Source organism: Cupressus sempervirens, chromosome 9 (assembly GCF_028749045.1).
Source record: "Cupressus sempervirens isolate cs-2001-9-10 chromosome 9, ASM2874904v1, whole genome shotgun sequence".
NCBI classification, from domain to species: Eukaryota; Viridiplantae; Streptophyta; class Pinopsida; order Cupressales; family Cupressaceae; genus Cupressus; species Cupressus sempervirens.
The window spans coordinates 307,157,941-307,230,029 of NC_143126.1; positions in this window are offsets into that span (position 1 = coordinate 307,157,941).

The window sequence follows — 72,089 nt, forward strand, 5'->3', positions numbered from 1 at the left end:
GAAAGGTAATACAAAATAGGGAACTCTAACAATGACATCGAACTATCAGATCTCAATGGTAAAAGTAAAAAGCACTACCACCCGACCTTGTGGTAACCTAAATGGCCCACTCCCATTGTGCTGAGGAGATAATCTCAAGTCCCATATAGGTATCAATCCAAAATATAGGTCAAGGAGAACTTGAAAGCAATTTAACTCAAGGTACCAAGACACAAGTGACATCTAAACCCAGAGGCAACAATGACATGTAAGAAATATACTATGTAAGTGGACAAGTGTCATCGCATTAGTCAACTCTAAGGTTACCCTGGTAGCCTCATTGGACTCTAACCCCCTAGTGACTCTATGTGACATTAGTATCCTTTCACATTGACGAGGCATACTAGCGAAGCAAGGTCGCAACTAAGCATCCTCTCTACTCACATCCTAGCCTGTACTAGCACTCGAGGCATGGGAAAGGAAAATCAATGACTCTTATTAATTCATTTTACTCTCATTTAATGAAATGTTATCACTTATTAAAATAACCTACAATGGGTTACCTAGGCAACCTCTTTAGGCCTCTGACCTCCATTGCAAGCCACTTCCCAACATGACATAAAGATAATCTACCCTAAGCTCAGTAAAAGAAGAAGATCTCATAAGATTATAAAATACACATTAGTTCTTAAACAAGCAACTTGAAAACACTGAAATATCACTGATCGAAAATCATAGATTTCACCAATATAATCATCCAAAAAAGACTGATCTAAAATCAAGTGCATAAAATACAACCATGAAATCACATGACATCACCAAAAAAACAATAACTCCTGGCCTTTGGTAGACATCTTGAAATTGGTCAATAGCCTAAGTCAACCCCAAACCCAACACACAAGAAAACATACAACTAGTAGTATAGTTTCATAGTTTTTTATTTGATTTTGAAAACATACAGTTTGATTTAACAGTAAGGTTCAAGTTTACATTTTGTTGTAAGTTTTTAACTTTAATAAATTTTACAAATTTCCCATATAACTGAACCCATTTTAACAAATCAATGACTATTTAATTAAATAAACATTGGATTAAAAATAAATAATTCAACTATAATCTTGTTGGTCTAAAACATAAAACCATTTCCAAACCTGTAATTAAATAACGATCATTAATTACCATAGTCATTAAATAATAATATTGAAATAATATCTAATATTCATTTAATTAATTATATATAATTTAAAACATTATTAATCACATTAAACAACATAACAATTTAAAACTATATTAAAATATATTCATTAATTATTAAAATCTTAATACAATTAAATAACTATTTTAAAAAAACTTTAAAAATATATATTTAAATACATGTTTACAGGCCCATCGACCTATACATTGCTGCCATAGTAGTACCTGTTGTTGCCACAACAATACCTACTACTACCGTAGCAGATTTGTTGCATGCATAGCAACAAACCATTGCCAACGTGAAGGAGAGAGGAGGGGATGTGGGGTGTGGCCTGCTTCCTACTCACGATTTAATTTTATTATTATTTTTTTATAAAAACAAACAAACTCCCCCCCTCTCATTCAATTTCAATTTTATATTATATATATATTAGTATGTGATAAAATTATTACACACACACACACACACACACACACACACACACACACACACACACACACACACACACACACACATACATATTTTTTTAAAAGAATTTCCCCTAAATTGAATTTGATAGAAGAAATACATACAATAACGCAAATATGGATTTCTCTTACAAAACCCTATTCGTATCTAAACATGCTCTAAAATTTGATGAGGGTTTTCAATTATCAAATCATATACAGATAATCCCAAAACAAAGAACAATTAAAATTTACAACAAGGGTTTCAATCCAATTTAAAACTCGGGATACAGATTTATCTAGACACGAAGAATACAAAGAATTTAAAGAATGGAAAAACTATTGCAAAAAATCCACGAGATCCTACTTGGATTTGATGCTAAAATGACAAATGCATGGAGCTCGCAAGCAATTTCCCCTTCTGAAAACCACCTTCTTGAAAATTGCTCCTCCAAAAGCTAGTATGGAGAAATGAACTCTAATTTCTTGATAAAGAGTTTTTTCCCAAATTAGGGCTTCGATTGTGCAATCACACGAAACCCCTTTTTCTTAATTACTTTATTATATTTAATTTTCATGTGCAACCTTTTTGTAATTTAATTAAAATATCTCTATTAAATCAATTTCTTTCTTTATTTAATTAATTTCTCAATTAATTAAATATAATTAAATGTTGAATTTTCTTTATAAAATTTCCATTGAATTAAATCATTAAAATATCTTTTAATTTGATTTAATTTTAACAAAAAATCATCACAAACCCACAAGACTAAATACGAAAACCCATTATAAAGTACAAAATACTAGATCAAACTTAAGGGTCAAAATCATGAATTTACGTGACTTGACAAATTTGGAAGGGTAGAAAACTCAAATACTTGTCCCACATTTTAGGACAATTGGCTTAAGGTTAGGATTTGGACTCAAGAATTATCTCCCCTCTTTTGCCATTAAGATACTGCAATAGGGTACACTCATCTTGGCAATTCAGGGAAGTTGATACCTGGTACTTGCAATCTAAATAAAATCCATGCATTTACATAAACATAACATCTAAACTAAATAGACAATAACGGGAAGTGGTGCATCGTGTAGATCCTAACTAGCAGGTTATGACTATTGCCTCCCTTAACCACATCAGAAACATCACACATAAAGTAAAACATACAGGTACACCGTACACATGTAAGTATGGGGTAAGTATCCATAGAAAACACATATAAATAATTCATCTGACTAACATCATGAAATAACTAAAATTACTGTATATAATCCTCATCATCAAAGAATAATCATGCATACATGAAATAACTAGTACCAAAGTAATCTCATCATATAATCAACTGAGTATAAAATAATATCCAACAATCTGGAAAATAAATGTCACTAATCATCAAGGATAATCATAAAGCTAGCCTAAAAGAGTTCGACAATAATAACCGAAAAACTAGGGGTAGGCACTACATAACATAAAGGTAAGGATGAACTATATAATCCCATTACAGTTGAAAGCCATATAAATAGGTTTTAACAATGCAACCAATACATATGTAGTAACTCTTATAGTAATGAAACCAAGGAAAACTTGAAAAAACATAAACAAAAGGTACATGACATTTTATTAGTGGTAAGTGATTTATGTGATCAACTAATTCTATGGGATAAAGCACATAAAGAACATCAAAACATGGTAGTGCTAGAGAATCATATATCATCATCAAACAATTTTTTAAGGAAATCCATAACAGGAGAAAAACTAGGTCCAACATAGAGTTCACAAGACAAAGAGAAGAAAAACATTTTAGGAAAAAACTAATGATTCATCAACAGAGGAAGGACCCAACAAATAAATTATAACCAATCTAGATTATGACAAGGGTCAAGAGGACACAAAAAAATGGGACAATATCAAGACTTCCAAAAAAAGTAATGGTATAATAGACAAAATTCAGATTTCCTCTATTCATATACCTAAAATAGAAAAGAACATTGAAAAGATAGACAAGGGTATAACTTTAACAAAACAAAACTGTGGTCCCAATAAGGAAAATTAACAATAAGAAACAAATAATGTAAAAATGTATAAATAAAATTACAAGAAGTCAATAACCGAGGAAGGTTGTAATACATAGTGCAACCCAAGATAAGACTAGATAATAGAACAAAAGGAAAATCTTGAGCTAACTCCCCTCAAAGAAGATAATGTCTCAATAAAGAAAAATAAGAATCCAAGAACACCCACAAGGAGTACTGAGAGAGAGAGAGAGAGAGAGAGAGAGAGAGAGAGAGAGAGAGAGAGAGAGAGAGAGAGAGAGAGAGAGAGAGAGAGAGAGAGAGAGAGAGAGAAATCCCCCCTGCAACATCAAACCAATGGAAGAACATAATGACTATGAAAAGAGAAAAATAAATCAAAAGAAAATATCACAAATTTTGGTAAACTCCAACAGATGAAAATTACCATTTTGAAATATACAACATGCCTGAGAATTACAAGGATAAAGAAATCCCAAATAATCAAAGCAACAAGTTCATACCGAGAGAGGTAGAGACATTCTTGAATACGCTCAAAGCAGTCAGTCAAAAAGATAGATAATGTAATAGGGACATAGAAAATGAAAGGAAAAATGAGATAGATTCAAATAAAAAAAGGGAAGAGTTTGGAATTCAAGAACTACATGAGCAAGATAAGGAAAATATAAAGATAAATAGGAATGAAGGACAAAGAGAACAATTGAAAGAGATGGAGGATAAAAAACTAGATATAAGTGATCAAATCCTAAAAGAATTAAGAGAATATAAAGAGGATATAGAAGGGAAAAAGGATCAAAAGTTTACTTCTAATCTTTGGAGTAGTGAAATTAGAACCAAAGATGTTCAAAACCAATTAACAGAAGCTAAGGAAACAATGTTGAACAAAGTAAAAATAGAGGATTGAGTTGAATCCCCCATTGCTTTGAATGAAGTTGACTTAGCTGAAGAAGACTTCCTTGAGGATCTCAACGTTGAAGAAGAAGATGAAGAAAGTGAAGAACCGATGAAGGAAAAAAAATGGTTAATCGAAAGAATCATGGAAATGGATAAGGAAGAATTTGAACATGAGAATTTAGAGGAGAAAACAACAAACCATAATTTAATGGATACCAAGGGAAATTGTGAACAAATATTAGATAAAAACACACTCTTAGGCATTTTAGTAGGAATAGGGGAAGATAAACAATCAAATATAATAACAAAAAAAGAGTATAATAATGTAAATTAAAAGGAAATAAAATCTTATTCACCTTTCTAAGAGAAAGTATAGGAAAGAGAAAGTGATTGTAGATATATTCTTATTGAAGTGGAGGCATTTTAAAAGAAATCTGAATTAATAAATTAAGAAGAAATACAAGATAAATGGGGCTTGGATTATCTAGATAGGAACAAAGCAGGAAAAATTCAAAATTGGAAGGAGTTTAGGATCTAGGAATTAGAAGAATTTTAACAAGGTATAAAATAAATAAATTTTGAGAATAGTCAAATTAAGAGAACAATAGGTAGAGAAATGGAACAGAATGATAGAGGATTTAGTAACAAAATGATGAAAGAATTAGAAAAAGAACATTAAGATAAAATGGAAGATTAATCTATTGCTACAAGTGTGCAAAACACTAGTAAAAATATAGATAATATTGGTATTGTGGCAAACTTAAAAGGTTTAAAAAATTTGATATGTGGAAAACAAAGAAGAAAAAGAGGAAGAAAATCCTTAGCTGAACTCAGAATAGTTACAGGACTGGCTAGCAACCAGGAAAAAGATTAAAATTCTTATGAATGTAGGGAAGGGGAAGTTCCTTCTCACAGAGCCATGTAGCTAACAACATGGAATATTAGGGGCCTAAATGTGCTTAACAAAAATATTGTACTCAAGTACAATTTAAGGTTATTTGAAATAGATATAATATTAATGCAAGAATTAAAACTTAACAAAGAAGGAGAAAAATTTAGTAGAAAATTAAGTTCTTAGAAAATGGAACTAGTTGATTTAGTAGGGGCCTTAGGGGGGATTGGTATTATATGGGACCCAAAGAGTGTAGATTTTATTCCACTTGTATCCAATAATAACTGGAGGGGGGTGGGTGGGGGGTAGCAGAGGAGAGTAAAATGCTTCAGAAGTAAAATTTGATTCCTACTTATTAATGTGTATGGGCCAACACCAACAATGAATAAGAAAGAAATCTAGAATATGATTAGCAATTATTTAGAGTTAAATCCACAAGAAAATGTTTTCATTGGGGGAGACTTTAATGCAATTCTAGATTTAGGAAAAAAAGTAGGTGGATCCTCGACCATTAACCATGTTATGATAGACTTCAAAAGATAACCTTATTGAAATTCCAACATCCAATGAGGTCTTCACATGGAATAATAGACAAGATGGCTTCTGTAATATAGTTGAAAGATTGGACAAATTTATATTTAAAGGAAATTTAATATATTATAATCATCCTTTCAATAAAGTCATTCTTGTAATGCAAAATAGATCATTATCTGGGTAGACTAAAAATTGTTGGTGCAAATAAGTATTTACTCATTACACTTTACTTAAGTATACTTAGGTCAATGCATTATTTTATTATTCATTAGGTTTATACTAAGGAGTTTGTGTACTTTTTTGAGTTGTCATGTTGAAAATACAGAAGTAAGCAACTGTAATTCAACACATGGTGTCTACAACATAATTTTACTGACACACCTTTGTAGGCTTATCCTCTCATCATCACACTAACTCCTGTGCTTAATGGAGGATAATCCACTCTTGGTGGACATGTGCTTAGTTGTGAGGCTTATCATATTGTTATTCTGATCATAATTTGTTGGTCTATTCTGTGCTTGTGCTTGATTTCCTTGATATTGGGTGATTTTGCCCTAAGGAAAATTCTTACATGATATCAGAGCTGAGGAAATTTCTCTTCACATAGCCATTCAAGGCCATTTTCTTGCTTCACCTCTCTGAGGACACCTCAACCTAGATCCAGACTATCATAGTCATTGGGAGTGTCTAGAGCCAAAATGGACCTCACCATTGTGTCTAAAATGTCGATTCAGTGAAATTTAACTATAAATTTGCTTACCCTAGGACACAGTCAAATTTGAGGCAAAACTTTTTTGAAAACTGACACCTGAAGGCCCGATTTACAAATCTAGTATGATCATTTTTTTAGATCTGCAATTTATTCTTCAAATTTGAATTTATTTTTCTTTGCAAATTCGTTAGAATTTTTTTGCAGATTTTTATAATTTTTTTGGCCTACTAGGTCTGTAAAGAATTTTTTTTTGCAGGAATCGGGTGGTAAAACCCTGACCCTCGCAAGGAATATTCCTTGTAATTAAAAAATATTCCATAACCTTTTCTGGTGCATTGCAGATCAAATTTACCCAACAGGTGGCATCATCCAAATTCTGGCCAACCACACTGGGATACCAGCCCCAACATAACACTCGTGGCTTCTATTTATAGACAGTGCATTGTTTGTCATTTTTAAATGACCCTTTGTGAATAATCTGCATCAATGTGGGATAAAAAAATCCCACTATCGACAGTTAAACCCATTTCTAGCAAGCCAAACACTGTCTTGGGAACTGCATCAAGTTATGGCATTTAATTATTAGCATTTGTAGGTAGTAAAATGACTCCTGTCGACTGCTGCTACAAACTCCCCATCCGATGCAATCCTCTAGCAACACTCTGACAACACTTCAATGGAAAACTCTATTTACTAACATGAAGGAGTCTCTCTAGCACCAACCTCCAATTGCCGTTCTACCCAAACCCTTTCTGGCATCCTTCTTCCCCAGTTTAGGCAATGACCAAGATAGCTATGCATCAGACCTTGACATGTACAAATAGTCCAGCCTGTAGAGTCCACATGACACCATAGGGACAACTCAACAATAGCGAGGACCCTTTTGCTAGCTCGAACTCCTCCACATCACATGACATGTGTCATCGACATGTCAACTCCCTCAATGCCACATATGTTCCCACACAGATCTCAACCATACTACACCACATTAGTTTGATTACATATTTGTATGGCTGATATACAGATGATGTCACCTGCTACACCAGCAAGGGGATTTTTTGTTGACGTAATCATTTTACTGTGCTAAATTTGGCAGTTGTCTAACCATCATTTCTAGGAAAATTTGAACTACTATGATGACCATTCAACCATCAAATTTAACCTAGTGTTTTGCTACCTAGACGCCTCTTCAGATGTAATTTTGATTTGATAGTCTAACTTTGGGAGGCCATAACGTAGTCATCTAGACTCCAAATCAGGTACAATTTTTTTGATTTTGGGTAGAATTTCCTAAAAATTTTAGTGGTGCTGTTCTTTTTTAGTTTGGGTGCACAAATTTATTAGAGATTTCATTTTTGGTGACTGTACCTGTCCAATTCTACATTTTGCAACTTCAAACGCTCTGTACAGGCTCATCTAGACGCATTTTCAAGTTCTTTTTTTTTTGAAAGTGCTTAATTTTTTTCTACTTTCTAGATTGGCTATCAGATTATAGGGTTGTGTGGACAAAAATATCACTTTCAGAGTTAGGTCCTTTTCTACATTATATTGCTTTGATTACTCTTCCAAATTGTTGTACATATGAGCTATAGTGCTTAGTGATAGATTTGAGCCTCAAAAGGTAGTTGTAACTAGAAAAATTAGAAGTCCACTTTGTACATTTTGACAAGTGGCCTATTGTATACACACTACATGTAAAGTGCCAAAAGCATCTTTTTTTTTGGGGGGGGGGGGGGGGGGTCTTTTTATTAAGTGAATAAGGGGGGTGTCTCTCTTTCTACTTTTTTAATTTTCTGTATAATGGGTTTACCTAAAGCTCCACTTCTAACTTCACACAATTATACTACATGGAAAGATATTGTATGGAGTAGATTAATGGAAAAAGGCTTAAATCTCTATGTTGATGGTACAATTACCAAACTCACTAATGCTACAACACTAGTTGATTGGCAAATTAAAGACAATCAAGCTTTAGGAATTATCAGGAGTTATGTTCATAGAGATCTCTTCTTCCACATTTCCAGCTTTAAGGAAGCCAAGCCTACTTGGGACAAACTTGAATGATTGTATGGTAAGGTCGATGGGGAAAAGGGATTCCAAATTGAGGATGATCTACTTCTTTTGGATCCTAAGAATTTTGATACAATTCAAGATTATATCAACAAAGCCAATGAATTGAGAACACTACTTAAAGATTGTGGTAATCCCATTAAGGACACTTGATTGATTCATCACATCTTGAAGAGGCTACCTTCAAAGTATGTATATTTGTGTCAAGTTACAACATTCACATGTTGACCATGGGAAGTGCTTTCACTAAGCCTACATTTGATGCATTTGTAGAAATGTTGATGTTGGGACAATCCAGGTTGATAGATATGGGGATTCTCAGCTCATCAAAGACCAAGGAATTGGTGGCTGGCAATGAAAACCAATCAAATCAAAGTGGAAAAATTTCTACCAACAAAAAGAAGCAGTGGAAGTAAAAATCACAATCAGAGATAAAATAATCTACCTCCTTGCAACAAGGCAATTCTTCTTCCAGCAAGAAGGGAAACAATGATAAGAAGGATAAGCTATTTTGTGCATATTGCAAGAAACCAAATCATGATGAGCATCATTGCAAGACTAAGAGAATTGATGAGTTGAAAACCTACTTAGGAAGAACAAAATCAATGTGCCAAATGCTTAGAAGGATTCAACTCCACCCACTTTAAGGGAAAAAGGGCAAGCACTCATGGCCAGTTCAAGTTCTTTAGTGGAATGGATTATTGACTCAAGTGCCTCATATCATATGGGTTCTTCAAAAGGAGACTTTTCTTCATTGAAGCAGTCTAAGGTACTGCACATCTTTGTAGGAGATGATACAGAAATGGAAGTTGAAGGGAAAGGACAATTGGAGATGGAAAATGGGGAGTTCAAAGAAGTTCTCTACATTCCTAACCTTAGCTCTAATCTCCTTTCAATCTACCAAATCACTCACTATGGAGATGGAAATAAAGTTGAGTTCCTTCTTGATTTAGTAATGGTACACAATCATAAAGATGATTCATTGGTTGCATTGGGTAAAGTCAATCATCACAAAAGGCTTTATTCTTTTTCCCACTTCGTGCCTAAGTCTCCTTCACATGTCTTGTTGACTCAATCTCAATCAAAAAGTACATTATGGCATGAGTGGTATGGTTATCTTGCCTTCTGCTATCTTCATCAACTTTGCTCAAACAATATGGTCAAAGGTCTACCTACAATCAACTTTTCTAAGGGTGAATGTTCAACAGGTTCTGTGGATATGCATCTAGAGGAGAAGTTTGATAAAAGGAAGTCTTGGAGAGCATCAGTTGCTCTTAAGTTAGTTCACACAGTACTAGCAAGTCCTTTTGCAGTAACATCAGTTAGCAAGGGTCATTACATCCTCACTTTCATTGATGACTTTTCACGCTACACATGGGTCTACTTTCTTATTAGAAGAATGAACTATTTGATAAGTTTCTAGCCTTCAAGAGTCATGTTGAAAAGCAATCAAGGAAATCCATCAAGGGTTTTCGCATGGATAATGAAAGCAGATATGTGAACTCAAGACTTAGAGACTTTTGTAAACTTGAGGGTATTCATCTTCAGAATCTAGTAGCATTCAATCTGCAAAAGACAAGTGTTGCAGAAACAAGGATTAGAATTCTTAAGTTTATGGCAAGTTGCATGATTCAAGCCAAGTCTCTTAATCCATCACTTGAAGTCAAAGCTATAAGCAATGCCAATCACATACTTAATAGGTTTCATCATAATGCCTTAGATGGAAAGACTCCTTTTGAGGCATGGTGTGGTAGAAAACCAATTGTGAAACACTTTAGAGTCTTTGGTTGTCCAACATGGGCAAACATATCTTCAAGGGAATGCAAGGCACCACCACCAAGGCCTTGTACTTTCATTGGATATGAAGACAATGTTAAGGCATATAGACTTATGGATCCTGAGACTCATGAGATTTTTGTAGAGAGGAATGTTCACCTAACTTATCCTCTAATCTTCTCCATACTTCATACATAGTGGAAATTGATAGTGATTCAATATATTTAGATATGTGGGATCGTATTGACAGATACAACACAACGTCACAACATCAACACATTCCACATGCATATATTGCTACAGTGATAGGTCCATGTAAATCAACACAATAGGGTACAACTTGTCTTCTAGCTCCAGCATCAGTGGATGACTACATAGTAGATATTTTAGGTTTGTTTGTGGAGTCATATATAGAAGATTTGGGAGACATCATTAATGATACACATCTTCTCTTTGATGAAGATGATTCTTCTTCAGTTGTTGTGAGGGCTCACTCTAACCCTCTTGTCCATTCTCTAAATGACCAGTCTTACCAAGTTGATATGATTGTGGATGCTTATGTATAGTAGTTGTAGGAGGTCTCTTTATCATTTGAGGAGACAATTGGTTCTTTGGGATAGGTTCTACATCCATCCTTGCTAGATCTGACATTATTCTTTTCAACAACATTGGAAGGGACGATAGTCAGTATCGACACAAGGATAGTTGAGCAGGTTTTAGAGACACCATTCATCTCTAGGATTCTTTCTACACATAGGGGAAGTGTCTCATTTGTACCTATGATATTGTTTCTTCCAAAGGGGTGGAACATTATTCAACAATCATGGATTAACTTCTACATTTGAGTAGCTATCACTGATCAAAATTCTTCATTTTTTTGGGGGGGGGGGGGGGGGGACTACCTTGTCTCCTTTCTTCTACTTCTTCTCTCTTGTGGGAGGGACCTTTTCCTCTTTTGGAATTGTGTTCTTCTCATACTTCTCTATTGTATATAATTGATGTATGTCATAATGCGGGGGGGGGGGGGGGGGGGTGTCTTGATTACTCCATCCATCCATGCATCTTGTTTTTCATCTCTCTTTTTGGGGGAGGGTTTTTCCCATGAGGTTTTCCCTCTTTCTCTACTTTATGAGAGATTGCATTACATTTTGTACATGGGTACCTAACATGGCCTAGTAGTTGGGACCCATCATGCATTTTCATCCTAGCTTTTGTGAGCTTAAGTGCATTCCCCTAAGTTGCACTTAAGGAGGGTGTTGGTGTAAATAAATATTTACTTATTACACTTTACTTAAGTTTACTTAGGTCAATGCATTATTTTATTATTTATTAGGTTGACACTAAGGAATTGCGTACTTTATGAGTTGTCATGTTGACAAGATAGAAGTAAGAAACTCTAATTCAACACATGGTGTCTAAAACACTAGAGTTTGCATAATTAACTAAGTTTTCATGTTGAAAACATATTTATTCACACTCTAATTAAGCACATGGTGTCTACAATATAGTTTTATGTGACACACCATTGTAGGCTTATCCTCTCATCATCGCACTAACTCCTATGCTTAATGGAGGATAATCCACTCTTGGTGGACATGTGTTTAGTTGTGAGGCTTATCATATTACTAACTCCTAGACATTCTAGAATCATTCTAGAGGCCTTTATATATAGGATCTCCTAGTGTGTATGTACATGAATTGAATATCATATTGTTATTCTGATCATACTCTGTTGGTCTATTCTATGCTTGTGCTTGAGTTCCTTGATCTTGGGTGATTTTTCCCTAAGGAAAATTCTTACAGAAATATGTGAATCACAAAAGCCATCAAGAAATTTATTTAAGTGTGAAAAAAATATGGTTTCTAGATTTCTTAAGAATATACCAATGGTGGCACGAAGAAAAATTTGAAGGATCAAGGCTGTTTAGTTTCATTGCCAAATTGAAATCATTAAAAGAAAAAATAAATAAATGGAATAAAGATCATTTTAATAACATATTTAAATAAAAATAAAGAATTAAGAAGAATTGAAAAACTTAAACAAAAAAATCATTAGAGTAAGAATGAATATTGAAAAATTAGGTAAGAGCCTACAATGCATTGGTAAATTGCGAGCCTCTCATCGGAAATATCTTGGGTTCAAATCTACTCACAATTAACACATAATAATAATTAATCTTAGTAATAAAAAATAATAACCTAGGCTTTTGCCATTTACCTATGAAAAAAAGAATGAATATTGAAAAATATATCAAGAAACATAACTTCTAGCTAAACAAGAAAATATGCTAGCAAAAGAAGAAATATTAAGAGAAACAAAAATCAAGAGAAACATGGTTGTTAGAAGGAGATACAAATACAAAAAAAATCATAATAGTACTATTAATAGGAGAAATATTAATAGAATTAAAAAAAATCAAGGATAATCTAGGAAGGGTAATTGAAAATCCAAATGAGATAGTTGAAATATTAAAGAATTATTATACATATATCCTCAATAATTCTAAATCATCAAATTTAATAGCTCAGAATAAGATGTTAAGACCTATTCTAAAAATAATATCTGCAAAAGGTAATAAAAATTTGACTAAGAAATTTACTAAAGAAGTAATTAAAAATGTCCCTTTTCAATTTAATCCTAATAAATCTCTAGGCCCTGATGGCTTTCAAGCCTTTTTTTTCCAAAAATACTAGGATATTATGGGAGATGACCTTTGTAAGGGTATTGAGGCAACTAGGGATTATGGATCCCTTCTAACTAAAATTAATGATACATTCCTACCTTTAATTCTAAAGAAAACTGAACATATGGATCCAAAATATTTTAAGCCCATAGCCTTATGTAATACAATCTACAAAATACTCTCAAAAGCTCTAGCCAACAGACTCAAAAAAGTACTACCAAAGCTCATTTCAAAGGACCAAACATGATTTGATCCTAATAGGTCAATTCTCAAGTGTATTATCATATTCTAAGAATTAATTCATTCTATACAAATTAATAAGGAATCTTGTATGCTAATGAAGTTAGATATCCTAAAAGCCTACAATAAAATGGATTGGAGATTCTTATGTAAAACACTCAAATATTTTGGAATCTCACGTCAATGGATCAAATTAATATATAACTTCTTTTTTACACCAAAAATATCCGTTCTCATAAATGGTACCCTTGAAGGTTTTTTAAGAATATCTAGAGGAATAAGAGAAGGGGGTCCCATGTCACCTTTTCTCTTCATTATTATGGAATAAGATTTTGACAGAGCTATAATAAAGGCTTAATTTGAAAGAAAAATTAGAGGAATCATAATAACTGAGGAGGTCCCTAAAATAACACATCAATAATTTGTAGATGATACAATTCTTCTAGGATAAAGAATTTTGGAAGAAGCTCAAAGTTTTAAGCAAATAATAAATAATTATATGGAAGCATCGGGTCAAAAAGTAAATGCTAACAAAATAAAAAATTTCTTTATCAATACCAAAGAGGAAGTGGAGAGATAAATTTATAGAATAATGAAATTCAAAAAAGGAACATTTCCATGCAAATACCTTGGTATTTGTAATAACCCTAAATTGTCACATTGGCATTCTAAACCAATTTTGGTGCATCAATCTCACAACATTAATCTCTTGATCAATAAAGTTCTATTGTACTAGGCATTTCTGACCACTCATCTTAAATTGATCTAAGTGTCAAATGAAAAAAACCCTTAATATGCATTAATCACAAACCTTATTCAATTCCTAAACATTGACTTAAATTGGCTAAGATAACCTCCAAATCAAATTAATTTAATTGTAAGACTTCCTAGCACTTTAATTAAATTAGATTCACCACCTTTAGCTAATGCACTTGAGGAATTAAATGTATTTGATTTAATTAAATACCCTCATTCTAATTATTGAATTTAATTATTTCATTAATTAAAATATTCAATTATGAGTTCATATTTAATTCTTTAAATCAAATATCTTCTCCAATATTATCTCTTCAGTTCAAAATTGGAAACAATAAGTTGACTGAAATTAGAAAAGAAATCAAATCATTTAACTCAAAAGCAATCAATTAACTTCCTTTTCATAAGGAAACTTTCTATTCTGACTGAATATTCTTCTAAGCTCTACCATTCATTTAGTTTGATCTCAACCATTGATCAATGCTGAGATTCTTTTTCTCATTTTGGATGATGCAAATGAAGAGTATCAAATCGATGTTGGATTGATCACTCAAGTACTTTGCATTCAAATATCCTTTGCTTTATATGCTCATAATTTAGACTTAAATACATTCATTTAGCTTAACTTTTTTTCTATTGTTCTTAGATTAATTTGAAAATCATCTAGATTAGTTCATAATATTTGCATTTGAAAAACATCAAAAACATATATTGGATTACATTTTCATTCATAAATCCTTCATACTAGTTTGGTCTGGTTCCGATTCTGAGAATGAATAATAAAAACCCATCTAGTTAGAATGTAGTGAATCACCTTGTGTAGACATACCAAATGGACAACCTCATGTTCATTTTGGGATGTTACTGACAAATAATGATCATGTTGAACTGTGTGTGGATTTAGAAGCCCATAATTAGCACCCACATTGCTGGCACTCACCATGGGGCTGAACCTGATATTTAGCCTCAAATTCTCACTTTTCAGATGTTGATTAATTTTTTCCTACAAATTTTAAAAGAGTTTTGTCATGTCTCCTAAAAGACATGGAAATTATTAATGAATTCTTTTTTGCAAGGTTAGCTTGATGTTTTCAGGCTACAAAAAAAAATCAAATTTTTTTTCAATTGATTTTTGATATTTTTATGATTTTTATGGGTTTTTCATTAAAAAATCATTTTGGGCACAAATCACCATTTTTTTTTTCTTCTGTAGATTGATATACACATGCACAACTTAAAAAAAGAAAATAAGATTTTTTGGGTTAATTTCAATTTTAAACTTTTTTTATGTTATTTTTCATAAACAAATAATTTTGGGCACAAATAATAGAAATAAATAATGATTTTTTTTTGTGGGTTTATATGGATATGCACAAATCACAAACAAAAAAAATTAGAGTTTTTGGATCACGGTTTAGTATTATTTATTTATTTTTATAATTTTCCATGAAAAAATCATTTTAGGAGAAAATAAAAGAATTTACTAATGAATGTTTTTTTAGGTTCATACTGATGTGTGTAACCCACAAAAAAATTAGTTTTTTAGAATTATTTTTCTGTGATTTTTATTCTTTTAAGAGTTTTTCATAAAAAATTTGAAATCATATTAGGAGGCTTCAATTTTTTTTATGGATCTGAGCTAGAACAATTGCCTAGGTATGTGCAAAAAAAAGAAACATAAAAAATGTGCCTAGCCTTTGCTAGCTTTGAAAAGAGGTAAGCCTAATCCTTTTGCATTTTGCTTAAATTGTGGTATTTCAACTTCAAAATCTAGCCTAAGTAGAAGAGCTAATTGAAATTTAAGATTTGGTATTAGGCCTATGCTCTTCACTTTTTATAGTGAATCAGAATGCCAAACATAACAAGTTTGTTATGAAAATAAGTTAAGGAATGAACAAATACGTAGCTTAATTAGAAGCCTCATGTTTTCATTAGCTAAAAGGCTTCGAAATGAAAAACCCATGTCTATTGTGATTGGAAGTCAAAAGTAGTAGGGACATGGTCTCATCTTTCTTAGGGTGATCAAACTCCTTGAGCTGCTTTTGGTTTCATTCTCTTGCTTTCAAATAGGTAGATTAATTTGAGCCATAGGGACATACTTCCCATGAGTTGCCTTAGCAGGGCCAGTGAAAGGGAAAGCCAAAAGACATCCTTAATGGGGTGAAGGACAAAGAGAATGTAATAGCCTTCCTCTAGTAGTCCTTGTGGATTGTGCAAAACTTCCCTAGCATTGGCAGGAAGCTCTCAGAAGAGAGGTAAAAGCATGCTCTTTGGATGGAAAATTGACTAAATCCTGGTTAATTAGAGGCCACCTTTTTTAGCCACGTGTAGCCAAAATTGACCTTATGTAGACGTGTGCATGAATTTCCTTCACTTGTGTTATATTAGTGGAAATACCATGAACATACACATGAAATTTTTATTATTGAGAAGTTAGACATCCTCATGCTTGGATTCCATAAAGTTGCTTTGTCCCTTGTGGAATTGTTTTGAGATCATTGCTTATGTCACATTCTGTTGTTGAAAACTCTATTCTAGTATCTTGTAACTGAATTGATAAGATGATTCTCTCAAAAATTGTCTTCAAAATTTTCAAACTAGAAACTATTCTAAAACTTCTTTGATCTTGTGATGAATCTCATATAGGACTGTCTGAAAATTGCAAAATAAGTAGCTTCAAAATTTACTAGCTTGGTACTCTGCCTAAACTAATCACTTTTTGGATAACATATGTGTCTTGTGCTGTCCTAAACAATTTTATGTAAATTTGAAATCGTCAATCCAAAATGTCTAAAATCTTGATCTACATGAAAAAATAGTCTCAAAATCTACCATTTGCATACGACTATCTATTATGTTGTCACACTTGTTGTTGTTAGAGTCACCATCTCAGCTATTTAGCCACTACTTTGATGACTCATTCCTTGTTGTGCTTTACCTTTCTATCTTTACACCATCATCTAAAATTAAGACAAAATCTAGAATGCAATCTTGATCTACACCTATCTTACAATTTCTATCATACATCTTGATGTCTATTCAAACTAGAAGCTCTCATAAATGATGTGAAGAGAGAAAGAACAAACAAATCAAAATGGTTGAAAATAAATGGACTATATCTAAAATTCCTAGCAAGGAAGAAGAGATTCTAATTTCAAACATGAAAAAATAACTCCAATCTTTGAACTCTCAACTTCAAAAACTAAAGGAAGAACATGATACATCATCAAACAAATTCTTGAGAGAAATTTCACCTTCCTCCTGTGATAACAAAAAATCAAATTCTTGTGATCTTTAATTCAAGATATCCGAGAACACTTCACAAACACCCAATAAATCTAGAAATATTTTTAAGTACCTTGGGTACCTAGACCAGAGTGTAATTTCAGCCCTTTGGGACAATCTTATAAAACAACTTTGGAAGAAGGTAAAAAAAACTCATTGTTCTATCTCAAGCCACTTCATGCAGAATGTGGTTTTTGAGTAACTATTATGCCTATCATAGAAACAATGAGCACAAAACCTTAGATTGCATAGAGTTGAAAAATAAAATCCAAGATCTAATTGATGATGGCATAATTGAAAATCCTAATGACTCATTTGATAAAGATACTACTCTTAATCTTGATTAACATCATAAACCCATGTCTAGTAATGGTTTGATTCCAACTTCTACTTCTCCCAACATACAATTACCTTCTAAAACATCTAAGTTATACAAAAGTCCTCCATTGAAAAAATAATCTAATGCTTTTCATATTGACTATGTTTACCCTCAAGGAATACCTCTAAAAGAAACTCAAGCTAATTTACACTTGGCAACAAACCTTTTCTATACTCCCAACACTAAAGATTCTTAACCTTCATGTGATGCTATTCCTATTTCACTAGTCCTCTATTCCCCCTTCAAGATCCATCATCCTTAGAAGTGGTTCCATGTCAAGACAATAATCCAAAAAATGAAGAAAATAGTCTTAATAAAGATCAAGATCAATATACCTCTCCTCATCCAATAGTTGACTCAAGTCCTATATCCCAAGAGCTACATGATGAAACAATTATCCCCTCTACCTTATTTCAAGAACATATACCTCCATCTCAAGATCCACATAGCCCTCCATCTCCCATATCTTATCCTTCCACGAAAGATCAAGATATTTATTCCATTATTCCTAATGAGATTACTGAAGATCAAGAGAAAAATGATTTTCCTATGCTATCCAAAAATCCTTGTCAATATCAAAGTATCCACTCTTGTTCTACTTCTCCAAATCCACTTCAAAAATATGTGCAAGCTTCAAATACTCCTACTAAATATATTGATCATATAAAAGAAACCCATGAGTCTACTAATGGTCTTGGTCATGTTTCTCACTATAATGATGTTGATATAACTATCCACTATCCCTTTGCCTCTCCTAACTCTATCCTTGGTCCTTATCCATCTAAGATAAAACCTTCAAAATTTTCATCCATTTTAGGACCTTACTAACTCATCACCCAATTCTCCTATCATACCTCAAGATCAACAAAGACACTCATCCTTGAACCTTTCATGTCCACCTTTCCATCTAAACCAGTCATATCAGCCTTATTCATCCACAAGTCCCAAGTCTTTTGGAAGCAATTTAGATGGGAAACTTAAGAATAAACTCAAGAATCCATTTGCAAATGAATATTACTATGTCTTGTCTAATTGACATGTGAATACAAAGGGAAAAAAATATTTAAAAGACCAAAAAGGTCCACTGACCAAAGAGAAAAATCAAAGAAAATATGGGTTCCTAAATCTACCATTCAAAAAATGCATTCTAAAGCATTCAAAAGAAAAGAAAAGTCAAAATCTATATGGATTCCCAAGTCTCTTTTTAAATACTCGAACTTTGAAAACAAATCAAAATTGATATTCCAACTTCCAAAGGCTTCCACTTCATGTTATTCCAAATATCTTCCTCAAAATATTCTAAAGCCTTCTACTCCATCTTCCTCCAAAATTATTCTACCATCTCACACATCTAAACCTCAAGCTATTTCATCCATATTTCCTCTATCATCCCACTACCCTTCAAAGTGTGTGTCAATGTTGACCTTGTCCACTTTTTCTTCTAACCTCTCACATCCCTTTCAATACCCTATCCACTCCACCTTCTATCCTCCCACCTTTTATCTTTCCATCCCATTTATTTCATGCAAAGCATAAAATGTTATACTCCATATACCTTTCCACTATCTTCTTTGCTTTTTCTTTCCTACTATCTCCCTTGCATTGCCCTATCAACATCTCTAAGCATACCTTTCTATGGTCTTGGATTATCATGAATTATCCTTCTAATAGGAGCACTATTGAAATTGAAAAAGGCTTGAATTCTTTCCAAAATTTAAAAATCACCCCCCCCCCCGCCCCCCCCCCCCCCCCAAAAAAAAAAAAGCGCCTCAGTGAAAATCTAGAAATAGGTGCCTTGGTAGAAAAAGTAAAGATAAATAAATTTTTGCTATGGTGAAAACCACTTCTTGTGGTACCTTGGACAAGTACCATGATGAAGACCTAACAAATAGGCATCATGTGTAATTCTTCCATAATCCATCCATTCCATCTTTCCTCTTTGATCTTGACACTATTAAGTTATTTGTGAGCATTGACTATCTTATCTACCAGGATTCATGTCATGATCCTCCTTATCCTAGGTTACTCACTCATAGCCTCCATTATTAATTCTAATTGTGTTATCCTATCACTATCATATCCAATTGACCCCTTGGTCTTGATCAAAAGAAAAAAGAAGAAAAATATGGTTCTTAGAGGTCTCTTGACATATCCACTCTTTTGGATTACTTTCTTTCATAACATCATCCTATCTCACTCATTGACTTTCATTGATTATCCAAAACAGACTTTATATGGCTATCTTACATTTTCCCTAGCTTGGGTACTCTTGGAGAGCTAGTTCTTGGGGAACACTTTCACTTGCTTCATAATTCTTGCCTATCCATCATTGCTTATCCACTAACTTGCTACTATATCTTGTCCTACACCTTGGTAGACATTGGAACAAAATGATATGATACTACTTGAGAGCTAGTAATCTTTGAAAAAAGTCTAAAAATTTGAAAATATCCTAAAAAAAGTAAAAATTGTAAAAAGTTTTGAAACAAATCTATTGTCTTGGTGAAAATCTAACAATAGAAACCTTCGTAATACCCAAAAAAATTAAAAAAATGAAAAATACAAAAACATTGAAAATTTGAAAAATACAAAAAATTCAAAAATTGAAAAATACAAAAAAATTCAAAAATTCAAAAAATACAAAAAAAATGAAAAACAAGAAAAAATGCCATTAATGAAAACTTGGTAAACACACATCATGGTAGCAAAAATAGAATCTCTACCAAGAAGGTGAAAATTTGGTAAACATGTGCCTCTTGTTTCAAATGCTACATCCTATAGTACATCTTCTGGCTCTTGTATAGTTGCTTTCCTACTTTGGTTTGTTGCTTTCACTCACGCATACACTCTTAGTTATATTCAGGACTCTACCTAATATCCACATGGATTGAAACTGTTCATAGTCTAGGGGGAAACACATTATGGTTTTTAGAGGATCTCTTTCGCATCAGTAACCAATTGTTCTATTTGTGTCTGTCTATTGTCGCATACTCTACTGATGAGATTCCTCTTTAAGAAGATATCTTTCATGCCAGCCACCAGTTGTTCTAGCTGTGTCTATCTATTGGCACATACTCTACTGATGAGATTCTTCTTGGAGAAGATCTCTTTCACATCAGTCACCCATTGTTCTAGTTATGTCTATCTACTGTCACTTAGTCTCCTACTGAGATTTTTCATAATGAAGATTTCTCCCTGACATCAGTCACTAGTTTTCTTAACTGCATTTATCTACTATTGTCCATCTACTGAAGAGATTTAGTACATGTATGTTATGAACATCAACAATTGACATCAATCCACTAAAATTGAAACTAAAATTGAAATTGAAATTGAATTCAAAACACTAAAGCCATTTGAGCTATGATGAGCTTTTCTTTGTGTATTTTTCTTTTTCTTTGCCATTCCCCTTCAAGAAACTTGAGGATGTCTAATTTGACTAGAGAAGTGAGGACTGGGGGCATGATCTTTTCTTTGCTTTTTGCTTGATGGTTTAGTCCCAATGATATGAAGGATACATATAAAAGGAGTGTCCACTATAAGAGCCTCTATCTCATGTTAGATGGCCATGTGTACCTCAACTCATTTTATATGTACACTTTATTGAGGTTGATTCTTCTCCTTGACTATTTGCCTAAATTCTCTATGCTACAATATAATACTGATACTCATCCTATTAAGTGAATGTATGGGTCATTGTGAGTACACTTAGTGTACTTCTGTCTCAAGTTACGAACACAAGGGTCATTATGTATTGAATACTTATTGATTACTTAGCATGAAAAAAGATCTCCCATGTGCCTGGTGTGTTTGCATGCAAGAAACATTCTGGTCATCCTAGCATTTGAATATAATGTCCTAATCACTAGGGGCATCTCATCACTCAAGGCATCATTATTCCCTCTATTTGGCATCATGTCTCATCTATCTCATCTATCGATCAACTAGTCAATCTTATAATAGTCCTTGTCATAGTTTGATGGATAGGTATCTGAGTGTTATACTTAGATTCTTGAGGATTAAGCCTCATTCTGGGGATAATCCTATGACTCATGATTAGGTCTTGATTCTTTTCTATGGACCAATATTCAAGTGTTTCATCTAGATTTTGGAGGATCAAGCTTTGTTCGAGAGATAATTCTAAAATTTCTTTTAGTCATTGTTTAATGGACATGTATCGGGATAATCTAACCTTGACTCTAGAGGATCAAGCCTATGAATTTTGATCAATATTGTCATCTTTTAATGGAATGTATCAGGGCATTCTAACCCAAAATACTAATAATTAAGCCTCATTTTGGGGACAATTCTATGAATTTTGACAATCTTTGCTATATTAGACTACTATCTAGATGTTCTATCTGGACTCCAAAGGGTTAAGCTTCATTTTGGAGATAACCCTACAAATCTCATAAATTGGTCTTCGTATCATCAATCTTGAAACCAATCTCAGTTTTTGTTTTATGTTTCATACTTTTGATTTCTTTGAATTAATGTGTTGCTTGCACATTAATTCAAAGAGGGGCAAATGTAATACTCCTAAATTGGCACATTGACATTCTGAACCAATTTCGGTTCATCAATCTCACAACATTAATCTCTTGATCAATAAAGTCCTATTGTACTAGGTATTTCTGACAACTCATCTTAAATTGACCTAAGTGTCAAATGCATAAAACCCTTAATTTACATAAATCATAAATATTATTCTATTCCTAAACATCAACTTAAATTGGCTACGATAATCTCCCAATTGAATTAATTTAATTGTAAGTCCTAACATTTTAGTTAAATTAAATTTGCCCTCTTTAGCTAATATACATGAGGAATTAAATGTATTTGATTTAATTAAATACCCTCATTCTAATTATTAAATTTAATTATTCCATTAATTAGAATATTCAATTACGAGGTCATATTTAATTCTTTAAATCAAATATCTTCTCCAATATTATCTCTTCAGTTGAGAATTAGAAAAATTGAGTTGAATGAAATTAGAAAAGGAAGCAAATCAGTTAACTCCTTATTTAACTAAAAAGCAATTAGTTAACTTCCTTTTCATAAGGAAACTTTCTATTATGACTAAATCTTCTTCTAAGCTCCACCGCTCATTCAATTTGATCTCAACCGTTGATCAATGTTGCAATTCTATAAAAGAAGCATTCTTCTTCTCATTTTGGAGGATGCACATGAAGATTATCAAATCATTGTTGGATTGATCACTCAAGTGCTTTGCATTTGAATATCCTTTGATTTATATGCTCATCATTTAGACTAAAATGCATTCATTTAGCTTAACTTGCTTTCCATTGTTCTTAGATTAATTTAAAAATCATCTAAATTAATTCATAATCTTTGCATTTGAAAAAAATAAAAAACATAGATTAGATTGCATTTGCATTCATAAATCCTTCGTACTAGTTTGGTCTGGTCACTGAGCTCTCAATTCAAAGTGAATAGTAAAATCCCATCTAGTTAGAAGGCAACATATTTTCTTGTGTAGACATTAAAAATGGACAACCTCATGTTCATTTTAGGATGTTACTAACAAATAATGATCATGTTGAAGTGTGTGTGGATTTAGAGGCCCATAATTAGTGATAGATAAAACTTAAAGCTTGGGATACAATTTTAGAAAAATTGGATAGAAAAAAATGGGAATTTGGAAAGAGAAATGGTTCACCAAAGCTGGTAGAATGATCCTTTAAAGGACCATCTAAATTCCCATTTTGTGAAAAGAATCTAAAACATCTAAATACCTACTTTATGACTGCCCCTTTGCTAAGAATTATGGTATTGGCTATGTAAGAAATTCATTTGGTAAACCTTGTTCACTAATAACCCATTAATATTTTTTAAATGTTAGCTAAAACATGGTTGTTCTAAGGTTTATAGTACTTTATGGAAAATATCCCCTTCCATACTCCTATAGAAATTATGGAAAGAAAGGAATAGAATATTTTTTTGTAATGAAAAGATGGATCTAACATACCTTTTTAATAAATTGGAGGCTTGTATTATTGAGTTAGTTAGCAATAATCTCATAAAATCATATAAGGAGGAAGGTTCATTTTCAAATTAGGATGCAAATATGTGTAAAAATTAGTTTAAACTAATTAATCCACCAATGATATACACAAAATCCAACAAGATTGGTAGGAAACTAATGTAAATGGGAACCTCCTCCTACAGGGATGGTCAAAGTTAAATTTTGATGGGGCCTCTAAAGGTAATCCAAGAAACTGTAGGCTTAGGATGTATTATTTGTTTAGATAATGGATCGTGCTTAACTAAACATGTCAAACCTTTATGATTAATGTCTAATAACTTAGCTGAATTAAAGGCCCTGATAGAAGGCTTAACTCTAAGGAGAGAAATATGCATTAAAAAATTGGTTATCGAAGGAGGCTCACAAATTATCCTAAATGCATTAAGAAAAAAGAGAGACCCCAAACTGGATCCTTAATTATAAACTTGAATATGCCCTAGCCATCATTGATCAATTCAAAGAAATAATCATAAAATATATTTATAGGGAAGCTAATAGATAAACAAATAATCTCGCTAACAAAGGAGCAGATGGAGAAGAGATTCTAATAAGATGAGCTAATATGATAAGTTAGAAATGTATTCTTGAAGTGAAATTGGTTTAAAACTTTTATTGTCAAAATAAATATGTTAAATTTAGCTGATATCATGGACATTTAATGTTAATAAGTGACATATTTTTGGTTAGTCAATTTTTTTTCCTATATACTATTTGATTTTACAATTAAAGTTAACAGGAGATAAGTTTCATTTTTTTAAATTATGAAGCATACTTATTTTTGTTCTAACAACTTGATCGTAGCCAAGTTTAATTTTTAGGTTATATTCACAAGGAATTTTCAAGTGCAAAGTTATAAATTTGGACATAAAAAACATGCATTAAAATTGGTTAAACTACTCTGAGATATTTATGTAAGGGCCACACCAAGGATACCTATCCATCTCTGATATTTGGTGCCCAATTAAGATGGAATCTTGGGCCTCATGGTCGTTTACCTATAAAAAAAACAAATATTAGGAAAAAATAAGAGTTAACATTTTAGATAATAGCCAATTAAATTAAATAAACAGAAAAAAACAATAGTTAAAAGTGGAGCGAGATGAAAATCAGGCAGAAATAATTAATGACAAGGGCTGATAATTTTCCAGTCAAAGAAATAATTTTATGGGAACAAAGTTCCCACACATATCCTATCGATTAAAAAGTTCTTTTAAACAAATGTCATTAGCGACGTGTATTTGTCATTATAATTTTTATAGTAATTGGAAATTAGAATTTAAATTATAAAATTAGTACTTTTGTTACAATATTACATTTTTGTAATAATTCAATATTTTTTCTAAATTAATTCTAATACATGAAATAGATATTGCTTCAAATAAAAATAAAAATCTTGAAATAAATTATATATTATAAAAATAAGTAACTTAGTAAGTATTATCATAAACAATAGTTTAAATATTTTATTAAAATAAATGTTGGATAAAAATTAGATTAAAAGAAGGTTTACCAAATTTATTTACGACATGGTTGCAATTTGATATGTTTTTTTAAATGTTGAGTTCACCACAAAAGTTTAATAATAGTAAATTTGTTGTTGCACATTAACTCCACCAAAATTCTAAGAAATGTTACAATTATTATTTTATTTTTTATATATTAATATTCTCTATAACAAATGGAAGCACCTGAATTTCAAAGATAGTAGGAGATTAATTTTAATCTTACAAATTTTATATATTTTTTGCATTCATCAACAACATAGAAAATATCAAAGTAGTAAACAAAAATCAAACTAAGATTTATCCCAAAAAACTTGCCTAAAGAAAAGCAAGATGGAGGAAGCCTCCGAGAAAAGGGGTCCTATAAGACCAAATCATATCAATGAATTAAATTTTAGAAAAATAATTTCTTTAACATATAAAATTGATAAATAAGTAACAAAATTTTACAAATATTTAAATGACCCAATAATAGTTATTTATAATTGGTGGAAACTAATTTAGTAATAAGAGAAAGTGAATGTAATGTATATTACCTATAGAAAATACATTAACAATCTTATCTACTAGCACTTGTGCCATATGAGGTGTAAGGGAATAACCAATAGGAAACTTTGGATGTGACAATTTTGATAATTGTCAACTTATCAAAATAATCCTTTTTGGTAATTGTATTATTCTATTTCATTTTGGAATAGTGATCAAAAGAGAATGGTGGTTTTATCTGAAGCCCTTGTATTTTTTACCTAAGATATTGCAGTAAAGATGAGGTCTTGGTGTTCGACTTTACCAATATCAATGGTTACATTCTTGAGCATCAAGCCTTTTTATTTGTGTAAAGTAATAGCCCATGTCATTGACAAAGGAATTTCCCTATGGTTCCCTCATTTTATTAGTTGTTTTAGTATAATTTTTTGTTTGTTTCAATCCCACGGTGGATCATTATAGTTGTCAAATGTTATAGTCATATATGTTGGTGATTCTGGTGGTTTTGATCATGTGGAGTAGACAATATCTTTGACTTCTCTAAGTATCCCATTTACAAGGCCAACCTAGATCCATATGTTTTTCGTGGGCATTACACGATGCAATTTTCTTAGTAATAGTTCTTAGGATAGTTTCTCTTCATTATCAGTATTACCTAATTTATGTTGTGTGGTTAATTGCAAGGCTTAATGGAATAGGTACATTTAGTTTTTGCAACCTTTTTATATTATCTATCATTACAAGTTCATTTGTTGGGAATAAGTGTGTGGTTTGGTCAAAAGCTTCTTGTTTAGTTTTTGTTAGGTTCTTGTTGGTGTGTGTCATTAACAATTCTCAATCTACTTGTTTTGGTTATGCATTGTACATATTTTATATGGTTTCTCAAAATTATACTTGTATTCGATTGTCACCCTCTTATTTGTAATTATTTTGCAATGTCACAACTATATTAAATTTGCACCATATTTTTTTTTGCATTTGTATAAGATGTGTAGATAGGTGTGTCCATCACAAGTGATAGTTTTGCAAAGTCGCATACACGTATGATACTAATGCCCTTGAAGAAAAGATGTTGATTTTGGGGTATTAATTTATAGAGCATGCTATCAATTTTTAGAAGCATTTTTTGGCCCAATAAAGCTCATCTCATCAGTGAGAATGTATCTTATATTTTTCATCTCTTCTTGGAGATATGTTAATGGTTTTTCTTGGAGAGGTTGCTTGTCTCTAATTGGAATCTTAATGGTTGCATTTATTATTGAGGCTTGTATATTGAATATAGCTACTCCTATTGGAGAAAGAACAAGGAGTGGGTTTACTTCTTGTTGTCCTTGTCTTTGTAGTGTGTTTCTTATGGAGTTGATAGTGTGTTTCTTATGGAGTTGATGACCAAAAAAATCCTAGTTCTTGTTGTTCCTTGTAAAACCATAGATAATAAGTAGTTGGAAGAGATAGCCAACAAATGATTTATAATGATAGTAAGTGCATGTTCTTATTCTAAAGATAAAGTGTTGTTTTGAATGTGCACATCTAGGGTTATTTATGTATGTTATTCACAGGTCTTTTTTGTGCTTACAAAGTTAGGTACAATTTCATGCAAAGTTAGTGGGATATTGTGTTTTTCCCAATTGTTATTGTTGTCAAAATCACGTCGGCCTGACATTTCAAAATCATTTAAGTTGACACTACTAGACAACATTATTTAACATAGTAGCTCCCAATCATTCATTTGTAAATCATCTTGACTATTTGTTTCTTCATTAGATGAGGTATTATCATCTATATTAGCTTTAGTTTTATTTTTCCTATAAACATGCCATGTAGTGTATTTGTGCTCTTTCATTTGCTATTACTTGTCGATGATTTCTTCTTCTTTTTTCCCAATCTCTTCATCAAAATTTTAGAAATGTTTATACAATAGTAACTCAATTGAACAAAATATCTCAAAATGTTTTGAGTCTTCTTTTGGAGTGGTACAATATTATGGGAATGTTGGAACTACCATATGTTCTTTTGTTTTCTTCCATTTTCATTCTTTGCAAGAAGGAATATATGTGTAAGATCTTGTTGATTCAATCAGTATTACCATTTGTAGTTGATCAAGTCATTACATATGAGATTGGATATAGTTTGATTATATCTTACTTCCATCATTTGTTTTATTTAGGCGATGGAGAACCTTTTTACCTACAATCAATGATATAAATTGTCAATAACATATCACAAGTGGTAATTTTTGAAGCATATGCCACATTTCTTGTGCTCCTATATCTCTCTACATCAATCTCTAACATGAAATTTTGGAATACTTTGAGGGATGGGTTTTGTAATGTTTCATGTGAGGGAATCCTTGCCAACATATTAACATGTTTATCTTATTTTCTTTCCTTCTTTGATGGGTACTTGGAAATATATTTTAATACAATATGGAATGAGATTGATAGTTTACAATCTACATTAGCTCTCCATATTGAGAGCATATCATAGTTAAGGACATTGAGCCTATCATCATTTCTTGATGGTTTGTATTTTTTTTGGCTTGATCCATCACACGTTAAGGTGGATTCCATGCATTCTTTCCATGAATCTTTATATATACACTCTACTTGGTTCCCTTTTTCACAAAGGAAAGTTCATTCTATGCATTTTGCATGTCTTTGGACATGATTTACTAACTCCTTATAATCATCATTGGGGTCTATTTCAAAGGTTTTAGATGTGTTGAGCAGGCATGGGTTGCTTATAGGAGATCTGTGTATCGTGTTTTATCTTGATATTTTTGAACAGGGGTTCCATGTTGAGATTATGTGTGGTGCACACATTGCATAATATTGTTTATATTGTATTATTTTAGTTTATCATATAATGTTGTACCTAGGAGCACCTATATGGATGTGTAACATGTGGAGATTCCCATAAAGTATACTTGATGATTTGTATTGTAACATTGTGATACTATTTGATGTAATTATTTAATATTGGGAAATATAATTAAATGCCCAATATTACATGTAGTTCAGTGGGGGTTTAGTAGCACATGGTTTTGTTAAAATGATTTAGAATAATTGAGGGAGGGGGGGTGAATAAGTTATCCTCAGGTCTAGATGTACCAACTCAACTTTTAGTCACTTCAAACAGATTAATCAATCACAAATACCCACTTGGTCTCTATAGAATAACAAGATCAACTTAACATTTCATGCAATATCTTAACTCTTTATCTCTATATGTGTCTTCTACCAGTAAATAAACTACTATAAAATATAGCATGAAAAATAATAACATCCACACATGAAAATAACACTTTGACACTGGGATTTAACATGGAAATTCAATTTGGGAAAACCACCAAGTAACATGGTACCAATTTCTCAGTCTTCTGAAGTGAGCTCGGGTTAATAGCCAAACCTATTAAAGGTTTTACAACACACTATTAAATTTGACCCTATTAAAGGATTTAATCACTCCATTAGGAGTGGCCTTGTTAGAGGACTTTGGGTCATTCCATTAGAATGTCACCTTGATTAAATGATTTACAAAATGATTGTTAGGCCAATCTTAATTATAGGATTTTGACTGATACAATGGTTAGAATGTAATAGTTGGTTTGATCTATAAAGTACAACTCATGTTGCAAATTCAAATCTCCATTCACTCATCTATTGGTTCATTGACTAGCCTCCATTGACATCTCCATCATTGATCTTCTTAGCATCTCCTCAAGAAATTGTGCTCTTCACACTTCACCTTTGTTTTTCTCCTCTTTACAACTTCTCCTTAAGATTTCCAAAACCATGAACCAACCTTAGAAAATGTCTCTTATGCCTCCTTAAATAGGTAAATTTGATCTTTTTCCACTTAAACATAACCATTGATCTTTGGATTAGGTCAAATTCATCGAATCCTTTCATCTTTGTGTTATCCTTCTTCTTCTAGAAACTTCTAATGAAATTCTTTCCTTTGATTTCTTAACAAACTATCCTCATACATTAAATATGCCAATTCATCAATCCTTATCTTCTACACACTTTGACTACTTCAAAATTTCAAGTATGTCAGCCTCAAATTCAAATCTTTCTTAAACTATAATTTTTTCTCTCACTTGACAATCATTGAGTTCTTCATCTCATATGTTACTACGTAGCTTGACACACACTATACCTTCTCACTCAACATCAACAAGCTCGCTCAACCATAATTATGCTCGGTTACTACTACACTTCTTCATAAATTTTCTTGGCAATAACTAACACTTGGCTTGAAATATTTCATTCAACTTCAACTTAAGTTCCTTAATATTCTACTTCAACTCTTTCATTGACTGACCAATGTTGATACTTAGTCAAGCTTATCCTTTTGACTTGTTTCAACTATTAGCTTCATCCAACTATCTTTTTTACTTCATGTATTCATTAACAACACATTATCTTGTCAAGGACCAACTTATCAAATGCCCATTATATTTCCATGATACTTAACACATCTCACTCAACCTTTCACTAGGTCACCTCATGATCTCTTCTTTTCAAATCCTCTTCATCAATCTAATAATATGGCACTCTACATTGTTAGTGAAATGTTTCTCTAGTAGATTTGATACTCTGTTTTACCAATAGGTTTGACATTAATGACAATATAACAATTGATCTAATTATAGTTTCCAACAGGTTTATGTAATACTACTTGGTGGTTTTGTGGGAGCTTGGTACTATACAAGAAATAATAAGGGTAGTTGTATAAGCAAGTGCCAAAAAAGGAAAAAAAGGAAAGTCAAGCAAGACAAAGCTCGATAGGTTAGCCAAGGGAGCATTTGTGAAGGTTGGATGCATGGCATGTGATGTGTGGATTCATACGTGTTCACATAGGTTTCTTGGTTGTGGCTATGACTTTGAAGACTTCCAAGGTTGTGTTGAAATGGTTTTTTTGTTGAATAATACATGGTGATTAATGGTTTTGGAGGGTGGATTTTCCCTCAATGAAGGTTTCTAAGGTATATCCTGTGTCACATTTTGTGAGTATGTTGTCTATTCTCTAGCATGTGGATTTTATTTATTTATTTATTTTAGATATATTATGGGTTATGTGAAAACAATTATATTTTTGCTTGCAAGTTTCCGTACAAGTTGTATAAGAGCTATGGTTTTATTTTTGTAACCCTAGATTGAATCCTTGGGAATGCATGACAGAAAGTGCAAGATATATGGATTTTGTAGGCTTTTTTATTATAAATCTAAGGGTTTTAGGTTTGGTGTTATGATAGGTTGTTGGTATATTTTGGGCACGTGAAAGTGTTGGTCAAAAGGGTTTTTTGGATGATTCATTTAAATGAGTGTTTTAAGGGGGAGCTTGCAAAAATGAAACACGTTAGGCCATTTTGTGTCTATTACATTATCAATATGTTGTTTATTACTAAACATTGTTGGTGTATTATTTGTCTAAAAAAAACCCTATGCAGGTTAGGCTATTTTACGTCTGTTACACTTAGAGTGAAGAAAGAAATTGGGTGACTAATTTGGCTAATCATAGTTGTCAAATTAGAATGATATTTATTTCAATACGATATAGTTCCTCATAATGTACTCCCAAAGTGCATTAGTTCCTTTGCTAATCAAGTGCCTAGTAAAGTTTTAAGTGTACTCGCAACTCTTCAATATTTGTTAGTATATCATCATATAACTATTCAAATGCTTTAGAATAATTGAGCGGTGGGGGGGTGGATTAGTTATCCTATGTCCAAATATACATAAAAAACTTTTCAATACTTAACAAATAAATATGCATGCATTGATCATCTATTATCTTAACTCATAGTATATTACTATCTTAGGTCAAATGAACTTTGTAGAAATGTAAACATGAAATGCCACAAAATCATTCACATGATTTGACACAAGGATTTTATGTGGAAATCCAATTTGTGAAAAACCACAAGTAACATGCTACCAATTTTCACTCTTTTGAAGTGAGCTTTGTGAGGAGCCAACCCTGTTAAAGGTTACAATGCACACTGTTAAATGTGACCTTGATTAAATGGTTTCAATCAACCTATTAGGAGAGAGCCTTTTTAGAGGACTTCAGAACATTCCATTAGAATATGACCGTGTTAAAGGATATACTCATGACTATTAGGTCAACCTTAATCCAAAGGATTTATCCAAACTTATATAGTTTTAGAAAGTAATAGTAGGACTTGATCTAATAACAAAACAACTTACTTGATAATTACAGATTCTTATTCAATCCTCCATACTGCTTAGCATTCAATCTCCTTCATATTTGACTACTTATTCACCCTTCAAGCCTTCACCTCCTTAAGCCTTTATGCTTATTATGCTAATTGTAGGTTCATTCCTTTGACCACCAAATAAATCAACACCTCCAAACTCCTTGTCTATCTTTGGTTCACACTGTGACACTTTTCTTCTGGCCTATTATCTCTTTATATAGAGAATTTTGGATCTTTTTCCACTTCACCGCAATCGTCCATTTTAGAGTTAGGTCAGATTCATCGAATCTACCCTCTTTTCCACTTTGTTCCCTCTAGAAACTTCCCTTACAATCCTCTTCAATTTTTTCTTCGAATAGTTTATCTTGAATTTTGTGCCACCGGTTCATCATACTTATCTTCCACACGCTTCACACAATTCAAGAAATCAATTTTTTTGGCTTAGATTAATCAAATCTTCAATCAAACTCATTTTATTAGCACTAGGCAATAACATGTTATTTTCTTGACAATAATTGTCTTCTGATGCTTGGTCAACACTAGTATTCTTGGAATACACTAAGTCTTACTAGTTTTTGACACATATTAAACTTCCTTTGCTTGAATCATAATAGATTTCTCTTTGCTTGAAACATATTGAATTTTCTTGGTTGCAACTAAGTTTCTACTCGGCCTGCACTAATTTTCTTGGCTTCCACTATTTTCTCAATCAAGCTTGGCATACACATTTATTTTCTTAGCCTTCTTCTTATCTTTTCTCAAGTATCCTTTCATTGTAGCCTTAAGTAGATAAATAATACACCATATCATCAAAGTCTTACTTGGTCTTAGTGCTCCTTTTATACACCATATAACTCAACTTTTCTCTAGATACTCTTGTTATCCTTTATTTTCAAATCCTCTTCATCAATCAATCAAATAATAGCATTTAGACCAAATTAGCAATTGTCTCACCAACAAGTAGTAGGTTTGATATCAATGAAAAAATAATGATTGTTCCATGATAGATATTATCAATATTCCTCATTTCTATACTTCAAAAATCTCCCTCTTTGGCATTGATGGAAAACCAATACCGACAATAATACCAAAAAGAAACCTAATACCTTGTATTGAAATATCTCCCTCTATTAGTATTTTTCCTTCTTTTGTATAGACTAAAGTCTCTCTTCTTTAGATATTCAATGTAACTCTTCCTCTTTTTGATCTCTTTCTTTTCTAGTACTAACTCTCCCTCATACTTGTAGTAACTTGTAGTAAACTCTTCCTCTTTGACAATGATGCCAAAGACTTGACATCTTCTCATGTAAATATAAAAAATTTAAGTTCTCTATCCATCATCTTACATGTGATTGTAAATCTTGTGTTTCAGCTCCTTTGTTACTTGAGGTAGTTCCTAAAGTAAGATCCACTGCATCAAGTTGTAAAGTATGCCATTCAACTCAGTTGATGTAGGGCATTACTCTTGTTTCTTAAGTAGCTTTGGATAGGGGTATCACCCCTAGTTTACCTCGAGGATATTCATGTGCATCTTTAGGTAAAGCCTTTGTGAATATATCATCTATTTTTTCCTTTATATTCATATATTCCATTCTCACTTCATTTTCTTGAACCAACTCTCTCAAGTAATAATACTTGATTGCAATGTTCTTTGTCTGTGTATGCATCAAAGGATTCTTAGATATATTTATAACACTTGTATTTTCATAGTAAATTACCATAGGTTTAGTGATTTCTTCTTGCATTCCTTTGAGTAACTATTTGATCCACACCATATTTGTACAATTCACTGCAACATCCACATATTTAGCTTTAGCACTAGATTGTGAAATATAGTTCTATTTCTTGCTAGTCTAGGTAACCAATCTTTTTCCTAAGAAAAATATTCCACCACTTTTACTTTTCCTGTCATCAATGTTTCTAGTCCAATCAACATCTATATAGGCTCTCAATTCAAACTTGTCATTTTTCTTGTAGTATAGACCATAGTCTTCTATACCTTTTAATTATCTCATAATCCATTTAACAACCATTAAGTGATTCTGCTTAGGATTTGCAAAAAATATTGCAACAATACTAATGGCTAGTGCAATGTCAAGTTTTCTATGAACTGAATATTGTAATTTCCCAATCATAAACCTATACAATGTTTGATTTATCTCAGCAGAATCATTAGTTTTGGATAGTTTATGTCCTATCACCATGGGAGTACTAACTGGCCTTGAATCTTCCATACCAAAAGTCTTCAAGATTTCCTTTACATACTTGGACTGAGTAATGCAAATACCATATTTCATTTGATAAACTTATAATCTAATAAAGAATTTTATTTCTCCAAACATAGACATCTCAAATTATTTCATCATTTCATTTGCAAATGTCTTAGACAATGCATTTTGTCCTCCAAATATGATATCATCAACAAATATTTCAACTAGTAAAATTCCTTTACCTCCTTTTGTCTTCAACTATAGATTTTTTTTGTCATCAGTCTTCTTAAAACCAATCTTCACAAGATAATTGTGCAATCTTCATACCATGCTCTAGGAGCTTTCCTTAAACCATATAAATCTTTGCATAGTCTACACACCATGTTCTTATTGTTTGGATCAAAAAATCCTTTAGGTTGTTCAATGTAAAGCTCCTCTTCTAGTATACCATTTAGAAATGCTAACTTAACATCCATTTGATAAACTTTGAATCCTTTATAAGCAAAATAAGCAAGTAGAGTTCTTACTCCTAATCTTGCAACTGGGGAAAATGTCTCTTCATAGTCATTCCCTCTTCTTGTGCATAACCTTTGTAGACTAACCTTGCCTTATTCCTTGTTACTTCACCATTATCATTCAATTTTTTTTTGTACACCCACTTGGTTCTAATAACATTCTTGTCCTCTAGTCTTGGTACTAATGTCCATGTTTTGTTCTTCTAAATATGATCAATTTTTTCTTTCATGGCTTGACTCTAGTATTCATTCTCTAATGCATCTTTTATTGATTTAGGTTCATGTATGCTTAACAAACATGACTCATTCCTTAAAATATTCCTTGTCATTGGTACAACCTCTTTTTCTCCAATGATTTTTTCATCAGGATGATTTCTTCTGACATATTTTTATAGTCTTGGTTGTGTTATTCTTTCTTCAATAATAGGTCATTCATGAAGTTCAATCTCAAGTTAATTATGTAGTTCTCTATTAGGTAACTCAACATCCCTTTCTTGTAAATTGATCTTAGCATCAAGATGTATCTTGACTTCTGATTGTAACTTGGCTCCTGAATGCAACTCAACATCCATTGTATGTGACTTGACAATCACTAATTCTTGTTGATTAGTAGCTACAGTATCATCAACATTAGAAAACATGTCTTCCTAGTTGTACATAAAGGTTTTTTCATTCTTAGGTTCCTTCTTTTGTTCATCTTCATGTATGTTTGTATATTCATCAAATTTTATGTTTACACTTTCCACAACTTTTTTAGTGTTAGCATTTAAACACTTATAAGCTTTACTTCTTGTGGAATAACCTAGGAATATACCTTCTTCACTTTTTGCATCAAGTTTACCATTTTTTTTGTCCTTAAGAATGTAACACTTTCTTCCAAATACCTTCAAATATTTGACATTGGGTGAGTATTTATACCATAATTCATAAGGTGTGAAATTTGTACCTTTCTTGACTTGTACTCGATTCAAGGTATCGACAGTTGTATCGACAACTTCTCTCTAGTATTTTAAAGAAACATTCTTCTCCATCATTAGTGCTCTAACGCAATCCATCATAGATCTGATCCTCCTTTTAGCTATCCCATTTTGTGGAGGGGTCCTAGGTGCAAAAATTTGTCTTTTGATTCCTCTATCATTACAGAAGTTATTGAATTCGTTTGATGTAAACTCTCCACCTCTGTCATTCTCAAACATTTCAATATTTTACCAATTTCCTTTTGAACTTTAGCCTAATACCATTTAAACATTTGAAAAGCATTAGATTTTTGTCTTAAAAACATAATTGTCATCATTCTTGAGTAATCAAATGAATCAACAAATAGAATAAAATACTTGTCACATTTGTAGGTTTGCACATCAATTGGTCCACATGGATCAGTATAAACTCTAAAATTTATTTTGAAGTATGAGTCTTACTCTTAAAACTAGACTTTGTCATATTTCCTGACTGACATTATTTGCAAATCACATTACTAGGTTTCTTTAGTTTTGGCAAACCTCTAACGTCTCTTCTCATCTTACCGATACTAAAAAAGTTGTCAAAGTGTTTTGCACCATAGTCACACATCATCAAATATTACAACAAGACAAGTAGTTCATTCTTGTCAAGATAAAACAAACTACCTCTTGTCTAATCACCACTTCCAATGAGTTATCCATTAACATCATAGATCTTAGCTTTCTTGTGTTCAAATTCAGCTTTGTATCTTGAACTATTCAATTATGACACACTCAATAGATTATAGTTAAGTCCTTCCATATAGTAAGAATTGTCACACATAATATTGTTTGTCAATCTTATTGATCCTTTACCTTTTACTGGATAGGGTGCATCATTACCAAATCTAACACTATTTCCATTGTAATTCTCAAGGGTAATGAACTTACTTTTGTCACCAATCATCTAATGAGAACATCACTATCAATGATCCATAAGATACTAATGCAGTTTCCTCATCTTCCATAGAAATTTACATATATTCATTAGCATGATCATCTGATTCATCATTAGATTCTTCTTAAGTAATGTAACAAGCTTTCTTTCCCTTGTCTTTATAGCCTTCATTGCTCTCATCTTTTCTGCTTCTAGATTCGTCTTCATTTATGTTGTTTTTCTTCTCAAAACACCTTGCTACAATATGACCAACTTCATTACAATTAAAACATATGATGGTGTTAGTGAAAAAATTGTCTTTCTAATTATACAATGATAATTTTCTCTATGCCCAAGACTTGGAAAGTACAAAAATGTTCACAACAGTTGAGAAAACTTCATATTATTTGTATTCTCTTTGTATTTATAGGTACAACTTCCTTTAAAAGATTTACTAATGAATTAAAAACCAATTCTTTACTTTTTCCAAAAAATGCATAAGGACTCTCACATACTCCTAGGTAGTGAGGTGATAATTCATTCATGCAATAAAGATAAAATAACTCACACTCTTTTCACTGTAACCATTTATTTAAAGAAAAGAATGATACAACAACTTTATAATAACAATTCAAGAAATTTGATCAACGTGAATTGCAGAATAAACAACAATAGATATCTTCAAATGATAAACCAAATGTTCACAAAGTAACAATGATTCAAGCACTTCAAACACCAAGTTTTAAAGTAGGATCAAAGATGTGTTATATATATATATATATATATATATATATATATATATATATGCTATCTATCTATTGCTATGTAAAAAGTACCCATTTTATCAAAGTGTTTTCTAGCTTTCTATTTTAACCCCTAATTAGTTCAATGCCCCAACATTTATAGTTTCATTACATATCTGAAAGGCCTTCTTAAAGCCCAACCATTTTAGTTTAAATAGTTATGATAAGAATAAAAATGGTTTTAAAAATGGTTACCCAAAACATGACCGAAAGTAACTATCCTGATCAAACTTCATCATCGGTCTTTTCCCCCTCACCCATAGTTTGTCTTACCAATTTCCAACTTTTGAAGGTGTTCATAAATTCTTGCATCACATGAGAATGGGGGTTCTTCAAACTTAGTAGCTTAGTTCTACAAGCATCTTTTTTCCATTTGAATTCTTTGATCTTTATGCTTTGTCACAACATGAGGTTCCTGTTTAGACATAGCATGTATTCAATATTTGCTAGTGTGGTGAAATCACTAGCGATGGGTGATCCATTGTCCTTAATTTTTGCAATAGCATCATTGAAGCTTGTTTTTAATGCTTCATAATCCATGTTTCCATCATCAAATTGCAAAATTCTTGTAGGATTCACTATGTTCATATCTTTGAGAAGCTCCTCATGCATCCCAACAATCTTGTTTTCAATGGATTGCATTTCTTTAATATCTTCTTTGTAGATTGATTCTTTCTAGCCCATATTATTTTTCATAATGAACATCATACAAGAATCTACAATTTTCATATGATTCTCACTCAAGAATTTAAGCACTCCATATTTTTCAACTTTAGTTACCTGGAACATAATGGCTTGACACCGACTCTGTTCAGTTTCCCACATTGGAATGAGAGTTTGAATTTCTCCCAAGAGTGTTTCCCTTTCAGCATACATAGTGGTGAAATCTAGGATAAACTTATTACCTTCCTTGATGATAGAATTCACCCAATCCTACATTGCATCCAAAAACAACTTCCCTTTTTGCATTAGTTTAACTAGTTGTTGACTGTCGACAGAATTAGGATCAAAAGATTGAGGAGTCTGAATGACTAGTAGGGCCCTGAGATTCATCAGTGAATCTATGTAAGAAACTATGGTCATCACTAAGGCTTTGAGTTACTTCTTCTCCTTGCTATCCTTTTCAGATAGGGTAAACATATGATCAGCAAAAAACTTGAAGAAGTTATTGCCTGTATTTCTGTTGATGGTCCCAAGTTCAACTGAAGTAACTTTGAAGCCTTCACTATCAATTTCTCTGAATTTAGTTTTCTATTTATACGTGGCCAATTTTGCTATGATTTTTCCAATTACTGGCTCTTTAATTAAATGCACATCAGATTTTAGCTTTTTAACTTTGGAACCACATGCTGCATACTTTGTTACAATATCTTTCATAGGTGTACATATTGGCTGCAAATTTCTTTTCTTGCTGATTGAGTTAGATAACCAGGATGGGACAATGGGATTAACAAAAATTGCTTAAGTATCCCAGGTAAGAGTCATGAATTTAGGTTGGTCCACCCTAGGAGCTTTAATAAATTGTACATCACCATTAGGATTGTTTGAGAAACCAAGACCATCGCCTGAATCCTGTCCTTGGGTTAGCAACTTTTCCTTTTGAACTTCTTGCTGCATGAGAGCTTTAGATTTGGTTTTAGATCTAGTTTGAGGAGCCATGTTCTATATATGAGTTGGAATCCTTTTTTGCTTACTAGGAGTTGACACAAAACCTGCAATAGGAGATGAAACTTGGATGTCAGAGGTTAGTGGTTCAAAAAAAGAAATTGTCTTTGGAGACAGTTCATTGACTATTTTCATGCTTTGCCTCCTTAGCCAATTGTTTGTATGAGTGAGAATGGATCTAGTTCTTAGATTAATGTGAGCCTCTTCTTCCTAATTCCAATCCACTCCTAATTGTCTTGACTCACTAGCTTCCTCCCATCGAGGTTCAAAAATGTCTGAAACATCTTCTACTACTCCTTCTAGTTGAAATTTCAATTTGAGGGAATTGATTTGTTGAAGTGTTAATCTTGAGTGGTCTCTTTTTAACACTTCTTCTTCATTTTCACAATCCTGCGATAAGTCTTCCAAGTGTGGAATTGTGGATAACTGACCTTTCAAACCAAGAACTTGAGCCACAAATCCTTTACTGTCAAAATCCCTTCTTCCTTGGTAAGACCTAAAACCAAAACCAAGCAAATTACTTCCAATGATAGAGGTGTTGATCATGTTGTTACACGTCAAGGGACCAAGTTTGACAGGAAACATCGACTCCCAATTCTCTTGAGGTAGATTATCTTTAATAATAGAGAATAACTACCTGCATACTTCAGCTAAAAAAAAAAAGTCAAGTGCATAACGTGGTAACCTTATTGGCACATCCTCAAACCCACCTATTCTCAAATAGGTGAACTTAGGGAATTGTATGTAATAGCTTCCATAGTTTTGAACTAGTTTCTAAGCTTTTGAGGACAATCTAGGCATGGGTGCCTTTTTCAGAGATAAATGCTCACTTTCTACCAATACATCATGTACTTTTCTAAAATTTTCTAACACTTTATCTCTTTGAAGTAGGGGCCAATATTGATAGACTATGATTTCCTCAATCCAAATTTCATGAGGTAGGGAAGTAAGATTACTAACACAAGCAATGTAGTATGTGAGATAGGAGGCCATATAGAAACTTTCCTTACATTCCTTAGCATGTTTAAGCTATGTTCTTAATGAGGTAGCAATTATTATAGCCCAATCCATCTATTGTTCCCCTTTTAAAATGATCTCCACACAACAAAACATCCATTCTTCAAAAAGGAGGACACTAGCTAAACCCTTAACTTGGTGTAATAGTACTACAAGATCATGAATATGGGGTTTTAGATGATCTTTTGTAACTATCTTAGGCAGCCTTGAACCTCCACCATAATTAGTTGCTTTTGATTTCTTGGCTAGGATGTTATGGTTTTCTCTTGGGGCTTCTTGGTACCCAGTTAGAGATTGGATGGGAGAAAATGTAGCTAATGTGGTTCTAGTAGACATAACACATACACAATAGTTTCCCTAGAGATTGACAGCATAGGTTCTCCATCTTTGTTTAGGATACTTTTACTCCTCACATCAGAATGATCAATATAGAGTTGGAGTAATTCATGGCTTAACAGGGTAGGAGGGAAAGCTATAGCTTCTATCAGACCACTAGTCAAAATTTCCATACAACCGTTCAATTCATCAGCTCATTCAAGGAAATTCAACTACAGCTTTTCATGTCTAACACCTTCTAAATTGGTATCACAAATAATAGGTCTCTTGCATTCCAAACTCAAAACATTCCTAAAGAAATGTAACACATATTTCATCTTAAACAAAGAAACTAAGGCTCAAACCGATTCTATCTTGAAATGTACAAAGACGGTAGGACAAAGAGAATGTTTTTCTGTGTTCTCACCTACAATTTTTTGAGGAAAATGACCTCTTTTCTCATTCCTTAGTAGCTCCTTCTTCAAATTCCCTTTTCACATGATAAACAAAAGGAAAAAAACTATGCTCTTTTTAAGGGAAAGAGAACATACATGCGAAAGTATAGCCTCATAATGAGGCATTCATGAAAAATCAACTATGGCTAGGCTCATACATTTGAAATCTCTCAATGTAACCTTTGTATTAAATACTTCCCTTTGTGGCTATACTTACAATGATTAACTTTGTCTGATACCCAATCCTTCTTTTTTGGCAAAAGATCTTCCACTTTAAAATATGATGACAATTTTCCATGCTTGAAATTAAGGCATTCTTTTAAATTATTACCTCTTGACATGGTAATTAATTCCATGGGAAAATGGTGGCTTCAACAACCTACAATAAATTTTTGCCAACAAGCCTCTGTAGTAGAACCACTTCGAACTATTTTGAACCAAGATTCAAAGGGGTTCAAAGTAGTTCAAAAGAACACTCCATAGTTTTGTGTGAATTATCTACAGAAGAAAAAATGGTCAACATAAAACCCTTCGGTTGAATTGCTTTGAACTTCTTTGAACCGAGGTTCAAAGTGGTTCAAAGAGTTTAGACAAACACAAGGAATGATGGGAAGCTTTGGAAGGCTTTATACAATGTTTTCAATGGTCAGGAGAACACGAAGTGATAATAAGAAGCTTCGATAACTAGATGGAAATTTAGGAAAAATTCAAACTAGGGCAACTCACAATATGGCTAATATGGGCTCTGACTAGGGACTGGGTATGTGGAGTACATAAAGAACTCAGAAAACTAGAAACAAAAACAACACCAAAACCAAATAGAAAACAATAGAAAGAAGGAAGCAAATAGAAACAAAGCCACAAAAAAAGCTATGTGTATGATTGAGACCTTTAGGACATTAGATCATTGTTAACTTCAAATCTTGCCCATTATAGGTAAAAAGCAAAATCGTGCCATCTGGGTAACTTAGACAAAAAGTGTTTGGGCCAACAACTTTAGAGATGATAAACGACCCTTTCCAGAGGGAGTCAAATTTTTTGTGTGCTCCTTTAGGTTCTCTCCTCTTATCCCACAAAAGATCTTATCATTTTTTAGGAAACTGCAAGGCCTAGTTTTCATATCAAAATTTTGTTTCACCTTCATCTGATGCTCTGTAATATGAACAAGTTTTTCCCTTTCTTCTTCTAATTTGTTCAAATACATTATTCTCTTCTCTAGGGAGTCTTGAAAAAAATGATCCTCAATAACAAATTACAATTTTGAAGTAGATAATTCTAGAGGTAGGGATACTTGAGCACCAATTCCTTATATCAGCTCAAAATGGAGCCATGCCAATGGCCCTTTTAGGAGTAATACGATCAACCCACAATGCTTCTTACAATTTTTTGTGCCAATCCTGGGGATTATTAGCTACCGTTTCATTATTGCAACTAGGATCTTATTACTAGATTCTGCATGCCCATTCCCTTGAGGAAAATAATTTGATGAATGAGCTAGGGATACACCATGCTCATAACAGAAAAGAGAAATCTTTTTCGATGAAAAATAGGTTGCATTGTCTGAGACTATCTTTTGAGGAACCCCAAACCTAACAAATATATATTTAAATAAGAACTCACATACCACTTGAGAATTGGCCTTCTTGATTGGAATAGCTTCCACCCACTTGGTGAAATAATCAGTGGCTATTAATATGTATACATTCCCAAAACTTGATGGAGGACTCAGAGGTTCAATGAAGTTGATACCCCATTATGGAAGGGTTAGTTGATCACTACTGGCCTAAGGGGTAAGGCTACTAGTTGAGGATGCCTAGTGAAAAGTTGAGATTTTTCACAATTTTTAACAAAATTTAAAGCATCTTTGAACATACCTGGCCAGTAGAAGTAATTCTTGAGGATTTTAAAGGTAGTCACTGTAGATGAGAAATTCCCTTCACATACGTCTAAATGATACACTCTTAACAACTTTTCTTATTTTTCTGCATCTACACATCTCAAAAAGGTTCCATCTATCCCTCTCTTATACAAAATACCATTAGAAATCACATATTTTGAAACTTTCAACCTAAGATTCCATTTTTATTTATAGCTCATGTTTGGAGGATGTTCACCATATGTCAAAAAGTACATTACATTAGAGAACCAGGGGTCTATTGAACTTACTAGCAAAAAAGTGGGCATTTCTTTAGCATTATCAGGAGATGAATCTTTGTTTTTAGCCATCAATCTGCATAAACCTCATTCTCTTACTAAAGAAGTAGGCTTAATGGTTAAATCATATTCTTGAACCTTATTTACCCATATAGCTCTTTTATTTACCCCAATCTCCTGCTGAGTTAATATACTTTTTACCATTGTTTCTAGCACATAGACAATTGAGTGGGAATGCAAAAATGTAGTACCTAAATTGCTTCAACGCCTTTACCATAGAAAATGCATGTTTCTCCATTTGGGTGTAGTTTAATTCATGTTTTTTCAAGGGAATACTCATGAAAGCAATTGGGGCTTCATTGTCTTTATCATCCTTTTGAGTCAGAATACTAGATAGAGTATGTTCTGAAGCATAGCAATAAGTGATGAAATCTTTTTCAAAATTAGGACTTACTAGCATGGGTGCGTTTGAAATGGTTTTTTTAATATCCTCAAAAGCTTTCTTGCCCTCTCCCTGCCATCTAAAGGGATGTTTTTTGCTCATCATACTCAACATGTGTCTTACCTTTTTAGAAAATTCAGGCATAAAACCTCTTAGAAAATTGATTTGGCCAAAGAAGGACTTCAAATCACTTCTATTAGTGGGCAGTGCCAATTTTTGTATTGCCTTCACCCTTTTTGGGTCAATTCTTATACCATCCTTAGAAATGATATGTCTGAGCAATTTTCCTTCCTCTATAAAGAATACATACTTTTTGGGATTAAGGGATATATCATGTTGCCTACATTGGTCTAGCATCGTTCCCAAGTCTCTTAAGTGGTGTTTCCTTCTCTTAGAATATATAGTCAAGTCATCAAGATATATTATAATTATTCTATCCCTCAAATATTTAAAAGAAGAATTCATTGCCCTCTGGAAAGTTTCTCTTGCGTTGATCAAACCAATGGACATCTTATTGTAAGCAAAAATTCCCCAGGGAGTAATGAAGGCCATTTTGTGTTGATCCTCAGGTGCAACACTAATTTGATTGTATCTTGAATACCCGTCGAGCATTGACATAACTTCAAACCCAACAACCATCTGCACAGTATGATCCATAGTGGGAAGTGCATAATTGTTCTTGAGGCTGGCTTGATTCAAATTTCTAAAATCCACACAAATTCTTATTTCACCATTTTTCTTTCTCAAAGGGACAGTATTTGCTACCCAAGTCGAGTGATGAATTAGGTAGATTATACAGGCTCTTAGCATCTTCTCCACTTCTTTAAAAATAGCCTCAGATACCTTAGGATTATAGTTTATGAGCTTTTCTCTAAAGGTAGTAGCTTCTAGCTTTAAAGGTATATGATGTACAAAATCTCCATTTTTGAAGTTCTTCAAGTCTTCATATCCCCAGGCAAAGACATCTTGATACTGGGTAAGGAGTTTAGATAATTTATCCTTCTCTTTCTCAGAGTAGCTTCGACCAATGGAAATCCATTTATATTCTCTTCATTTCCATTATTTATTTTGTCATGTTCATCCACACCTTTATTACGGTCAATTATCCTATTTTTTGGCACTATCATATTTTCTACCAAAGAGATGTTCTAGAGATACCAACCCCTTTGGGATGTGATTACCTTTCAATTGAACAACTTCTCTTGATTTGGATGATCCTTCTCCAATAGGTTTACCCTCATGGTTTGATCCTTCAAAGAAAGTTTCAACAAAATTCCCAATAAATTCGATGAAATCCTTCAATTGTGTATCATTATCAAAAACTTGTCAGTGATTCACATTATTTGGAACTCTAGGTCTATAAATCATTTCAATTTTGTAGGTATCACTTTTGAACTCTGGATGTGGTAACAACAAGGAAGTTGGAACAACTAAGGAGTCTGCTTTAGTATTTTGAGAACAAGGCATAAATTCAATAGAAAAGGCTTCAAAAGATTCAATTTCATCCCAAACTAGATTTCTATAGTGTTTTAGCCTATCAGTTTTTACAAAAAATTGTTTCCTTACCTATTTGACAATGAGTTCAGACCTCTCACCTTCAGTTGCTTCACCCCCTTTTCCTTGGCCTCTTGCAAACCAAGGAGCAACACTTCGTACTCTATGATGTTTTTTGTATAATGAAAATCTAATTTAAAAGAAAATGGAAATATGTCTCCTAAAGGTGAGATTAGAACATCACCCACTCCTAACCCAAAATTTGAGCAACTTCCATCAAACTCCAGAGTCCACAGGGCTTCATCACCATTTGCTTTTTCAATTTCCTCATGTTGTTTCTTAGTCAAAATAGCATAGTTTCCAAATTGACATTCTTCATATAATATCTATGCTTTAGGATTATCTAAAGGTACAACTATGTATTTATTCTTCGGTTCTGGCTCCAGTGTTATCTTTTTTTTCTCTACTACAATGTAAGCTTTAGACTAAACCATTTTGATTTCTCCACCCATATCTTTATAGAAAGTCATACTGAGTAACATTCCATAACTGGCTAGTATGTCAGCTACCAGGATAGTAAGTTTCAACCTTTTCTCTGGGCATGCATAAAGAATAGCTTGCACATCTTTCACTTGGCCAACCAGGGGTACTTGCTTCCTGTCCATAGAATAAAAACATCCAAAAGTTTTCATAAGATCAAAGTGGAGGGCTTTTGCAATAGGCATTGGCATAATATTATTTGATGCTCTCGAGTCAATGATAGAGTTGTTGAACTTCTATCCATTTAATAATAATGATACATAGAAAGGATTGGGCCTTTTCTCTTCTATTTCTCCATCAACAATATTAACAGTCAGTTCCCTACCAGGAGAATTTCTTTTGTATCCTTCAGATATAAATGTAGGTTCACTTGTAGCCTTTGGGTTTTTTTATCATATTATCAGTAAACTGAGCATTAGTAGTAGAGCCTCCCTTTACATATTGGACTAATTTATCTAATTTTTTAGGATTCAACCTCAAATATTTGACTGGAGAAATGGATATAGAAGAAGACTTACAAAATTCTACAATATCAAAAGCCGACATACTAGCTACTGATTCTACTCTAGACAATATTTTGGGCTCTATATTTTTTGTAGAATCAACTTGTATGTGTTTTTTCCCTTTAGCATTCGACGAGTTTGGATCGGCTCTTGCATAGGGCTTTTGATTTCTTTGACCCCTGGTCATTACTGTACAAGTAGGGTCTTGAAGTGTCATGAAAACATCACCTCCACTTTCAATGTCCGGTTCATATTCAAGAAAATAAGCACTTGAACTTTTGTTTTCTGCTTTTTCACTTTCAGGTGATTGTTATACTGTAAGAGCATATTTCACTAATTGAACACAATTTAACCAATCAGGACAGGTTCGTCCATCATGATCCATGGTCATATGAAAAGAACACATCACCTCTTTAGGGGCCTCTTCAATTTGTAACCTTGTTTGAGAGGCGGTTAATGTAGGGGTTTTTCCATAATTTAGGGGCTGTTGTCACCTATGAATGTCCTAGTAGGGGGCTTTGTAAGGGGCATGAGATTTATTCTACTACCTTTTCATCATTGCTACATCATTCATCAAATTTTGCATACAAGATCTATAGGAGTAGAGGATGAAGTGGTCCCATAAGTTTGAACTTCTCTTCTCCATTTACTAGTAGTAATAAATGCATCCTCCAATTGAATAGCTAGCCTTTGAGCATTGGGTAAATCAGCAATTGTGTCCTTAATGAGATCAAAACTTGCATCCAGAGGACAACATTGACAAAGAATATCTTCAAGTTTTCTACATTAGGTCTAGATGCTATAGGAATTATTTGAATTAACCTATTGAATTTTGCCACAAATTCTCTCATAGGTTTGTGTATTTCCTTTTTCATTTGACTAAGTTAAAGTAACAAGGATCACTCATTCTCAAGGGCTTTGAATCTATTTTTGAATGCATTTTTCATATCATTTCAACTAGTAATGGAATGCTAGGGTAGGTGATTGAACCAATTAGTAGTAGCATCAATTAGCATTCAAACAAATAGTCTAACAACAATTTCTTGGGTAGGGACACTTATAATACCACAAGCTATATGAAAAGTGCTCAAGTGATCATCTATTGAAACTTTACCATCTCCACTATAATTAGGTAGGATTTTTGTGGTGCCTTTAGGCAATGCTACAAGATTGACACTAAGGTTTAATGGACCTATATTATGCCCCCATGGTTGATTGACAACCATGTTTGGTAATATGACTTGTAGAGGTCGGATATTCAAATGAGAAGGAACAAGAGCTTTCAATGGAAGTAAAGACTGCACTAAAGGTGAGAAAGGGGATTGTTTTAGTGGGGAACTAGGTCTACTACAAGACTTACTTTTCTTCTTTTTGGGATTATTAAAATTAGGCAAGAAAGTCAAATTCTTTAAAGGTTCAAAGTTTTCGTCTAAGATCCCCTTTTCTCTTTCTTCTCTTATATATCTCCTTGCAGCCAGGTCTACCTTTCACTTCTTGCTTAAGGTATTGTAGGTGCTTGAGCAAGCCTATTGACCACCACTTCATCTTGAACCTCAAGCACACCTCTTAATAATTCAACCTATTCTTCTTCCCTTTCTAGGACACTCAACACTTGTTGAAATTGTTGGCTATTTTGACGCAATGTCTAGGTAGTTGCAATTATATCTGAGACTATATCCTCCTATGTGTTTTCAAATCTAAGATTAGGCTATAATATAGGGAACACACCATTATGTGGGATAACCATTATAATTCATAGCCTTTTTCTAAAGTTTGGTTCTATTTAACAGGGACTCTCCCCAATAGAGTTGCCAAAAATTTGTTAGTGAATAGATTATCTTTCTAATTACACAATGATAATTTGCTCTATGCCCAAGACTTGGAAAAGTACAAAAATGTTCACAGTAGTTAAGAAAACTTCATGTTGTTTGTTTTCTCTCTATATTTATAGGTACAACTTCCTTTAAAATATTTATCAATGAATTAAAAACCAATTCCACACTTTTTCCAGAAAGCACATAAGGACTCTCACATACTCCTAGGTAGTGAGGTGATAATGCATTCATGCAATAAAGATAAAATAACTCACAATATTTTCACAATAACCATTTATTCAAAGAAAAGAATGATGTAGAAACTTCATAATAACCATTCAATAAAGTTGATCAACATGAATTGCAGAAGAAACAACACTAGATATCTTCAAATGATAAACCAAATGTTTGCAAAGTAACAATGATTCAAGCACTTCAAACACCAAGTTTTAAAAGTGAGATCAAAGATGAATATATATATATATATATATATATATATATGCTATCTGTCTATTTCTATGTAAAAAGTATCCATTTTATCAAAGGGTTTTATAGCTTTCTATTCTAACCCCATATTAGTTCAATGCCCCAGCATTTATAGTTCCATTACATATCCAAAAGGCCTCGATTAAAGCCTAGCCATTTTGATTTAAATAGTTACAATAAGAATAAAAATAGTTTTAAAAGCGGTTACCCAAAACATGACCGAAAGTAACTATCCTAATCAGACTTCATCGTTAGTCTTTTCCCCCTCGCCCATAGTTTGTCTTACCAATTTCCAGCTTCTAAAGGTGTTCATAAATTCTTGCATCGCATGAGAATAGGGGTTCTTCAAACTCAGTAGTTTAGTTCTACAAGTATCATTTTTCCATTTGAAATATTTGATCTTCAGGCTTTGTCATGGCATGAGGTTCTTGTTTAGACATAGCATGGATTCAATATTTTCTAGTGTGGTGAAATCACTAGTAGTGGGCAATTCATTGTCCTTAATTTTTGCAATAACATCACTGAAGCTTTTTATTAATGCTTCAGAATCCATGTTACCATCATCAAAATACATAATTCCTATAGGATTCACTATGTTCATATCTTTAAGAAGCTCCTTATGCATCCCAACAATATTGTTTTCAATGGATTGCATTTCTTTAATAGCTTCTTTGTAGATCAATTCTTTCCAGCCCATATTATTTTTCATAATGAACATCATACAAGAATCTACAATTTTCATAGGATTCTCACTTAGGAATTTAAGCACTCCATATTTTTCAACTTCAGTTACCTGGAACACAATGCCCTGACATTGATTCCATTTAGTTTCCCACCCTAGAATGAGAGTTTGAATTTCTCCCAAGAGCATTTCCTCTTCAACATACATAGTGGTGAAATCTAGGATAAAATTATTACCTTCCTTGATGATAGAATTCACCCAATCTTGTACTGCATCCAAAAATAACTTTCCTTATTGCATCAGTTTAACCATTTGTTAACTATTGGCTAAATTAGGATCAAAAGATTGAGGAGTCTGAATGATTGTTAGGGCCTCATGATTCATCAGTGAATCTATGTAAGTAGCTATGGTCACCACTAAGGCTTTGAGTTCCTTCTTCTCCCTGCTATCCTTTTCAGACTAGGTTAACATACGATCAACAAAAAACTTGAAGAAGTTATTACCTCTATTTCCAAGTTCAACTGAAGTAACTTTGAAGCCTTCACTATCAATTTCTTTGGATCTTTAATTAAATGGGCATAAGTTTTTAGCTTTTTAACTTTGTAACCACATGTTAAATACTTCATTACAATATCTTTCATAGATGTACATATTGGCTACAAGTTTCTTTTCTTGGTGATTGATTTAGATCACTAGGATGGGACAATGAGATTAGGAGAAATTGCTTGAGTATCCTAGGTAGGAGTCATGAATTTAGGTTGGTCCACCCTAGGAGCTTTAATAAATTTCACATCACCATCAGGATTATTTGAGAAACTGAGACCATCGCCTGAATCCTATCCTTGGGTCAACATCTTTTCATTCTAAACTTCTAGCTGCATGAGAGCTTCAGACTTGGTTTTAGATCTAGTTCGAGGAACCATGTTCTACATATGAGTTGGCATCCTTTTCTACTTACTAGGAGTTGACACACCACCTACAACATGAGATGAAACTTGGATGTCAGAGGTTAGGGGTTCAGAAAAAGAAACCATCTTTGGAGACAATTCATTGACTACTTTCATGCTCTGCCTCCTTAGCCAATTGTCTGTATGAGTGAGAATAGATCTAGTTCTTAGATTTATGTCATCCCCTTCTTCTTGATTCAATTCCACTCCTAATTGTCTCGACTCACTAGCTTCCTCCCACCCAGGTTCAACAATGTTTGAGCCTTCTTCTACTACTCCTTCTAGTTGAAATTTCAATTTGAGGGAATTGATTTGTTGAAGTGTTAATCTTGAGTGGTCTCTTTTTAACACTTCTTCTTCATTTTAACAATCTTGCCATAAGTCTTCCAAGTGTGGAATTGTGGATAAGTAACCTTTCAAACCAAGAACTTGAGCTGCAAATCCTTTACTTTCAAAATCCCTTCTTCCATAGTAAGACCCGAAACCAAAACCAGGCAAATTACTTCCAATGACTGAGGCATTGTTTATGTTGTTACAAGTCAAAGGACCAAGTTTGATAGGAAACATCAATTCCCAATTCTCTTGAGGTAGATTATCTTTAATGACAGAGAATAACTGCCTGCAGACTTTAGCTAAAGCAAAATAGTCAAGTGCATAACATGGTAACTTTATTGGTTCATCCTTGAACCCACCTACTCTCAAATAGGTGAGCTTACGAAACTTTATGTAATAGCTTCCCTAGTTTTGAACCAGTTTCTAAGCTTCTGAGGACAATCTAGGCATGGGTGCCTTTTCAAAGATAAATGCACACTTTCTACCAATACAACATGTACTTTTCTAAATTTTTCTAACACTTTATCTCTTTGAAATAGGGGGCAATATTGATAGACTATGATTTCCTCACTCCAAATTTCATGAGGCAGGGAAGTAAGATTACTAACACAAGCAATGCAGTATGTGAGATAGGAGGCCATATAGAAATTTTCCTTAGATTCCTTAGCATGTTTAAGCTATGTTCTTAATGAGCTAGCAATTATTTCAGCCCAATCCATCCATTTTTCCCCTTTTAAAATGATCTCTACATAATGAAACATCCATTCTTCAAAAAGGAGGACATCGACTAAACCCTTAACTTGATGTAACAACACTACAAGATCATGAATATGGGGTTTTAGATGATCTTTTGTAACTATTTTAGGTAGCCTTGAACCTCTGCCATAATTAGTTTTTGTCCATTTCCTGGCTAGGATGTTACAGTATTCTCTTGGGGTTTCTTGGTACTCAGCTAGGGATTGGATGGGAGAAAATGTAGGGAATGTGCTTTTTGGTAGATATAATATTGAGGCAATAGTTTCCCTGGAGATTGACAACATAGATTCTCCATCTTTTTTTAGGATAATTTTACTCCTCACATCATAATGATCAATATAGAGTTGGAGTAATTCAGGGCTTAATAAGGAAAGAGGGAAAGCTACGGCTTCTATTAGACCACTAGTCAAAATTTTCATACAACCATACAATTCATTGGCTTGTTCAAGGAAATTTGACTACAAATTTTCTTGTCTATTACCTTCTAAATTGGTATCACAAATAATAGGTCTCTTGCATTTCAAAATTGAAAAATTCTTAAAGAAATGTAACACAGATTTATCTTAAACAAAGAAAGCAAGTCTCAAACTGATTCTATCTTGAAATGTACACAGACGATAGAATAAAGAGAAGGTTTTTCTGTGTTCTTACCTACAACTTGTTGAGAAAAATGACCTATTTTCTCACTCCTTAGTAGCTCCTTCTTCAAATTCCCTTTTCACATGATAAACAAAAGGAAAAACTATGCTCTTTTTAAGGGAAAGAGAACATACATGTGAAAGTACAGCCTCATAATGAGGCATTCATAAAAAATCAACTGCGGCTAGGCTCACACATTCAAAATCTCTCGACATGACCTTTTCATTAAATACTTCCCTTTGTAGTTGTACTTACAATGATTAACTTTGTCTGACACCCAATACTTCTTTTTCAGTGAAAGATCTTCCACTTTAAAATATGATGACGATTTCCCATGCTTGAAATTAAGGCATTCTTTTAAATTATTACCTCCTAACATGGTAATTAATGTCATGGGAAAAGGGAGGCTTCAACAACCTATAATCAATTTTCACCAATGAGCCTTAGTAGTAGAACCACTTCAAACCAAGATTTAAAGGAGTTTGAAGTAGTTCAAAGGAACACTCCATAGTTTCACTTGAATTATCTGTAGAAGACAAATGGTCAGCATAAAACTGTTCAGTTGAATTACTTTGAACTACTTTGAACAGAGGTTCAAAGTGGTTCAAAGAGGTTCAGACAAACACAAGGAATGATGGGGAGCTTCAGAAGGCTTTATACAATGTTTTCAATGGTCGGGAGAACACAAAGTGACAATAAGAAGCTTCGATAACTAGATGGGCAATTTAGGAAAAGTTTAAAATAGGGTGACTCACAATATGGCTAACAGATGGGTAAGTTACCTTTGCATTTTCCTTTCCCTCTGTGAAATCTCTTAACCAATAGTGCTTCTAGTTCTTCTAGATCTTCATCATCTATGTCACTATCACTAGCAACATGCTTGACCTTTTTCTTTCCTTTAGTTGGCTCCTTATAGAGCTCCCTTCAAAAGAGTGAAAATTGGTAGCATTTTACTAGTAGTTTTACCCAAATTGGGTTTCCACATTAAATTCTTGGCTCAAATTATGTGAATTATTTTGTGGTATTTCATGTTTACATTTATCCATAGTTTATTTGACCTAGGATAGTAATATACTATGGTTTGAGATATTGGATGATCAATGCATGCACATGTATTTTTTAAGTATTGAAAAGTTTTATTTGTACATTTGGACCTTGCATTACTGATTCAGCCACCCCCCCTCCCAATTATTCTAAAGTATTCAAACAATTGATATTAGAGTATTGATGCTTGTGAAGTAAACAGTTTGAAGGTACTTAAAGATAAAGATCAATGTGTATAGGAAGGAGGTGCCCAAGTTAAACAAGAAAAAATTTCTTGCATGAAAAGGTTTGATGAGCCTACATCTAGGAGTACTTAGAGATTATGCACAGGTAAGTATCACCACTTAATATGTTGCAGTAATTGGAGCCCCAACCACTGAACAACTGAAATAGAAGAAAGAACACAATCAGGCAATGTTGGAGATTGCATCTTCCCTAAGCGATTCAGAGTTTGAAGACATTAAAACATGTAACACTTCTAAAGGAATGTGGGGTGCCATATAGAAGATCTATGGAGGAGACAAGAATGTGTTGAGAGTCAAAGTAGAAAGTCTAAGAGGAAAATTTGATGAAATGAGAAAGCAAGAAGGTGAGAGTATAGTCTAGTATTGTGCTAGAATAAAAGATGTTGTAAATGCAATCAGAGGAGAAAATGGAATGATTGAAGATGAGACTATGATCAGCAAAGTGTTAAGAACCCTACTACCTATCTATGCTATTAGAGTCTTTGCTATACAAAAAATGAGGTGTACTCCTTGTAGTGATCTAACCCTTGAAGGACTAGTTAGTTGATTCATTGGTTTTGAACTTTCAAATTTTGATAATTTAAAATCCGAGAATATTGATTCTACTTTCAAAGCTAAGCTGACACTTGTTAAAGGTTACAATGTACATTATTAAATGTGACCTTTATTAAAGGATTTCAATCATCCTTTTAGGAGTGAGCCTTGTTAGAGGACTTTAGAACATTCCATTAGAATGTCACCTTGTTAAAGTTTTTACTCATGATTGCTAGGTCAACCATAATCCAAAGGATTTATCTAGACCAATGTAGTTATTAGAAAGTAATAGTAGGACTTGATTTGATAATAAAACAACTCACTTGTAGATTATAGATCTCTTATTCAGTCATCTATACTTCTTTGCATTCAATTTCCTTTGTCTTTGACTGCTTGTTCACCATTCAAACCTTCACCTCCTTGAGCCTTCATGATTAGTATGACAACTACAATTTTATTCCCTTGGCCACAAAATGAAGCAACACCTCAAGACTCCTTGTCTATCTCTAGTTTGTACTATGAAACTTTGCTTCTAGCATGTTATCTCTTTATATAGAGAACTTAGATCTTTTGTCACTTCACCACAATCATTCATTTTAGGTTTAGGCCAAATTCACTGAATCCACCCTCTTTTCCATTTTTTTCTAGAAACTTCCCTTTCAATCCTCTTCAAATTCATCTTCAAATGATTTATCTTGAATTTTGTTCCACCAACTCATCATATTTATCTTCCATATACTTCACACAATTCAAGAAATCAACTTTTTCAACTCAGATTTATCAAAATTTTTTATCAAACTCATTTTACTGGCACTTGGAAATAACATGTTATTTTCTTGGCAATAACTATCTCCTAATGCTCAGACAACACTAGGTTACTCAACATATACTAGGTCTTACTGGTGCTCGACACATATTAAACTTCCTTCACTCGACTCATACTAGATTTCTCTTTGCTCAACACATTTTAAATTTTCACAGTCCCAACTAACTTTTTTCTCGACCTGCACTAACTTGCTCAGCTTCCATTGTTTTATTGGTTAGGCTTAGAAGACACATTTCTTTTCTTAGCCTTCTTCTTGTCTTTGCTCAAGTATCCTTTCATTGTAGCCTTAAGTAGATAAATAATACACTATATCATCAAAGTCTTAGTTGGTATTAGTGCTCCTTTTATACACCATATAACTCAACATTTCTCTATGTACTCTTATCATCCTTTCTTTTCAAATCCTCTTCATCAATCAATCAAATGATAGCATTCAAACCAAATTAACAATTATCTCACCAGCAAGTAGTAGGTTTGACATTAGTGACAAAATAATGGTTGTTCCATGACAAGTTTCATCAATCTTCCTCATTTATATATAATTCAACAAGCTTCTTCAACACTAACTCTATTTTGATGAAGACTATTGCTAGAGCTTGGCTATGATGGAAAATCTTAAGATTAAGAATAAAATATAAAAATTTGGATGTTGAGAAAATCTATTATCATGGAAGCACATAAGGTGCAATGCATATTCATGAATTTTTACTTCCCTAGATCTATCTTTTAGTGATAGTCCTTTTCCATATAGAAAGAGAGTGAGAAATACTGTGTCAAATAGGCCCTCAGTAGTGTATTCATTATTTGGGGTGGATCTTATTTGTGCCCAATCAATAATGAGGTTAGCCTCATTTTTCTCATTTTTATTTATAAAGATTCTTTAATAATATGTAGTTTGCATCATTTGTTTGGTAGTCTTATAAATGTTTAGAATAATTGGGGGGGAGGGTGGGGGGGTTGTAAATTAGTTACTCAAGGTCCTTAAGTACCATTTGAATAATTAAACAATAAAACTCTTAGTGTTCTTCTTATCCTACTATTGCTCGGTCTCTACTGTAAACAAAATTTACTATTCCAAATTTAACATGCTTTGTTGAATATAAAATGTAAAACATATAAAGCATTTAACACAGTTTTGACACTAGGATTTTTATATGGAAACCTAATTTGGAAAAACCATGAGTAACATGTCACCAATTTTCACTCAATCAAACTAAGCTTTGTTAGGAGCCAACCTTGTTAAAGGTTACAATACACACTGTTAAATGTGACCTAGTTAGCGGATTTATTCACCCTATTAGGAGTGGCCTTGTCAAAGGAATTCAATCATTCCATTTAGAATTTCACCTTGTAAAAGGTTTTACACAAATTTTTAAGTCTTCCAAAAATGACTGTTAGGTCAACCCTTTTTAAAAAGATTTCAATACAAACAGTTTACAATGATTAGAAAGAAAATAATAGGATTTCGATCGATGTGATTACAACTCACTTTGAAAGTTTAGAGCTCTATTTGTTTTAAGTGTTGATTAATTGATAAGCTCTCCATAGTCATCTTTGTTCTTAATTCTCTCAGCAACCCTTCAAGCAATCAATCCTCCTCCTTTAACAACACTTAAGCCTTCTTGCTTAGATTTCACTTATCACTATCAACAACATCTCTACAAGATTTCTCCTTTAGCTTTGCATTAACTCACACAATTGTGCATTTCTAATCCACCTCTATCTTTATGCATCTCTCACATATATTTGCACTACTTAATTATTTCTTCATCTTTGTACCTCTTTAAATAGGCAATTCTTGCTTTATTATTTTCCATGATCATCGTAGGTCTTCGAGTTTACGATCAGGTTCAACATGATTCACTATATCTATCCATCTTCTTGATCATCTTCTAGAAACTTCTCTAGAATCCATATGTTAGGTCTTTACCTAATACTTGCCTTTAATTTAATGATCCAACTCATCAATCTTATCTTCAACATGGTTTACATCTCCTAAGAAATCAACTGAGTCAGTTAGGGATCACGATTTCCTCAAATTCATCTTCAACAATATTACTTGGCAATTACTAAGTTCTGACACTTGGTCATCACTTAATACTTAGGAATTGTAAAACTTGTTGGCTTAGCATTGACTAACTTGCTCAGTCGATACTAATGCTTGGTCAACACTAGATTTTCTCGACACTAGCTGTGGCTTGGTTGACACTAGCATCACTCAACATTCCTTTGCCTTTTACTCTATTGCTTGGCTTGGCCTAACTTTCTTGACATAAACAATCACTTTGCTTTATCAAAGTATATCTAATCAAATTTCCATTATAGCTTTCTTTTCATAACTCGACCTTTCCTCTAGGTGCTATTGTTATGAACAATTTCTGAAATCCTCTTTATTAATCAAATATATATGACATTTAGATTTAGCAACAATATGTCTTATCAATAGATTTGACATCAATGACAAAACAAAAATTGTTCCAATTGTAAGTTTCCAACAATCCCCCTCTTTGATATTGATGACAACATCTCTATATTCCAACAATCTCTACATCTCACTAGTAGCAGTAGCTAACTTGGTTACCATACAATCCAACAAGATTTTCTCCCTCTAAGATAATAGTTTCTTTTCTATATTCACATTCTCCCTCTTTGATATGACTTGCTTCTTTGTCTATCTCTCTCTTGTGCTTATGTATCCCTCTTTGACTTTACTATTTATCTCTTATTTTATCTCTCCCATTTTTATCTCTTATTGTTATCTCTCCCTCTTTGAAAATAATATGAAAGACACTAAGTTGTCTTAGCTTCAATCTCTTCATACATCTGAGTAATGTGAGTTTTGCATGTCTACCTGATTTTTGTCATATGTCTATGACTAATATCTTATATTGTATTGATCTTTATACCTTAGGCATGTCCCAAAGTAGATTTGTATTACATTAATGTGTGAGATATTCTTAGTAGCACATTTGATTCAATTCACCTTGTCTCCTTCCATAGCTTTGATTAAGGGAATCACCCCTAATTTACCTCTACAATATTCATTAGCATCTTTAGGTAATGGTTTTGTGAATATGTCAAAAATCTATTCTTTGGTATTCACATTTTTGAGCTTCACTTCTTTATCTTGTACTAGTTCGCTCAAATAATGATACTTGATAACAATGTGCTTTGTCTTAGTGTGTAGCACTGGATTCTTTGAAATGTTAATAGCACTTGTGTTACCACAATAGATAACCATTGGATCTGTAATCTCTTCTTTCATACCTTTTAGTAATTGCTTGATCTGCATAATGTTTGAATAGTTCATTGTAGCTACCACATACTCAACTTCAACTATTGATTAGGAAATACAAAAATGTTTCTTATTTTTTGATGATACCAATCTTTGTCCTAGAAAGAATGCACCTCCACCAGTTTTTTTTCTATCATCAATATTTCCTACCCAATTTGAGTTAGTGAATACCAATAGTTCAAATTTATCACTTGTCTTGTAATACAATCCATATTCTTGTGTACCTTTTAGATATCTCAATATCCTTTTTACAACCATCATGTGATTCTCTTTAGGATTTTATGAAAATATAGCAACTATCCCAACTGCTAGAGCAATATCTAGTCTTTTGTGAAAAACATATTGTAATTTTCCAATCATGGATCTGTATAAGGTTTGGTTCACATTACTAAATTCATCATTCTTACTAGTTCACCAATCTTACGAATACCTAATCTAGTAGGTTATTTCATAGTGTGTACAAATGCTTCCCTTGAGGAGATTGGAGCGATATTGATGCAAGATGGATAGGTGATTGCCTATGAATCATGCAAACTCAAGGATCATGAGCTAATTTAGCAGTAGTAGCCCATGTCTTAGTGAGATGGAGACATTTCTTGCTGGGACATAGATTTGAACTTTATAGTGATCATTGCAGTCTACAGTACATTTTCATGTAGCCTAATCTAAATGCTAGGCAGAGGCAATTGATGGAGTTTCTATGTGAGTATGACTTCGAGGTGAAGTATATTCAAGAGAAGGAGAATGTGGTGGTAGATTCCTTGAGTTGCATGAGACATGTGATATTATTTATGACTCTTAGTGTGGATTTGAGGAGCCAAATACTTCAGTCACTCCCTACTGATACTTGGTATCAGGAGGTGAGTAGAGAGATAGATTCAAGGAGACCATTGGAGGGTAAGTTTTTAGAATATGTTCTAGAGTTAGATGGCATTTTGAGACATTCACAAAGGATCTATGTGTCATTACTGGATGAGCTTTTCACATTGATCCTATTAGAGGCCCATTGTACACCTTACTCAACACATCCAGGTGTTAAGAAGATGCATGCAGACTTGTGAGGTTTATTCTATTGGATAGGGATGAAGTGCGACATTGCTGATTTTGTGGCTACGTGTCTTGAGTGTCAGAGACTCAAAGTAGAGCACCAACATCTGACAAGACTTTTACAGCCAAATCTCATTCCTCCATGGAAATGGGACATCATTGCTATGGATTTCATAATACTATTACCTATGACTGCTCATCAAGATGATGCTATCATGGTCACTATTGATTGGTTGACTAAGGTGGCACATTTTTCACCGATGAGGTCATCCTACACTACAACTTTAGTAGCTAATGTCTTCATGCATGACATTGTAAGACTACATGGCATTCCCTAAAAGATCATTTCATATAGGGATCCTATATTCACTTTCGCATTTTGGACATCACTACAACATGATCTTGGAGTGCAGTTGAATTTTAGTCTAGCATATCACCCAGAGATAGATAGGCAGATAGAGAGGGTGAATCAAGTACTGGAGGATATGTTGAGGATGTATGTGATGGATATACAGACTCATTGGGAGGACTATCTCTACCTAGTGGAGTTCACTTACAATAATGGATATCACAGTTCTATTGGCATGGCACCTTTTTAGGCCTTTTATGGTCATCCTTGTTGTACACCTTTGAGTTGGGATAGTCTTGAGGATCGCATCTAGTTGGGTCTTGAGATGCTTCGAGATATGGAGCAATAGGTAGTACACATCTGAGAATATGTGTCTATGACACAGGATAGGCATAAAAAATATGCTGATGCTCATAGGATGGATAAGCAGTTTGTTGTGGGAGAGAAGGTTTTCTTGAGAGTGCATCTGCAAAAGAGTCTGATCCATTATGGAAAGGGTTTGAAGCTAGCACCTTGCTTTATGGGACCATTTGAGATTCTTGAGAGGATTGGTCCAATTGCCTACCACCTTGCTTTACTACCCAACCTAGCTTGCATTCATGATGTTTTCCATGTTTCAGTACTTAGGCAATATATTCTTGATGTGGTACATGTTCTTGATTGGAATGCATTACAAGTAGAGGATGGGTAGTTAGCTTTGGAGCCGGTTTGCATTCTAGAGCAACGAGAGTTGACCCTCAGGGGTCAAACCATAGAGAAGGTAAGGGTCCAATGGGACCCTATTGATGATTCATCAACTACATGGGAGAATGCATCTAGATTACAAGATTTATATCCCTACTTGTTTGTAGGCTTCTAGGAGTAAGCCTAAGTCTAGGGGGTGGATGTAGTGCTTGCCCCTAGTTTACATTTCTATTATCATTGCTGAACTCTTTTAGGCTAGTTTTATGCTTGATGACTAGTAGCATTATTTTGAGATTATCAAATATTGTTTCAGATTCAGTGATTTATGATGAGATTACTTGGTACTCTACACTTCATGTATGCATGATGATTATTTAGTGATTTCAATTATTGATGATGATTAGTTAGATGGATTATCATGTGTTTTCTTATGGATACTTACCCCATACTACATGTGTATGGTGTGCACGTATGTTTTCTTTATGTATGGCATTTCTAATTTGGTTAAGGAAGGGAGTCGTAGTCACCTGCTAGTTGGGATCTACATGATGCACCACTTCCTACCATTGTCTATTTAGCTTAGAATATTGTGTTTGTACATGCATGGATTTTATGCAGATTGCAAGTACTGGTTATCAACTTCCCTGAATTGCCAGGATGAGCATACCCTATCACATTATCTCAATGGTAAGAGAGGGGAGATAAATTATTAAGTCCAAATCTTAAACCTTTAAGCCATTTGTCCTAGAAAATTAGGACAAGTATCTGAGTTGTTTACCTTTCAAATGTGTCAAATGATGTTAATTCATGATCATAACCCTTTAGTTTGATCTTGTATGTGTTTTTCTATGATGGGTTTTCACATTTTGTTTTATGAGTCTTTGGTATTTTTCTATTAATTAAGTCAAATTAAATGATTGAATTTAATGGAAATTTATTATGATATTTTAATATTTAATTATATTTAATTAATTAAAAGAAAAGAATTAAATTTAAAGGTAAAAGTTACAAGTTTAATTTTAGAACGTGATAATATTTATTTAATTTAATAATAATATATTTACAGTTTATTTTTAAATAAATGCTAAATACTATTATTATTGAAGTTAATAAATATTTTATCAATTAAACATTCGAAAAAAGAAGAAGTGAAAAGATATTAATTTATTAAAAGTTTCAAAATTGCATAATGTGTGCATGAGATTAAAATTTAATAAATTAATTGAAAAGAGAAGTCAAGTAAAAATTAAATAAAGTTATTTTATAATTCAATAAACATTCATGGAAAAGATAAAGAAAAGATAAATAAAAGTTAATAGGAGTTAAAGTTCGGTGAGCAAGGAGTCCTCTCGGGTGAACACACAATTAGTGCCCTGATTTTAGGAGAGAACTCCTTATCACCAATTGAGGGTTCATTTTTGAGGGACCACAAATTTTGGAGAAGGAAAGAATTTAGAAAGAGAGAAAGTTTTGAGAAGGGAAATTTCTCTCACAGTTTTCTTGGGCGTAGTGATTAGCATTAGTGTCCAGGTAGACACTTGTGATTATTCACTTGATTTATTACACTCTTTCTTTTCCTATCTTCATCGTGACTATTGAATAATTTTCCAAATAATTCTTGTGACGAATGTTTCATATTATAAATTTTTAGTATGTTTGTTAAATCCTCTATACATGAAAAGTTCAAATGATCAATATAATCCTTCTTTCACTAGATTTAGAAATTGGAAATTGAATGGGAAAGGGTTTTGTATTAAATTCAAAAATTCCATTTGAGAATTTGACTGATTGGTCATATTTCCTCTATTAGATTAAGATCAGAATCTTTTTTAAAAATATATATTACAAATTCCAAAAAGGGGAGGGTTCTTGGTTGTTTTGTTTATAATAAAACATTTATTAAATTTTTTTAAAAATATATATTAAAAATGTTTGGGAGGTGGGCCATCAATTCCCACCTCTCACCTTGGTAGAGACTGTTGCACGGTAGGCCGCTGCTGCGTATAGCAAGTACTGCTGTCATGGCAGTGGGATGCTGTGGACATCACCATTTTTAAGGCTTTTTTTTTTTGTTTTAAAAAATAAATTTTATTTATTAATTTCATTATTATTATTTTATTAAATTTTAGATTATATATATTTAATTTACATTAATAATTATTGATAAGTTTATTAATAAATTTAATTAGTATTTAACAATTTATTAAATAATTAATGAATTGGACAACACCCTTTTTAAGGGTTGTGTTTTTTTGTTTAAAAAAATTATTTATTAATTTTATTATTATAATTTTATTAAATTTTAAATTATATTTATTTAATTTAAATTAATAATTATTGATAAGTTTATTAATAAAGTTAGGCAGTAGCCTACAATGCAATGGTAAATTGTGAGCCTCTTATCTAGGAGGTCTTGGGTTTGAGTCTACTCGAGCTTAATAATAACAATAATAATAAATTACAACACACAATAATAATTAATCTTGGCTTCAGCCTCTTACCGATAAAAAAAAAAGTTTATTACTAAATTTTATTAGTATTTAATAATTTATTAAATAATTAATGAATTGGAATACAATAATTATTTTATAATTATTATTAATTAATCTTATTTAATTTTAATTTAATTAATGTATTTGATAATTGAAATTACTTAAACAATGGTGTAGATTTATTTAAACATTAATAATTCTAATTTTTATTAAAATTACAAATATATTAGTTTTAAGAAAATCAATGGAATTATTTTAATAATTTAAATAAATAAATAATTATCCTCTGATTATTTTTAGAAAATTGATTTAAAATATAATGGGGTAATTCTATATTTTAATTGAATAAATGAATGGGATGACTTGTAAGGTAAACTGAGAATCTTTTACTTGAAACATACTTGAAACAAAAACTGAAACCTTGCATTTAACTCATCATTAAGTTTTCAAAATCAAACGAAACTATGAAACCTATACTTTGTTTATCTGTATGTTGTCTATGATTTGGGTTTGGGTTGACTAGAGTGTTGACCAATTTTAGGATGCCTACCAGAGGCTTGGGGGTTTTGTGAATGTGGTGTTATGCTGATCTGATCTTTTTTTTTTATAACTCAACCATGGTAATGTGTTGGTATGCTCTATGATGAGTGTGATTATATTGTTTACTATTTTTCATTGGCATTGTGGAATAGTGAGATAAGTGCGATGATTTATTTGACTTAACCATTTTGAGTCTTCGATCAATATGATTAGGATACTTTCTGATTGCTTGCTGAGAACTGATGGGTATTGTGATTTATCTTTTGATGCTTTCTAGTCACTTTTATAGGGCTGAGGTGATTTTACTATGATTCTTTGATTTGTGTTTTCATGAGCTTAGGGTAGGTTATCTATATGTAATGTCGGGAAGTAGCTTGCAATGGAGGTCAAGGCCCTAAGTGGCTGCCAAGGTAACCCATTGTAAGTTGTTTAATAAGTGGAAACACTACACTAAATGAGAGTAAAATGAACCTAATTAGAGTTTTTGTATGTTCTCACCCATGCCTCGAGTGCTAGTTCAGACTAGGATGGGAGTAGAGAGAACGCTTGGTTGCGACCTTGCATCATTAGTATGCCTTGTCAGTATGAGAGGATACTAGTGCTACATATGGATCACTAGGAGACCAGGGTCCTAAGAGACTACTAGGGTAACTCTAGTGTTGATTCATGCGATGACACTTGCCCACTTACATAGTAGGTTTCCTACATGTCTTTGTGCGCCTCTAGGTTTATATGTCAATTTATCTTGGAACCTTTGAGTTAGATTAATTTTAGGACTTCCTAGACTTAGAGAGTACTTTTGATATTTGGATTGATATCCTATTTGGGAATTGTGACTATCTCCTTAGCATGGTGGGAGTTGGCCTTTTTGGATTACCACACAATCGGGTGGTAGTGTTTTTTACTCTTACCATTGAGATTTGTTTGTTGATATTGTGGCTAGAGTTTCCTTGTCTACATTTCCTTTCATTCTATCTTTGTATCATTATGATGGATGTTTATATCTTTTATGATGAATGGTTTCTTTTATTGTATTTTACTTTGTATCATGGATCCAAGAAGGATAATGTAATTCTATTTTTATAATTGTATATTCTTTTAGCCTTTCATATACTGTCACATGTACAATGGATGATTGAGCATTTTGAATTTTATTGCCAAGTGCCATTCAAAAAAAATGTATATTATTTAAAAGGACATTGGAATTTTTAATTATTCTTTCATATGGATGTGGTATTTGTGAGATTTAGTATTAATTAAATTTAAATGTGATTCAACATCGTGGGATCCTTAAGGAATGTAACTTGTTATGTATGCTTATAAATGATTGTATGTTATTGCTTTCGCTACTATATGTTTGATGTGTATGTTATTCTTTTTTATTTTTTTTAAAGAAAATGTTTGGAAAACTTAGTAAAACTTTAGGTTAATTCTTTTTTTAATGCCCCGCCAAGGGATCCAAAGAATTAACCTAGAATTTCACTAAGTTTGGTAGTTTTTTTTTTTTTCATGAAAGTAAACACCACGTATAACTTATGCACAATAATGGAAGCAATAGTAATGTCCATATGAAATTAAACATAACATACATAATAGATTACATTCTTTAAGATCCCTTAATGTTGGATTACATCTAGATCCATCTATTATACATGAATCCATCTAGTACAACATCCACATGAAATAATAATGATAAGTCCAATGTTTATACATTACATTTCAAATACTCAATCATCCACTGTACATGTCACAGGGTATGACAAGCTCAAAAGAATATACATACATAAAATAATGTACATCATCCTATTCTAATCCATGATACATCAAAGTAAAGATAATCACATGATATACATGATACATCATCATAGAAGATATATACATCCATCATAAAGATCAAACATAATATACTAAGTGCACGGTTCCTCCCAACCGTTAATAGCATCATTAGACCATCGTGGATCCTAGCCATCCCTCTGTGCGTAACATTCCAAATCATCGAAGAGATCATCGGTACTAACATAATAGGAATGTCACTCCTAATATATACAACATCATATGTAGAAAGTAATCTAACATGCAAATAAAAGCATAAGATAACATCATCTAACATATGCTAATCATCAATGAAAAGGATACATATCCACCATCATGAAGGATGCATCAACCACGATGTCTCAATGAATCTCAAATGATAACAGTGGAAAATACACTACCACCCGACCGCGTGGTACCTAAGTGGTCCACTCCCACCGTGCTGAGGAGATAATCTCAAGTCCCAAACAAGCTATCCATAACACATACACAAATCTCCATAAGTCCAGGAATCCTAAAAGTATACTAACTCAAAGGTTCCAAACACAAAATCTGACATCTAATCCCAGAGGCACACAATGACATGTAGGAACTTACTATGCAAGTGGGAAAGTGTCATCGCAATTATCACATACAAGTTACCTTGGCAGTTAGCTAAACTCCACGGATCCATACTAATTTCATGCCGCCACTAGTATCCTCTCATACTGACGAGGCATACTACAAAATGCAAGGTCGCAACCATGCATCTCACTACTCCCATCCTAGCCTGTACAAGCACTCAAGGCATGGGAAAGAACAAAACTTTTATCTTTTTAGGTTCATTCAGTTAGTATTAGGTGTGAATGTTATCACTTATTAATCCAACTTACAATGAGTTACCCTAGCAGCCTCTTAGGGCCCCGACCCCCATTGCAAGCCACTTCCCATCACTACATGCAGCTATCCTACCCTAATGCTCATGGAATCATAAATCTCAAAATCAAAAAAGATAATCCATAATAAAATCATCAAATATGCATAAAAGCATCAAATCTCCATGAGCAACATCCATAGAAAATCATGAACACAACAGCTCTCTATCGGCAACTGAAGTATCACTGATAATCAAAGTATCTAATGGTTCTCAATAACCAAAATATATCTCAATCAAATTGATCGAAGACTCTAAAAATGGTTGAGTCAAACATGTCACATCATGACATCATCAAGAAGAAATCTGCATCACAGTCCCATCATGGCGACTAGAAAATAACCAAGGTTAACTGATCGATGACCAAAAATAATGGTTAAGTCAAGTGTCTTATACATAAGAATCTCAACTATAACAATTAGTAATTACAAACAATACATAGAGCATTCCATCACATAACCATGGCTGGGTTTATAAAGATTGAGATTAAAACATCATCATGACATCACAATCACATAATTCCCAAGCCTCTGGTAGACGTCCTATAATTGGTCAAAACTAGTCAACCCGAAACCCAAAACAATAACATAATGAATACACAATGTAAACACATGTTTTGGTTTGCTAAATTTGCAATTAGAATTTAAATGCAAAAGTCTCGGTTTACGTTTCCAAGTTTAGAGAAAGAATTTGAAAGAATATTTATACATTTAGAATGAATACAAATCCATTCTTTAATTATAATTTTAATACAAACGTCCCCCACCAAATTGATATTTAATATACTTAATAGAACAATTAATTTTAATCATGAGCCTTTGATATAAATCAATTATCAATTTACAATTATAAAACAAATAATCGTATTTACATATTATATACATACTTATATATATACATATAAATACATATATGAATATATAAATTATTTAATCATTTAACAAAATTGAATTAATCAAATTCGATTAATGCCAAAATCGAATATGGCAAACATTTTTTTTAAAAACAACACACATTTATATTATATGACTGCCGGTACGCAAGACCCTGCGGTCGTAGGGCCTGTGATGTCAGTGGTACTGCGTACCACTGCCGTTGCAGTACCTGCGATGGTGGTACAATGCGATCGCAGTGGGGGGTGCGGGTCTTGTTTCCCCCCCGACTCAATTTTTATTATGTTTATATCATTTTAAAAATCGCTAACGCGATTTCCATTTGCGATTTGGTTTAAAACATTTTCACCCACGAGTATGTTATCTGATTTTTAAAAATATATATTATATATACATATATATGTATATATATATGTATATATATACAAAAATATGAAGAATTAATAATATCACAATATATGAGCATATATATATATAAGAAAATTGACAATATAACAATACAACTTCAATTTTTTCAGAATTTCTCCATAAACTTTTGATCTGCCAAAATTTACAATAATTAATCTAATGGGTTTGATTATGAATCTCAACCCTAGCCTCGTGTTCTTTTTAGATCCATGCATATAAGAATTCTCAAATAAATAAATCTACCCATATTGAGATCGCACAATAAATTATGAAATTCTTAAGAAGACATATGGAAGACACGAAGAAGACAGGGAATGCATGATGCGGAAATAGCATAAATAAAATCACAAGAATCTACCCGAATTCTGATGCTATTTCGCTCTTCCTCAGAAACCTGCAGAGCAAGCTCCTCCCTTCTTCAGAGTTCTCGAGTCCTCCAATGCTCCAATATGCACTCCAACCGCTATGTCTAAGCCTCTATGAATGCCTAAATATAAAGAGCTTTCAGGAAACATCTAGAATGCTTTTAGAAATAGCTGGAAGGTGTCACCAACTAAGCATGGGTCTTTTCCAACCTTCAAGATGAGCCATAGGGTTGTAGACACCATGTGCTTATTTGATGCACTAACCCCCATGTTGTTGACACATGAGAAATAAAAAAGTGCGTTAACTCCCATGCAAGCTTATAACTCCAATTCACTTTTTATATAATTTCTATTTAAATATTTATAACTTCCATTTTAATTTTTATAACTTTTATTATTATTATTTATTTATTACTTTATTATTATTTTTATAACTATTATTAATTTTAATTTTCTTTTATTTAATTCTTTTTCGTCAATTAATTCTCATTTAATTAATTATAATCAAAATATCAAATAACATGATATTTTATATTAATTTTCTCAAATAATTAATTTATTAATTAAATCTATTTATTAAGACTTAATTAATAGAAAATTCACCATAGACCTCCAAGATAAAATATGAAAACCCATCATAGAGCAAATCACTCAAAATCAGTCTAAAGGTTAAAAATCATGAATCATGTCATCGGACACATTCGGTGGGTAAAATATCTAGATACTTGTCCTACCTCACTAGGACAATTGGTTTAAGGGTTTGGGATTTGGACTTGAGAATTTATCTCCCTTCTCTTATCATCGAGATAGTATAATAGGGTACGCTCATCCTGGCAATTCAGGGAAGTCGATACCTGATACCTGCAACCTGCAGAAAAACCATGCATGTACATACTATATATATAATGCTAAGCTAAATAGACAATGGTAGGAAGTGGTGCATCGTGTAGATCCTGACTAAGCAGGTGACTACGACTCCCTTCCTTAACCACATCAGAAATGCCATACAATAAGAAAACACGCACACCATACACATGCAAGTATGGGGTAAGTATCTATAATAAAACACATAAGATAATAACCATCAACTAATCATCAATAATATCTGAAAAAAATATAATGATCATCATGTATGCATGCAACGTAAAGTCTAAATGATCTCATCACATAACCTCTGAATCCATAACATAATGTTTGATAGTGTCAAAACAATACCACTAATTTCATCAACATAAAACTAGTCCATCATGGTCTGATAATAATAGCAACAATATGTCCAAAAAAAATGTGAACAAGCGTAAGCACTACATCCACCCCCCCTTGCGTTAGGCTTACTCCTAGAAGCCTACAAACAGGTAGGGATATAACTCCCTCAATCTAGCTGCATCCTCCCATGTAGCTGAAGAATCATCAGTAGGGTCCCATTGGACCCTTACCTGCTCGATGGTTCGACCCCTGAGGGTCAACTCCCGCTGCTCCAGAATACGAACCGGCTCCAAAGCCAACTGCCCATCCTCTAGCTACAATGCATTCCAATTAAGAACATGTACAATATTAGGAATATACTGTCAAAGCACTGAAAAATGGAAAACATCATGAATGCGAGCTAGGTTGGGCGATAGAGCAAGGCGGTAAGCAACTGAGCCAATCCTCTCTAGAATCTTGAATGGTCCCACAAAACAAGGTGCTAGCTTAGAACCCTTTCCATATTGGATTAGACTCTTTCGCGATCACACTCTCAAGAAAACCTTATCTCCCACAGAAAACTACTTATTAGTGCTATGAGCATCGGCATACTTCTTCTACCTATCCTGTGCCATAGTCAAATGCTCATAGGTACGCACCACCTATTGCTCCATATCACAAAGCATCTCAAGACCCAATAGGATGTGATCCTCAAGACTGTCCCAACTCAATGGTGTACGACAAGGATGTCCATATAATGCCTGAAATGGTGACATGCCAATAGAACTATGATACCCATTGTTGTAAGAAAACTCCACTAGGTAGAGATAATCCTCCCAATGTGTCTGCCTATCCATCACATACATCCGTAACATATCCTCCAAAACCTGATTCACCCTCTCTGTCTAACCATCAGTCTTTGGATGATATGCCGAACTGAAGTTTAACTGCGCTCCAAGCTCATGCTGCAGCGATGTCCAGAATGCAGATGTGAATACAAGATCCCTGTCAGAAATGATCTTTCTAGGAATACCATGTAACCTCACAATATCATGCATAAAGACATTAGCTACAGAAGCTATTGTGTAGGAAGACCTAATCGGTGAAAAATGTGCCACCTTAGTCAATCGATCAACGGTGACCATGATAGCATCATGACGCCGAACAGTCATAGGTAATCCTACAATGAAATCCATGGAGATGATATCCCACTTCCAAAAAGGAATGAGATTAGGCTACAAAAGTCCAGCTGGGTGCCGATGTTCTACCTTAACTCTCTGACACTCAAGGCACCTAGCCACAAAATCAGCAATATTTCGCTTCATCCTAGACCAAAAGAACAAACATATCAAATCAGCATGCATCTTGTTGACACCTAGATATGCTGAGTAAGGTGTACGATGGGCTTCTTCCAGTATCAAGGTGTGAAGCTCATCTAAAAATGGCACATATATCCTCCCCATATGTCTTAAAAGACCATATGATTCTCAAACATAACTTGCAAAATTTCCTTCCAAAGATCTCCCTAAATCTATCTCTTTGCACACTTCCTAATACGAGGAATTCGTAGGAAGTGCCTGAAGAATCTGACTCCTCAAATCCGCACTAAGAGTCATTAATAATACCACATGTCTCCTACGACTCAAAGCATCCACCACCACATTCTCCTTACCCTGAATGTACTTAACCTCAAAATCATACTCGCATAGAAACTCCATCCATTGCCTCTGGCGAGCATTCAAATTAGGCTGAGTGAAAATGTACTGAAGACTACGATGATCGCTGTGTAGCTCAAATTTGTGCCCCAACAAGAAATGTCTCCATCTAGTCAAAGCATGAACTACTACTGCTAACTCAAGATCATGCATAGGATAATTTAACTCATGATCCTTGAGCTTGCGTGATTCATACGCAATCACCCATCCTTTCTGCATCAACATTGCCCCAATCCCTTCAAGAGAAGCATCTGTACATACCATGAAATCACCTTCTGGATTAGGTACAACTAGAATCAGTGCACTGGTCAAAAGCTCCTCAAGCTTCTGAAAAGCTTCCTCACATTTCTCTGTCCATATGAACTTCTTTCCTTTCCTTTGAAGATAAGTGATAGGATGTGCTATCCTAGAGAAGTTCTGGACAAATCTACGATAATAACCAGCTAAACCCATGAAACTATGAATCTCGGACACATTAGTCGGTGTAGGCCAATCTATTATTGCCTAAATCTTTGCAGGATCTACTAAAATACCATCACCTGAAATAACATGCCCTCAATACTGAATCTCTGATTTGAAGAATTCGCACTTAGCTGCATTCGCATAAAGCTGATTGTCCCTCAAACACTACAAAACCAACCGTAGGTGTTCCTCATGCTCCTTCTGAGTCTTAGAATATATCAATATGTCATCAAGAAACATGAGTACAAACCTATCCAAATAAGATCGAAACACACCATTCATCAAACTCATGAAAACTGATGGAGCATTAGTCAACCCAAAAGGTACCACTGTGAACTCATAATGCCCATAGCACGTTTGAAACACGGTCTTGTGAATATCTACTTCCTTAATGCGAAGCTGGTGGTATCCTGACTTAAGATCAATCTTGGAGAATACTGTAGCTTCCTTGATCTGATCAAATAAGTCATCAATCCTAGGTAAAGGATCCCTGTTCTTAATAGTCACCTTATTCAATTGCCTGTAGTCAATACAAAGGTGCAAAGAACCATCTTTCTTCTTCACAAAGAGCACTGGAGCTCCCCATGGTGATACACTAGGTTGAATGCTCCCTTTGGCCAGAAGTTCCTCTAGCTGAAGATGTAGCTCACCCAATTCCTATGTCATCATGTGATAAGGAGCTTTAGATATAGGTTCCGCTCTAGGAATCAGATCAATACTAAAGTCAATGTCCCTCTTCGGAGGCATGCCTAGAATCTCACTTGGAAAAACATCTGCGTACTCCTGCAAAATCGGGTGATCTAAAGTCTTCCTCATGGAATCTTCCTCATCAAGATCATTTACCATAACAACAAATATCTGAAATCCCTTACAGAAACTTTTCTTCAATTCCATAGCAGAAATCATCCGCAGAGATATAGGCCTCGGTATCCCAACTATCTGCACATCATTCCCTTGGTCATCTTGGAACCTAATAATCTTCTTCCTACAATCTATACTGGCTCTATGAGATCCAAGCCAATCCATACCTAGAACCACATCATAGGAACCAAGGGGTATGACTCGAAGATCCACTACAGTATCAAAGCTTCCTAAGCTAAGCCCACACTTATGAACTACAGAATCTGTGGAGACCTTAATGCTTGAGGCTAGTTCCACTTGCCAACAATGATCTTGCTTCACCACATCCAGCTTACACTTAGAAATTATAGATGGTGAAATAAATGAATCTGTAGCTCCTAAATCAAACAATACTACAAGAGATATACCTCTAATAGCACCTATGGTCTCAACCATTGTTCCCTGATGATCTACCCGACGCTGATCAACTACTGCAAAAACTCTATGAGCTCTACCTGCATCACCAACTGTAGGCTCTGAAATGGTAGGTCTAGGTCCTAAAAACTAAGGTGCTCATTGAGGGCACTGAGCTGCATAATGACCAATCTGACCACATGAAAAACATTCTGTATTTCTTCTGGAACCTCTTCCCATAGGTG